The 72,089-nt window shown below is 42.3% G+C and overlaps 1 long non-coding RNA gene across 2 annotated transcripts; it reads right to left on the reverse strand.

Moving 5' to 3' along the window:
* Nucleotides 1-30,948: 30,948 nt before the first annotated feature.
* Nucleotides 30,949-39,714, reverse strand: LOC140595066 (uncharacterized). Of its 2 annotated transcripts, XR_011996460.1 has the most exons (4): nucleotides 39,624-39,714; nucleotides 38,769-38,854; nucleotides 32,658-32,735; nucleotides 30,949-31,945 (listed from the first exon to the last, which is right to left on the reverse strand). It is a non-coding gene; the product is annotated as an uncharacterized lncRNA (long non-coding RNA). The 2 variants fall into 2 exon arrangements; XR_011996459.1 differs by having other exon boundaries at nucleotides 30,949-32,735.
* Nucleotides 39,715-72,089: the final 32,375 nt, after the last annotated feature.

The following is a 72,089-nucleotide window of genomic DNA, read 5'->3' on the forward strand; positions in this document are numbered from 1 at the left end:
GCTCATTGACTGGAAGAATTAATATTGTTAAAATATCCCTAATACCCAAAGCTATCTACAGAATCAGTGAAATCCTTATCAAAATCCCAATGGCATTTTTCACAAACTGGAACAATCCTAAAAAATTTATGGAGCCACAGAAGACTCTGAATAGCCAAAACAATCTTAAGAAATACGAATAAACCTGGAGGTATCATTTTGCCTGATTTCAAAGTATATCAGAAACCTATAGTAATCAAAACCATATAGTATTAGCATAAAAACAGACACATAGATCAGTGAAAGAGATCTTAATACAGATCTTCTGTACTAAGAGAGTACAGAAATAATCCCATGAAATCAAGATCAACTAATTTGTAACAACAAAGGCAATAATATACATGGGCAAAGGATAGTCTCTTTAATAATGTTGGGAAAACTGGACAGCCACGTGCAAAACAATGAAACAGGACCCTTATCTCAACCACACACAAAAATCAACTCAAAATGGGTTAAAGACTTGAACATATGACTTTAAACCATAAAAGTAGAAGAAAACAGAGGTAGTAAACTCCTTAACATTGGCCTTGGCGGTGATTTTGAATTTGACATCAAAAGCAAAAGAAACAAAAGCAAAAACAAACAACTGGATATACTTCAAACTGAAAAGCTTCTGCTCAGAAAAGGCAATCTATGGAATGGGAAAAAATATTGAAAACCATATATCTGATAAAGGATTAATATTCAAAATATACAAGACATGCATGCAACTTAATAGGAAGAAAGAAAGAAAGAAAGAAAGAAAGAAAGAAAGAAAGAAAGAGAGAGAGAAAGAAAGAAAGAAAGAAAGAAAGAAAGAAAGAAAGAAAGAAAGAAAGAAAGACTAATAACCCAAGTAAAAAAATGAGTAAATGCTCTGAATAGACATTTTTCCCAAAAATGGGAATAGCATACAAATGGCCAAGAGATACATGAAAAGGTACTAAATATCACTAATCTTTAGAGACATATAAATTAAAACCACAATGAGCTAACACCTCACACGTGTCAAAAAGGCTAATTGCAAAAAGTCAAGAGATAACAATTCCTGGTAATGATATGAAGAAAAGAGAACCCTCATGCCCTTTGGTGGGAACATAAACTGGTGCAGCCACTGTGGAAAACTCTGTGGAGTTTCCTAAACAAATTAAAACTAGGATGACTCAACAATTTTACTTTTATGTATATATCCAAAGGAAACAAAACTTATATGAATGAAGTATCTGCACTCTCATGATATTTGAAGCATTGTTCACAATAACCATGGTATGGAAACAACATAAATGTCCATGGGTGGATGAATGGATAAAGAAATGTGTCAAATATATCTAATTAAATATTATTCAGCCACAAAAAGAAGGAAATTCTGCCATTTGAGGCAACATGGATGGACCTTAAAGGCATTATGGTAACTGAAATAAGTCAGACAGAAAAATACAAATACTGCATGGTATCACTTATACATATAATCTAAAAGAGAGAGAGAGAGAAGAAGAAAGAAGAAAAAGAAAGAAAGAAAGAAAGAAAGAAAGAAAGAAAGAAAGAAAGAAGGAAGGAAGGAAAGAAGGAAGGAAGGAAGGAAGGAAGGAAGGAAGGAAGGAAGGAAGGAAGAAAGAAAGAAAGAAAGAAAGAAAGAAAGAAAGAAAGAAAGAAAGAAAGAAAATACCAAACTCATAGAGAGTAGGAAAGTAAGTGGGGGATATGGAAAATAGGGAAAGGTTGGTAAAAGGGTACAAAGTTTCAGTTATGAGTAAGTTTTGAAGATCTAACGTGTAGCGTGATGACTATAGTTGATAACATTATATTGTATAATTAAAATTTGCTGAGAGTAGAACTTAAACGTTCTCACCAAAAAAAAAAAAAGAGAGAGAGAGAGAAGGGGGGGTATAAATATGTCAAGTGATTGATGTTTACTTTATTGAAGTAATTATTAAATCCCCATGTTAGCTTTAGTTTTGTCAATTATCCCTCACTAAAGCCAAAAAAAAAAGAAGCATTCTTTTATATTTCTTAGCTAAATCCAACTGCACAAGTGATCATAGGAAACTCGACATTTCACCAATCTTCACAAAATAAGCTTGTGTGTTGTTTTTGAAACAAAGTAGAAATAGGACAAGTTTTTATTATTGTGTTTATATGTGTCCTGTGTAATACTTTTTCAGTTGAGGAGTATTGGTAGAATCCAAGAACCCAGCTTGTGGTTTATACATTTCTCTAAATACAAGAGAGCAGGGATATTTGAGAAAGAGAGTTTTTTTCCTGGCAAAGCTTCTTATTTGTATACGAGGAAGTTACACATGCTTCAAATATTTAGAATTTAATATTTAATGAAAAGTTACTATCCGAGCAATTCTAGGGACAGAAAATCAAACACATGCAGAAACCCTCCAATAATTATATGTATGATCTTATTTTAAGTACAAGGTCTTGGTGCTATTCTTATAATTTTTCCTGAACATTCCTTGTGTTTGACCAATGAAAGAAGCAGAAAGAACTCTGGGCACAGAATGGGCTGACTCAGGTCTATCCTGGCCTTACCCCAGGTGTGCATTGGGAGGAAGAATTTGAACTTTTTGGGACTGTTGCCTTTTGGTCAAATAGTAGGGTGGGTGAGCCAAAGTAACATTCTCCTACCTGTAGAACTCTTTCCATGGACAACTGAAGGGTTGGGTATCAGAACACTTTTTGTCCTGGCTTTATTCCTCCACTTCCAGTTTGCCCTTGTTAAGGACAAACAATCTTTCCCACGGGAAATACAAGGTTAACAATGACGCAAAAGACAAAAAGTTAAACCTCAGTGGCCTAGAGACCTAAATCCTTATGTCCCCTGAAATTCTGCAACATCCACAAGCCTAGATGATGGCCCCAGAATATCTAAGTAGGCTTGGTACCTCTACAGACACATACAATACACCCCTGTCCTGTATGAGTCCTAGACATTGCGGCAGGCCAGGGGCATGTCTGCATCTTTGGGGAGAACGAGAAGGAAGTCTGAAGGCACGGCCATGAGCACCCCAGCCTCAGGGCAGAATGGGACGTGTTTACCGCATGGAAAAGCAGGGAAACTAGTTGGTCTTACAGCAAGCTCCACATTCCACACCATATTCAACCAAAATACAGTATGGTAAAACTGATGTAGATAATGACAGCCTGGGATGGAAGGAAATGATGAATTATGTCCTGGAAACTTTGCTTAAGAAGGCAGGAAATTGGATAGTATATTTCAAAAAGATTGTCACCAAAAAAGTATTCAAATTTAAATTTTGTTATATAAAGGATCAAAGTCTCCACATACAAAGACATCACTTTCCCAGAAGAGTCTATTTATTATGATTCTGGATAATTGGCATTTTGGGGACCATCTCTCCATTTTTTTTGTACAATGAGAAATAACTCTGAATAAATTCTAACTATGATTTTTCCATGTACCTCAAAATTTGCTTGTCATTCCTCAGATTTTTCAAAGTGGATGTAGGTGCTATTCTTAAAAAAAAAAAAATGCTAGAGTCAACATTTATTGAATATCTACCTTGTGCCTGGACTGTGCTAAACTTTTTATAAGTTTTATAAATTATCCCAGCCCTTGGAACTACGCCGTGGTGGAGGTTGGAGGTATTGATATTGCTTCCAGGTGATTCATGAAGAAACTGAGGCTTGTACAGGTTCATTAAGTGATCCAAAGCCGAGCAAAGACCACGTCGGGATCCAAAGCCATGTGCATCTGGCTCCAGAGCCAAATATTCAACCGCTAGGAGGAGGTGTGGAAGACAGGAAAGCGAAGCACAGGGCTTACATGACTGATAAAAGAATTGGCTGTGATGAGAAAGGCAAGTTGGCTACATTGCTAAATCCCAAGCCATTTTTCCTGGAATGGTATTTAGACACCCATTTAGGGCACTGCTAACAGTGGTCATTGTGACCTGAGTCTGATTCTAGCAACAGCTTTGAGTCCTTTCAGTAAAGAAAAGCATTTTGCAGAAGAGGAGACTTCTCTTACTGGGCCCCAAAATCAGAAACAGACAGCAAGCGTCAGCAGCCTTCCTGGCCATAATCTGGAGTATTTCACTTCCGACCTCCTGGTGAGTCGGGTAGAAAGCCCACGAATGCCCCCGACAAACCAAGTTTCACCAGGCAGAACCCAGGCCCTGAGTTTCCATGGAAGAAGACTCTGGCAACTCTCTTGGCAGACAGAAGTCACCACATCAACGAGGAGCGCTCAAACCCAGCTGGTGGCCCAGAGACATCAGGTTGGAGAGGTCTCCGTCAGCATCCACGCGGGGTGTCTCTCAGGGGTCTTGGTGTCAGGCTTTGGCAAGCTTGGGTGTCCACCACTGTGGATGGGTCCATGACCATTCCCGAGCACGGAGAAAACACAGGAGGAGGGAAAACACAGAAGTCATGGGTGCTGCCAGGAGCATAAACCACTTTCATCAAACCTCTACAAATGACACCCCAGAGCAGTCTGGAACTCCCCTGCGAATGCGCAGTTCTCAGCTTGAGAAGCTGTTCCTGTAGGAGTTTAAGTGTGTTCTCAGCTACTTCTAGTTTTTGTTTGTTTCTGTAAAGGAGGGATAAAAAGGGAAAGAAGGGGGCCTGGGTGGCTCAGTCAGTTAAATGTCTAACTCTTGATTTTTTTTTTTTTTAAAGCTTTTTTTTTTTTTAAGATTTTTATTTATTTATTCATGGGAGACACACACAGAGAGAGAGAGAGAGAGAGAGAGAGAGAGGGGGGGGGCAGAGACACAGGCAGAGGGAGAAGCAGGCTCCATGCAGGGAGCCCGACGTGGGACTCAATCCCCGGCCTCCAGGATCAGGCCCTGGGCCAAAGGCAGCGCTAAACCACGGAGCCACCCGGGCTGCCCCCTAACTCTTGATTTTGGCTCAGGTCATAATTTCAGGGTCACAAGATCAAGCTTGGCATCAGGGTCTGTGCTAGGTGTAGAACCTGCTTAAATTCTCTCTTTCTCTCTCTCCCTTTCATGCTCCCCCTAAATCCCCCTTCCCACTCTCTATCTCTCACACAAATAAAAAAGAAGACAGGAAAGGAGTTAAAGCAGAGGCATTGCATGGCCTCTTTTCTTTAGTTCCTCATCCCATGAAACTCATTATTTCACTGCTAGACTAATGATGATCCAGCCAGAAAAAAGTCCCGGGGATGCATCCGAGGGAGCCCACAGCACCCTCGGGAGGCCCCCCAGACCCAGCGTCTCCATCTGCCTCTAAGGCATGTGCAGAGACAGCCCGGCCACTAACATTTATGGGATTTGCTCGGACTGCATGGCCTGAGCAACACCACCGGAGTTAAATGGAGGTAAAGGCAGAAGCGACTTGGATAGCTTTTGCAGTTTCAGCACCCTCAGGCAACAGCGAAGCCAAGGATGCCCAAGCACCCCGTCTAGGAGCTAAAGGCCTTGCCTGGAACTCTATGCCAGAGCCACTAGCATTGAATTGTTCACAAAGAAGAAGGGGATGGCTTTTCATCACTACCGGCTTCAGGTAGGTGAGATCTGAGCGGTGACAAGAGCGCCCGGTGCCCAGACTTCTTGTGCAGCACTGCTCCTGCTAACCCCATCCTGCAGTCAGCGTGGGGCTTCCTTCTGCAGCATATCAGTAGTACTTTGATGTCTGCGGTTGCATGAGTGTTTGGACAATACTCAACCATTTTCCCCTTGACTGGTGTCTTTCTGATGTTGGGTAACCCACATTGATATAGCCTCAGAGTCTTCTCCACCCTAAGTGGAGCCAAGTCCAGAAAAGTATCCTTCTTAGAAGAAATGTCTGAGTGTTGTCCTAGCACGTAGGATGTCATCCCTTCTCGCTAAATATTTATTAATATTTATCCTTATTATAATCAAATAGTAATCTTCCCTACTGACAGAATAATTTTGAGCTGACCCAACAAATTCTCAGTAACTGTGTTAGTAAAAGAGAGAATGAGCCTGTTTTTCACCAATCCAGAAAGAAAAACATTGGAATATTGGATGGACTAAGATTTCGATTCAGTATTTTTCAAGAAGTTCTAATGCTGATAATGTTTTAGGTGTCTGAAAAGAGAAGCTGGTGTACTGGTAGGGAAATACTTCTCTTCTCCAGAAATGATCACCAAAAAACTGGCTCGCTTTGCTATGGAGAAAATCGATCCGTTAATTCCGTTGGTCTCCGTCACCTTCCATTTAGTGAAGAATATAGAGTCTGTAACACCCCAGCCAGGATAGGGACCAGACAAACACAGAGAGAGAGCTAAGGATCCAGCCTCAAGGTGCTCAAGCTAGAGGGGGAGCTGGCAAAATAACTCTTAGATTTCCTTCCATTTAAAATTCCATGGTTTGGCAATTAATGATGCTGATAGGAAACATGGCTGTGTCACCACCTGACATTCCTCCAGCAGTAACATCAGGTTACTGTGCCACATTTCTTTCTGTCCCTCCTTTAGCCTGAATCTGTTGTGAGTTTTCTAGTAAAAGGTAACTGGGGTCCCCAAGGGAATATCTAGATATAACCAGGATTGCCTGCCCCCTCAAGTCTCTGTCAGACTGCTTGGGGTCTAACCCTGTGTTTTGTGCATGGCTGATCACCTCAGTAGGATTTTAGGGAATCCCTCCCCGGACGCTGGTACTTATATTCTCCTGCCCTCTGGCTCCAGCAGTTGTGAACTACTTGGTTACCACCCTACTGTGGGGCTCTGTCTTCTTCCTAATTAGTGCCTGTCTGACAAAAACCAAAGACCTGGATATCCAGATGAGGAGAGGAGGTCGTGTTGCATGAGGGTCAACACTGTGAAGCTCTGCTTTGGAAAGTCCTTTTTAAAAAAAGACTATTTATCTGGAGACAGAGAGAGCAGGACTGCGGGGGTGGGTGGGCAAAGGGAAAGCAGACTCCCCGCTGAGCAAGGAGTCAGACTCGGGGCTCCAGGACCATCACCAGAGCCACAGGCAGACACTTAACCTCCTGAGCCACTTGGGCTCGCTTGCCTTGGAGAGCACTGCCCACCAGGTATGCCCTGGGTCCGGCCCACGCCTTCCTCAACACCCCCCGTTTGCCCCCTGGCAGATCTTTCTCCTGCCCAGGAGCGAAAAGCGTTTGGTTGTCTCATGCCACCTTTGCTCAGCAACTGGTCTTTCATCAAATGTTTAGTGAGTGCTGACTCTGGGGGGCCCTGCTTCGTGCTCGGAGGTTCCAGCTGGGACCATGTGCTCACCCCGGGCGCCTTGTCTTCCAGTAGGGGGGGACGAGCAGCAAACAGGCAGACGGAGCGGGGCGGTGAACCGGGAGGCTCCTCTGGTTGCCAGGACTGAGGGCGCTATTTTGTTTCAGGTGATCCTGGGAGGCTGTGCTGATTAGAGACCTGAGCAGAGACCAATAGAATTAACCAAGTAATTTTCTCCATAGCAAAGGAGGCAGCTTTTTGTCCTTTATGGGAGGAATAGCTTGTGTCAAACACTGGGACAGGAATAGCGGCGAGGGGAGACGACAGTGTGGTCGGGCAGAAGAAAGGACGAATGTGACAGGAGGTGAGGTCGGGAAGGCCAGGCCATGCCAGTTGTGCGGGTCAGGCGAAGACTCGAGCCGTGCTCGGTGTTGACAGCTGGCCTGGCCACTCCAAGGGGCCTAATCCAATTTCTGCCTTAGGAGCCTACTCTCGGTACGTGCAGAAAAGAGCCCAAGGGAGCTACGGAGGAGGAGGAGGTGGAGACCAGGCCGGCAGCCTGCCGGGGCCCAGTGAGAGACAAGGATGGCCCGGTGAGAAGGCACTGGCTTCTGCATGTATCTTGAATATGTGACCAACTGGATGTGTGGCGTGAGAGGAAGAGATGAGTCAAACATGACTTCAGCATCGGGCAGCCACAGCCTCCCCCTCCTCCCCCAGGAGGCTTATCAAGGGAGCCGTACAAACAAGGACAGTTGTCTCTGTAGGAGGAGTTTGGAGAGGAACAGCTCCTGCAACCAGTGTCCCACCCACTGTATATCCATGGGCTCCTTGCTCCTCTCCCTGAGGAGGCAGAGGGGGTTGGACCATCCTCTGGCAGGAAGACAGGCGAAGGGAACTTTTCCTAGAATTGTGAGTAACAGAACGCTGCTAAAAATGAGGCTTGACTTTATAGGGCACATACTGGAAATGAAGGCTATTAATAGGCTCCTGCAGGACGGCTGCCACACTGCAAAAGGCCACGCAAGGCAGCGTTCGCAGGAGGTGAGAAAGCCCCAGGGCTCCTAAGCAAGGCAGGGAAAGAAAACCATTTCGCAGAGGCGCCTTAAGAATGCAAAAAAGATTAGCAATCGTTTCCCATCACCCCTGCGGATGGCCAAACACAGCTGAGAGCTAGTATGTGACTTTTTTTTTTTTAGATGTTTTTTTTTTTAAGATTTTATTTATTTATCCATGAGAGACACAGAAAGAGAGAGAGAGGCAGAGACACAGGCAGAGGGAGAAGCAGGCTCCATGCAGGGAGCCCGATGTGGGACTCGATCCCGGGACTCCAGGATCACACCCTGGACCGAAGGCAGGCTCTAAACAGCTGAGCCACCCAGGGATCCCCTAGTGTGTGACTATTTGACCTAAACAGAGAACTGAAAGCTAAACAAGCAGCCAAGAAAAAAGAATCTGCTGTGGTTTATCAGAGATGGTGAAAAGTGATTAATTTTTAAAGGACCAACAGGACACATACCCTTGAATCTTAAATCTAATACAATTGTTCCTTTAAATTAGTAACTGGTAACCAGTCAGCGTCACCCTAATAAGGAGGTTATGACCCAGACTCACCAGGCTCAAATCCTGGACAAGGAGCAAAGATGCTGAGTTGGATGCTATCTGGTCCAATTCTGTCTTTACACACAAAAAAAATAACATAATGGGCGCTTTGGCTCCCGTCAACAACATTTGCTGACACCTGGTATGTGCAAGGCACTGGATGAGCCGTTCTCACACGGGGCTGCATCTGTGAGCCCAATGTGCTTTTGGGAAATGAGAAAATCATGCAGCAGGAATGAGAGTGGTTGAAAAGCAGCCCATCTCTCAAGTAGCAAAATGAAAACAAAACAAAACAAAAACAAAAACAAAAGTGAATGACTTCTCCTCGTGTGCCGTCCTTCCTAGCCAGGGCCCTAGAGAACTGCAGATGATGAAACCGCCACGGTACAGTAAAAGAGAGCACAACTTCGTAGTCTCGCAGATCTCACTTGATCTTACTTTGAAGTCACATATACGTGCTCCCAACTGACCTTTGAGAAACGGACCTGATGCTTTCCTGAGCCTCCGTTTCCTCGTCAGTGATACGGGCACCAATTACTGATGCCCCAGAGTTGTGGGAATCGAATGGGATAACACTCCAAGGGACTGGGCCAGTGCATTGCTGCCAACGTGAGTTTGCCTTCCTGGTTGCTAATGGGAGAGGAAAACAAAGAAGTTGAAACAAGGGAACGTACCCAGCCTGGGAATCCAGAAGGAAACCATTGCAGGAGGCATATTTTCCAGATTGTGTCACTGGACACTGCTCCTACACTGAGTGCATAGTTGCAAGAAACGGTGCCCTACCTCTCTGGGCCCGACCCGAATGCCGTCCCAGCCAGTGCACTATCGCAGTGACTGCTCAGAATTTGTCCAGTTTGCAAATGAAAGTAAACTGCCTTGCTTTTTTTCCGTGATCTTGTAGATTTTTCCAATTTTCTTCAGAATTCACAGGACCCCTGAGTTAGCCGGACTGCATTCTTCGGATGCCAAGACTCCGGAAATCCCACGCGGTGGTTTTTCTCCTTTGATTTCACTCGTGTGTCACAACACCAGCAACCCCTCAACTAGAAACAGAGTCTGTGACTAAATCAACACCTTTTTTCCTTTTTTTTTTTTTTTAACCTCTTGGAAGAGATTTGGGAGGAATCTAAGTATCATTGTAAAATCCACAAAATCCTCAAACCCACTGAGCGAGCAACAGATGAGGGAAATTGCTCCACATCCTGTCAAGAGGAAACGCTCAGGCCTGGGAGGAAGAATGTGCTGCACGGGGCGATTCCTGATGCTGAACATCTGCCACAGCTCTGCGTGGAGCTGCCGTCGGGCAGGCGCGGGGGCCTACGCTCAGAAGCCTCCGAGCGCAGACTGGAGCTGCCCCCTGGGCGGCTGTGGGAACACGGGCAGGAAGCAAGGGACCCTGGAGGAGACCGTGTAGGAGCACATCCTGTGGGGATAGATAAAGAGTGATGGCCAGGCTGTGGGAAACTCTTCCGAGCAAACATGTGAGCTCAAGAATTTCCAGAGCCAAAGATCTGACTTCAGTTATTTGTCGTATCTATTTGTTTTCCAAGAGATTCTGCATAATTCTGCATAACTTTAGATACGAATCTAAAACACACATGATCGTGCCGTGTAGGCTTTTGCTCCCAGAGCATTCACGCGATACGGTCTGAATTCAGATTTTGTGTCTAGGGGCAGGGGGCCGCAGGTGACGGGCACTGAGGCGGACACTTGACGGGATGAGCACTGGGTGTTTTTCTGTATGTTGGTAAATTGAACACCAATAAAAATTAATTTAAAAAAAAAAAAGATGGATCCCTGGGTGGCGCAGCGGTTTGGCGCCTGCCTTTGGCCCAGGGCGCGATCCTGGAGACCGGGGATCGAATCCCACGTCAGGCTCCCGGTGCATGGAGCCTGCTTCTACCTCTGCCTGTGTCTCTGCCTCTCTCTCTCTCTCTCTGTGTGACTATCATAAATAAATAATAAAATAAAAAAAATTGTTAAAAAAAAATAATAAAAAAAAAAAAGAGGTGCACGAGAGGCCCCGGTGAGCAGGCTCTCCCCAGGCCCAGGGGCTGCCTGTCCTACCGCAGCAGCTACTCGGGGCCGGCCCAGAGGGGTTCTCTCGGCGTCACACAACCAGGAAGCAATCTATCATAATCAGGCTCCTTATCAGAGTCTGGCATTCTTCTGGATTTCCAAGAAAACTGCTCCATAATTTTTACCAAGACTTATAATTCATCCATCTAATCTTGCACACTAGGACTTTAAGCAATAATGTACATGTTGGGTAAAATTGTGTTTCCAGCACCCTTTAGAGGCAGAGACTTATTTTTTGATCCTTTTAAGATAATAGCTGAATGGATTCGCTCAGACACGCCTTTCAGCTGCTGTGAAACAGAGGTGAGTAAGGGGCTTCGGTACCTTTGCGGAAGCATCTTGCCCCCAGCAGGTGCACTGTCCAGCCCCCCACATGGGCCACACCGGCCACCGTCCCCGTGGTCAGCACTTCCCCTGAGTGTCTCCTGTATCCAGTGTGTCAGGTCCCACTTTCAAGCATGTTTCCTGGTACCTCAAAGTGGGCCTTGCAGAGTGCTGGGCTCTGGGTTGCGACACAGTGACTTCTCGCGTGTGCAAACTCCCACGGATTGAGTTGAGTTAAACCGATTCCCTGTTTCCTACCTCGTCTTTCCCATCGAGCAGCCCTCCACCCCGTGACCTCCCTGAGGCCGCCTCTGTATCCAGCTCCTCAGGAGACCAGCTGTCCGGAGCCCTCCCACAAGGCCACAGCTGTGTCCCAGTTCAGGCCCCGCCTCCGAGGCACCACACTCCGTATGCTCCTGTTAATGTAAGTTTTACTCCCATCTGATCTATGCATTAAAATAGTCTTTATTTTTCCTTAAAGAATGTTCCCTTCCTTTCACCTCGTCATTGTGCCCTTCTCTGCAAACCTTCTTTTCAGTGCCTTCGCGCCCTGGAAGGACAAGGTAGGGCCAGCCATCCCGGCAGATGCCCCACGTGGACGGGCCCACAGCCAGCCCTCGGCCAGGGCACCAGGGCCCCTTGCAGTGTGGCCTTTCTCTCCACTCATTTCCAGAAAGTGCAGCCAGGATGTCTGTCCTGGCTCTGCCGCATCCGGCTCTCTGCTGTGTGTCTACACATTCGCCTTCCACTGTGGCCTGTCGTCGGCTGCAGCAGTGCACCTGACGAGTCACCTCTCCGTGGCTTTCGCTGTGAACGTGGACATACACCTGCGTGGTGGTAAAGGAAAAGGGACAGAGCAGGAAGATGTTCCCACAAACACAAAGAAGCACAAAGAAGAAGAATTAAAAATACCCCAGGAGTCAGGCTGAACATCTCGCAAAGCATCTCTGAGTTCCCAAGGCTGATGGAAATATTCTGAAGGTATAATAGGATGCAGATGTGAAAGATGCCACTGCGAATTCTGCCGAACAAATGACCCTGTTGGGAGGCCGTTTCCAGCCTCCAGGGCCGTTCCGCGGAGGGCCCGGCCGATCCTCATATTGAAACAGCATGTCCCAGGCACATTCCAGCGAGAAGAAAGCAGAGCAGGGCTCCTCCGACCAAATATAAATCATGAGGCAAAAGGGCAACTTCGCCGCCTCGGTTCTGTCGCTCCTTCCCCGAGTCACCCCCCCCCCCCAGCTCTCACCCCCCCAAGGAAAACAGAGAGTTGAGTTGGAGCTGCCAAGCCAAGCTGCCTCCGGCGCCAGCCGGCCGTGGGCCCAGCGCCGCAGAGGGCGGCCGTCGGGAGCTCGCAGCTTTCCACGCTGTGGACCTGATGTTTTTACTTCACTGCAATTTGTTTCTGATCTTCGGTCAAATCCTTGCAACGCTGGGATCCCCCAGAGAGTTTATTCTTTGACCTTATGACAATTAACGCCGGGGCCTAGGAACAGAGAGATAAGAGAGAAATTCTAGCGCTGAGAGGTGGCCGGTCGGGGATGGGGCGGGCTCCACTACTGAAGCAAACGTGTCCTTTGTGAGATTATTTCCCATCCAATAAAAAGAACACAGTGTCTTTAAGGACACAAGTTGCCAGAATGGAAAGAAAGTCTCCTTTCAAAAACTGCCAGACCTGGCGATCCTCAGTTACTCTGTGTTCAAAAAAGGACCCAAATTAGCCGAAGGTGGGGGCCGCGGTTCCTCCATGGGCCGGCCTGGCAGCCAGACAGGCCCTTTCATAGCTCGGTTTGGCTGTGGAGATGTGGGCGAGCCGGGGAGGGTCCCTCTCCAGCCCCTACCTGTCCGCACCCCTCAGGGGCAGGCCCCACGCTCCAGGCCAGGAGCTGTGGTCACATTCCAGATTCCAGATGCCCCGACCACCAGGGCTGCTGGCGGGAAGCCGGAGGACACCAAGCAGAGCAAGGGCAGCGTTTGTCCTCACCTACTGGATGAGACACAGGGTCTCGGGGAAAGAGGAGGACACAGTCAGTGGTTCAATGCCGCCACCTGACAGGCCACGAGGCAGTAGGATCAGGGGCACCGAGGACCCTCCTTTCCTCCCAGCCTCACTGAACAAAGGAGCATGTGTCCCTGAGGACCTGCCCAGAGACACGAATCTAAGAACAAACCCAGCCTGGAAACGGGGGCTTCCCGGTAGAGCCGCCCAGACTAGGAGCCCCTCAGAGCTCAAGACAGGGCGCAGGGCAGGGCCTCCTGTCTCTTCACCCCCATTTAAGCTCCCTCCTCCCTGCCCCATGTACAGGCAACACGGAGGAGGTAACCGGAGAGAAGGGCTCCCAGATGGGGCACTTGCCTAATTCAAATCCTGGCTTCCTTCCAGCTCCCTTAATCTTCCTTCCAAAGACAGTCCCTGTTTGGGGCTCAGTCCAAATCTGAAGTAAATGGCCAGAGTGACATCAGCATGCACTGATGGAGAGCGGCTGACGTGTGGTGTGCGGGAAGTTTGCTGGGAGAACCAGCCTATCTGTCATGGAGACTCCCATGGTGGAGGGTCCCAGGGGACTGTGGGCTGCTCACCATAAATCACCCCATCCCAGAAGAAAATAGCCCAGAGCATGACCGATGTAAAATGGTTCTCACCCACACAGAAACATATTAGCAAACACAGAGGAACAAGACCAGCTAAAGAGGCTAGTTTAAAAAAAAAAAAAAAATTCCAAGTGGAAAAGAAATAGCCAGAATTATTTTTTCCCCTGAGAAGCTATCAGAAAGCAAGATTATTATTACCCAAAGCAGCTGAATGTTTGGGCTTCCTCAGAGAATAAAGCATCCCTTGGACAGAGGATGCTACTGACTCTCCCACTGCGGGTCCTGCTTTGAGGTGCCAGCAGGGGCTGGGGTCTCTCCGTGGTTCCCTCCCAGGTAAGTGGAGAGGAGGGGCCCTGCACAGTCCTCAGGCAGGAGAGGGTGTTAAACGAGCTGAGGAGAGAAATCCATGCAAGTTTGGGGGTCAAGGCAAGGTAGGCAGTGGAAACCCAATCTAGGCGGAGATCTGAAGGGATTATCCAGGTGAAAAGGAACAGGAGCAGTAGTTTTATCTTTATTTTTCTAAGATTTTATTTATTTATTCATGAAAGACAGAGGGGGGGGGGCAGAGGGTGAAGCAGGCTCCCAGGAAGGAGCCCTGATAGGGGACTCGATCCCAGATCCCGGGATCACTCCCTGAGCCGGAGGCAGACACTCAACCACTGAGCCACTCCTCCGTAGCCCTGAAGACTACCGTCCTCGGGAACAGCAGTTTTAGACAAAGGGAACCGCCAGTCGTTTTGGGGGCTTGTTATGGGGGCAGGGGTAAGTAGAGGATGCTGTGGAGGTGGGTCTGCAGAAGCAAGCAGTAACCAGACCACAAACTGTTAACCTAGACAGTAAAACCATGCTAAGATGTGGACTTTTTTTTTCGATTTTTTTTATAATAGTAAAATACATATAACATGAAATTTAGCATTTTAACCATGTTAAGTGTACAGTGGATTAAATACGTTCATAGTGTTGCATTTCTAGGAGTCTTCTCATCTCACAAAACTGAAACTCAGTCCCCATCAAATAACATCACCCACTCCCGCTCCCCCCAACCCTGGCAACCTGTTGTCTACTTTCTTTCTCTGTGATTTCAACTACTTAAGTGCCTCACATAAGTAGAATCATACAGTATAGGATTCTTTGTCTGGCTTATTTCACTTTACATAGGGTCATCAAGGTTCATCCATGTCGTAAAATATGCCCTTCCCTTTTCAGGGCTGAATAATATTCCACTGTATGTATAGACCACGTTTTGATCATCCATTCCTCTGTCTATGGACACTTGGGTTGCTTCAGCGTTTGAGCTCTCATGAATATGCTGCTATAAACGTGGGTGTACAGATATCTGCTCCGTACCCTGTCTCCAGTTCTCTGGGGTCTATACCCAGAAGTGGAATTGCTGGGCCATATGGTAATTCTATCTTTAACTTTTTGAGGAGCCTCCATACTTCTTCCACAGCAGCTGCATCATTTTACATTCTCACCAATAGCACACAAGGGTTCCAATTTCTCTGCATCCTCGCCAACACCTGTTATAAGGATTAGACTTCTCAAGAGAAAAACCTTGGAGGATTTTTTTTCTGTTGTCCAATGCAGAGGGTTGAGTTAATCATATGCCTCAGTTCTTGGCACATTATTATCATTAGCCCATGTAATTATTAAATTTCCCTGTTTCCCATCCCCCACCCTTTCCCTTCCCCTTCAAAGGCATTGCCTTTACAGGGTCTCTGTATTTGAATGTGTTCTTAAAAAGTGTCTTTTTATGCACGTGGATTCCCTATTCCTGTAAATGGATGGTGTAATTTACCTCATTAAATGTTTGGGTTTTTTTTTTTTTTTTTAACCAAGGACTATGTTTTTCAGGTAGTCCATATTGCGGTGCATGCAGGGGCCCATTGCTTCTAACCAGAACACATGTTCTCTGGCCCACTGCACATTGGTTCCAGTTTGCCCCCAACCCCTGTTCTTCACACCACACTCCTGTGAACATCTGCAGACCCCTCACCACAAGAACCTACCTGGGGATTTCCAGAGTTATTGCTGGTCACAGAGTGGTCCCATAATTGATTTGCTTGAAGGGGGCCAGTTCTGCCCAAAATGGCCATCACATTTGCATGCCCACCAACAGGGCACGAGGGCTCCCGCACGGAGGAAGCTGTGGTGAGAAACCGTGCTTGCAAACCAGATTAGAATCCAAACTTCAGTGTCTAAAGAGTGGAGTCATGGGGGGATGTTAGCAAACTCCTTAAACAAAGCAAATAACCCCACCTTTTATATTCCGAATAATTCTCAGGCAGTGCCTTTCTGTCATTCTCTTGTTCCAGACAGTGCTGATAATTGGGCTTGACCACAAAAGGTCAACCTCAGAGATGAAGTTCTCTGTCCCATGCTCCCTACACCCTTCACTAACACTTGGAAGCTCATGCAGCCTTTTAAAAATGTATGTCAAAAGCAATTTGCTAATAAGAAACCATAGAAGAACCAAGGATCAGGGGATTTCAGTCACACTCATGTGGAAACTGTCTGTTATTATAACCTGTACTCATACAAGTGGTTGCCGGCCTAAAGCTGCGGGATGGGTGGAGAACTAAAGAGGATGAGAAGTGGAGTCAGTGAAGAGAATGTGGGAGGGAACTGGAAGGGGTAAGTAGATGCTAAAGTCAGAGCCATTATAAAACAGAAGGTCAAGGGTAATCATCCGCGAGCTCCCCCTCCATCGCCAACATCATAAAAAAGGTCTTTGCAGTGGGAAGGACATGGTCACTGGGGAGCTGCCCAAGAAAGTGGGACCCTTATGAGCCATAATGCATAAGGATTAAAAATAAATAGATTATATGTACACTAGAAATCAAAATTCCATATTCTTTATGTATGCATCTGGCTCTCTAAACCTGTTTCTTGCTCTATAAAATGATGATAATAAAAAAAGTTTCTGTTTCTCCTTGTTGTTCTGAAGGTTCATTCATACTTTGTGCCAGGCACTGCTCTAAGTATAAGGAGGTGCAGCAAAGGAGCAAGTCAGACATGGTTTCTATCACCAGGAATCTTACACCCTAGTAAGGAGACATAGGGATAAATATATTCTATTCCCCCACCACCACCCAAGCCACAGGTATGGTGATCCAGGTGTCAGCTGGGAAGTCCCAGCTCCTCGAGAGCTACCTCTCCTCTCAAGACTGTGGGGGAAAAAACAGTGATCTCCCCAAATCATCTGCAAACAAGTTTCCAAGGAATTTACTTCCCAAGATGATCTCTGTCTCCTATCTGCTGCCTATTTTGAATTCTTGTTCTATACATATATTACAGCAGCCAGATCTTTCCTTGCCTCTAATGGAACAAGCACCGTTGGGCTTCCCAGTGACCCCCAGTGCCGGGCTCAGTGGATGGTGGTTCTGTCTTCATCTCCCTTCGACCTCCTGAAAGCTTTGACACTCATGACCACACCTTCCTTCTCCAAATGCGCTCTTCTCTTGGCTTTGTGTCCCTCTTCCCTCTCTGCCACTCCCTTGGAAGTTCACCCACCTCCCCCTGCACGTTAAATGTGGAATCTTTTCAAGGATTTGCCCTAGGACCACTTTTTCCTCGCTCAATACCAATGGTCAGCAAACTTTTTCTATTAAGGGTCAAAGAGTTAATATTATAGGCTCTGTGGGATATAGGATCTTTTGTTGCAACTGCCCAGCTCTGCCAGTGTAACACAAAAACAGTCATAGATGATATTTAAGTGAACAAGCACTACCATGCCCCCAATAAAACTTTATTTACAGAAGCAGGTGGCCATCTGGTTTACCCCATGGCCAGCATTTGGCAACCTCCATACTCCACTCTCTCTTAAGTGAACAGATCCATCATCAAGTCTTCGACTGCTATATCCAAACATATGGTTTTCACCCGGGTTTCTCCTCTGACTTCCAGACCCATTCTTGCCCTATTGGATAAACAAAATGCACCCCGGTCCACCAAACCTACGTGGATGTCACAGCTTCCTGACTGTCAAATCATCCTCTTCTGTTGTCTTCTCAGAAACACACCCAACCAGTCAGACAATCCAGACACCTGGGAGTCATTCTGGACTCTGCCTGCATCCTCAAATTTAAGTCCAGAATGAAGTATGCTGATTTTACTTGTTAAGAGTTACTAGAGTTTTACGCTTTCTTCCACCCACAGTGTTCCCTTTGCCCATATTCCTGCCACCTTTGCTGGGACAGCCACACCAGCCTCCCACTTGGGGTACCCACATCCACTCCTCCCCTCTCCAACCCACTGTCTACAGCTCAATCAACAGGATGCTTCCAAAACGTAGCTGTGCACATGACACTCTCCATCATGCTTAAAATAGCCCTGAGCCTCGCCAAATAGCCTGGCAGTGTCCACCTCCTTTCCTTGTCAGCTGCACCTCAGTCCCTATTTCCCTCTATCTACCTAACATTCTCTTTTCTCCCCCTTCCCTTATCTAATTTCTTCCCATTATCCAATGCATTTCAGTTGAATATTTATTTTTTTTTTGATTGGGGTTGGCAAACTACCACTCATAGCCTGAGTCTATCCACCATCCATCTTTGTAATTAAAGTGTTATTGGACACACTCATGCTGTGCAACAGCAGGTCTGGGCAGTTATGCCAGACCACATGGCCTGCAAAGCCTCAACTATTTACTCCCAGGTCCTTTACAGAAAAAGTGTGAAACACTGGTTTTGCTTATTTGATAAGTCTATCTTCTACACTGGACAGCAGCCCCACGAGGATAGAGATTGTGTTTGCTTTTCCTCACTACAATACCTTCGTGCTCCACACACCAGGCCTGACACTCAGCAGAAACTTGGTCAGTACTGGTTGAACAAATTAATAAATGATCAGATACGCTGTGCTGTCTGGGCCCACTTTTCATAGTAAGGAATTTTCTAGTCATGATTCTGGCAGTGAAGAGGATAATCTTCCTTGCTTCTTTACTAATTGCATGCACTCCAGGGCAATAATAGTTGAGGCCCGTTGATGACTCTTCCTTCTTCTAAGAGGGAGTAGGCATAAGAATGACTAGTCTGATTAGAGGGAGCCTCTTCCCCCAAGTATGGGCAAAGCAGTCGTGCACAAACCAAAAATTATTCTCGCAGAACAGGCCCTCATCCACACGTTTCACATGCATCCTCACAGCCTGCACAGCACAGAGATCCTGGCATGAAGGCAAAGTCATTTGAAGAGGCTCACTCACAACTGCTGGGTGCAAAGTCTCTTCTTTTCGACGCACCAGCATTTCCAAATATGTGTGTTATGGAAATGATTATGAGGGAAAGGGGGTTCCCTGTTCAAATGTGATTGGGAAAGCCCTGGTAGAGATTCTGGAAGAAAGAAAGAAACTTGTTCAACATTTCTGAAATGTATTTGAGCTAGGGAAATACCTAGAAACCCTCTAAACAGACCTGGAGAACACACATTTTGAATAATCTGTCTGCCACTTATCGCAATGTTCGAGCCAGTCAGGCATCCCTCAGTGGTCTGCACAAGGCCTACCATACGCCTGCCATTGCTGACCTGAAGTTAAGAGGGTGTGGGGAGTGAGCGGGGGGGGGGGGGGGTGGGGGGGGTTGGGGGGCAGTGTCTCAGGCCTTCCTTCCTCTAAAATGCTTTCAGCAACTAAGTCTCCTCCCTACTCCACTCTGTCTCAGAGTAAATGATTTCCACTGCCTTAAGAGAAAACCAATCTCATTGCCTGAGCAAAGGAATTCACTCAAATTGAAATGATGCAGAGAATTCTCATGAATGACTTGTGAGTTTGGAAGATGAGCATATACACATATTCATGTGTCAGCTGGGTGTCAAAATACAACTCACTCTAGGTTACGCCCTTGTGAGCCCCCATTCATACTCTATGTTCATAAATAGTGATCAGAAGAGCAGCGACCTTCTGAGATACTGCCAATGGTCTCATGTGTATAACCAGAGCCACCACCTACGTGTGATATACTGTATTGCTTTCTCAGTGACAAGCGTCTCGTTTATCTTTATATCACTCCCACAGCCTTGCTTAGTGTTCAAAAAATGCTCATTGAATGAAATTTAAAGCCTTTCCATTTTAACCTTACAGGTTTTTAGCCAATAAATATTTCCTGGGCACCTGCTACATGCAATAAACACCATTCACAGCCAAGCCACGAGCTCACAGTCTACATGGGAGATAGGCAGAGCTATGATGATAAGATTGGGCGCACCATGATAAATATGTCATCATGATGAATGTCAACAGTGAGTTTCCAGAGAACTGGGGAGAGGCTTACAGAATAGACTCAGCCATTGGAGTACCTCGTAAGGGCAGCACACCCCAGAACCAGGCTGGGGGATCTGGACATGCCATCATAGAGGCTGTGGGGGCTGTGTGAGCCCGGGGCCGCAGGGCAGCAGGCAAGAGGGGCTGTCTGGGTTGTGGACTGTAGGGGTCCTGGTGTGCCAGCCTGAGAAGTCTGCACTTTTTCCTATGGGTAATGGAAACCATGGAAGATTTTTAAGATTTTGTTTCCAAATTGATTAAATCTATGTTAAACACGAAACTTTAGTGTGGAGGAAAGATTATAAGGCAGAAATCCTCTTCTTTACTTGAAAAGGCACTGAAATGAAGCTATAGTGTCCCTAAACTAATCTGGGGAGTACCCTATTAGGCATCCCCTAAAATACAGGTACAGTCCACCATCTGGCAAGTGACACACATGGTATGCGGGAGGGAAACATCTCTGAGATTCTCCAACCTGCTTTCAATGGGACAACCCAGACAGCCAAGGACCAAAAGGAACCCACACTTTCAGAGCTTCTGGTTTCCTCCTCCATCAGGCATGGGAGAACACATGGTTATGGTGAAGCCTGGGGAGGGCGCAACCGCGCCCTAAGGCTGCAGGAGGACGCTGGTGCCAGGCCGCAATGTCCGCCAGTGTGGCCAGAGACAGGGCCTCGCAGGATGCTGGACAATACTGGGAAGGAAAAGGAGGGAATCCTCGACCTTGAGCTGGAGCCGGCCATAGACCACTGAACCCTGGGTGTCTCGACTAGTCTCAAGAAGAAAAAAATTCTTGGAAGCTGACGAGGCAGCAAGTGAAAACAAAAGATTCTATCTGGTAGGAAATAGGACAAAATGGAGAGAAATTTGTTTTGTTTAGGGAGATAAAATAAGCAACAAACCACTGAACTCAGGTCAGCAAAGCACTGCAGCCTTCCCCCAGAAGAGACCGCAGACGACGAAGGAAGTGTACCGGAGGCATTTATAAAAAGAAGCTATTTTGAGGAAAATTGTCTTAAATCTAATATGGCTTCTTTCTGCATAGAAGGCAGCATCCATGTGAACAGACTAATGAAATCCAATGTGCTGAAAAATATCCAAGGAAACACTGGGTCATATAAACCCAAAATCGGGCCTGTGGCGGGGAGCTCTTCAGTCTCTGCACAGATCCCTGCCTAAAGGAGGAGACCACCGAACAACGCACCCTGGCCATCTTCCCTAAGTGGATTCCCTCACTGAGTCAGTGCAATTACCAAGTTTCTGTTTGGCTTTGTGTGTGCAGGCCCAGCTCTGGAGGCCAAAACCACCAATCAGAGTAACCTCAACTAGAAAAGCAGTGGGCTCAGAAGACCTCAATCATCCCCTACTCAGCCTTGGGTCAGCCCAATGGCTGTAGGGACATTGTGTCTGAAAAAATAAAATATTTTGGGCCAGCAGTATTTTCCATATGCTTTGGAGCCACTCTTCATACAAAAGCATTTTTGCTAGCAATAATTCACTGAATGCCTCTTAAATGCACTTATCATTACCAGGGGAACTTAGGAATATAACCACTAAAAGAGCTTTTGTGCTCCTCTGCCTGGTTTATTTCCGGGTAGTTTCAGAAGTGGAGTGGCCTCCTCATTGGGGAAATTCTTTTCTATTTTATCTCACTTGACTTTCTCCTATAGGGTGGCCAGAGGGGCTTTCCCAACAGGGCCATTGCATCAGAAAATACTTAGAAACTGAAAACCTCATTATTTGTTTCCTTGGAAGATTATGTTTTCCAAATACATAGCCGTCTTCGTTCCATAATATCAGCCACTTGGATTATGAAGCCCAGTACAGCATGCATCACTGGACTGGTCTTACATGGGTAGACTAATGACGCTATCACATTGGCAAGTGATTTAGAGGATCAATGCAGTTATTCAGAGCAATCCTGGCAAAAGACACAGGTATTGGGACAAAGAGTCATCTGAGACTCATAGTGATAGGTCATTCATGGTAAGAGAGCTGAAGGGCTCCCCTGCCACTAATTTGCTGTGAATGGGACCAGGAAATTTATAGATTATAGATATAGATAGATAGATAGATAGATAGATAGATAGATGATAGATAGATAGATAGATAGATAGATAGATAGATAGATAGATGATAGATAGATATCGATAATAGATCATATTATACATATATATGTATGTGTGTATATACATATAAATATACCAGCTCTATAGAGATATAATTCACACACCACACAATTCATCCATTTAGCATGCACAATTCAATGATTTTTAGTATATTCATAGAGTTGCACAACCAGAACCACAATCAATTTTAGAATATTTTTGTCACCCTAAAAGAAAACTCCGACCCATTAACAGCCACTCCCTATTTAGAACCCACCACTCCAGCCCTAATCCACCTTTTATCTTTATGGATTCTAGGCAAATTTTCAATATGCCTGAGCCTCAGTTTTCTATAAAAAGAGAGAAACTAGGATACGTGGATTCTATAGAAGTTTTCAAAAGCCTCTATCTCTTTAAGATACCTAAGACTCATAATTATGTAATGAACAATTTTTCATGGGATCTTGCAAATAGGAGCCATGACCTAGGTTCTGGCTTGGGTTGTTCTTCCTTTAGGTAAGAGTGTAAAATTTACCTGAGATGTCAAGGGTCCATTGCAACCCATTTCCTTGGTGCGCATAGGCTGCACTCTGTCACACACTCCCCTGTGGAGAAAAGAGGCACGGAGCCTCAACACAGATCACAGACCATACACAGCAACAGGATCTCTCACTAAGATCCCTTACTAAGATGAAAGCACTAGTCGCATTCTAAAGAGAAATTATAGACTTTCAAAGAGATACTCCAGCATCTGTTCTGGGACACTTAGTCCCCACCCCCTTCCAGCCTCAGGAGAGGTGCCAAATGCATGGAGCAGATTCAGAGGAGATTTCATTAAATTATCCATTTTAAAATAAACTATTCAATGGCATTTTGCACATTCACAATGCTGCACAACTACCAACTCTATCAATTCCAAAACATTTTTATCACTCCAAAGTAAAATCTCCTACCTATTTAGTGCTTTATCCCCATCTACCCCTGAAAATCACCATATTGAATTCTGTTTCTATGGATTTATCTATTCTACATATTTTGTATTAAATGAAATCATACGATATATGACCTGTTGTGTCTGAGTTCTTTTATTTTTTTTTTTAATTTTTATTTATTTATGATAGTCACAGAGAGAGAGAGAGGCAGAGACACAGGCAGAGGGAGAAGCAGGCTCCATGCACCGGGAGCCTGACGTGGGATTCGATCCCGGGTCTCCAGGATCGCGCCCTGGGCCAAAGGCAGGCGCCAAACTGCTGCGCCACCCAGGGATCCCTGAGTTCTTTTAAATAGTATAATTTTTTAAAGTTAATCTACATTCTAGCACATATAAGCATTTCACTCCTTTTTTATAGTTGAATAATATTCCATTGTGGATATACCACTTTTGTCTATCCACCCATCCACTGCTGGGCAGTAGATCTGTTTCCGTCTTTTGGCTATTGTGTATAGTGCTACTGTGCATGTGTGTGTTCACCCTCTTGTTTGAGTAACTGTTTTTACTTCTTTTGGGTATATTTCTAGGAATGGAATTTGGGGGTCATATGATAATTTTAAATTTAACTTTTTAAAGAAATGCCTCACAGTGTCCCACAGGGATTGTACCATTTTATATCCTCAGCAGCAATGTACAAGGATTTCTGTTGAGCACCTATCTTTTTATGTATTTGTTAGCCATTTGTATATCTCCTTTTTTTTTCAGTTTGGTTGTTTGTTTTTCAGTTGTAGGAATTGTTTATATATTCTGGATCCTATACTCTTATCAAATACATAATTTCCAAATATCTTCTTTCATTTTATAGGTTGCCATTGCACTTTTTTGATACTGTCTTTAGATATGCAAATTTTCTTATTAATTTTTATGAAATCCAATTTATCAATATTTTCTTGCTGTTATTCATATCTATGAATCTGTTATCACCCACGGTCTTGAACATTTACCCTTATGTATTCTTCTAAGAGTTTTGTGATTTCAGTTCCTATATTCAGACCTCTTTTGCATTAATTCTTATATATTGTGCTCGACAGGGGTCTTTTTCTTTTACGTATGGGTAACCAGTTGTCCCAGCACCATTATTGAAGAGATGATTTTTCCCCATTATTCAATGAAACTCAAAGTCTAGGTACACTTGTCAAAAATCAGTTGACCACAAATGTATGGGTCCATTTCTGAACATTCAGTTCTATTCTATTGGTCTATGTGTCTACGTGTATGTTAGCATCACTCCCGTTTGTCTCTTTTGAAGGGAGTTTTGAAGTAGAGACAGGTGCGTTCTCCAACTTTGTTTTCCTTTTTCAATATTGTTTTGGCTATTCAAAATCCTCTATAATTCCATATTAATTTGTGGGATTAGCTCTCCCTTTTGTGCAAAAACGTCATTGGAATTTTAATAAAGAAAACGTTGAATCTGTAAATTGCTTGGGTAGAGTTGGCATCTTAACAATATTATGTCCTCTAGTCCATAAACATAAGAGATCTTTCCATTTATTTGTCTTCTTTAATTTCTTTCAGTGATGTTTTATAGTTTCCACTGGACAAGTCTTCCACCTACTTGATTAAATTGATTGCTAGATATTTTATTATTCTGGATGATATTGTAAAAAAAAATTGTCTTATTCCCTCTTTGACTTGCTAATTGCTGCTGTATGAAAACACAACTGATTTTTGCGTGTTTATATTAAACTTTGAAACTTTGCTGAATGCATTTATTAGCTTTAGCAGCTTTCTTGTGGATTCTTAGGCATTTTATATGTTTATGTATAGAGTATCATGTTATCTGCAAATAGAGTTTTACTTTTTCCTTTCCAATGTGGATGTCCTCTTTTTTCTTCCTGCCTAATTTCTGTAAACTAGAATTTCTAATACAATGTTGAATAGCAGTGGTAAAAGTGGACATTATTGTCTTATTCCTAATATTAAGGGGAAAGCTTTCAGTCTTTCACCACTTAATGCAATGTCAGCTGTGGGTTTCTCATAAATGTCCTTTATATTGTTGAAGAAGTTTTCTTATATTCCTATTTTGATGAGAATTTTAACCATGAAAGGATATTGGGTTGTATATTTTATTCAATTTGTTAATGTCTGTCTTTTGAAATGAAGAGTTTGCATTTAATATAATCCATTGGCATTTAATGTAACCAAATGTAAAAAAGTAAGAACTACTTGATAAAGAAGGATTTCCTTCTAACATTTTCATATTTGTTTTCTTTATGCTTTGTCCCATTTTATCGCTCATTTCCTCCATTGCTGTCTTCCTTTGTATTTGGTTGTTTTTTTTCTAGTAAACCATTTTGATTCCCTTCTCAATTTTCTTTATATATTTTATATATATAAAATATATATATACATATATGTATATATAAATATATATGTGCTTATAATGGAGATTACAATAACATCCCAAATTTATAATAATTTTGTTATAATTAATGGCAACTTAACTTTAGTAGAATACAAAAACTCTGCTCCTATACAGCTCTTTCCCTTTTCATTTGTGTTGCCACAAATTACAATTGTATAAATTTGTATAAATTGTGTGCCCAATAGCAGATTTTTAATTGTCTTATGCATATGTCTAAATAATGTAGAAAATAGAAAGTAGCATTACAACCAAAAATGCAATCATATTGCTTTTGTATTTGCCCACATAGTTACCTTTCCTAGAGATCTTTGTTGCTCATATGGTTTCAAGTTATTGTCTAGTGTCCTTTTATTTTACTCCCTTTGGTATTTCTTGTAAGGAAAGCCCACTGATAATAAATTTCCTCAGCGCTTGTTTTTCCGTGAGTATCTTAATTTGTTCTTCACTTTTGAAGGATAGTCTTCCCAGATACAGAATTCTTGGTTGATGGGAGTTTTTTTCTTCATATTTTACATGTGTCATCCCACTGCATCTATTCTCATTTCTGATGAGAAATCAGCTGTTAATATAATTGAGGATCCCGTGTATGTGATGAGTCACTTCTCTCCTGCTGTTTTCAAGATTCTCTCATTTCCCTTGGCTTTCAACAATTGTGTAATGTGTCTCAATGTGAATTTCTTTCCACTTATCCCACTTGGAGTTTGTTGAGATTCTTGATTTTGTAAATTCATCTCTCCTCCTGTTTGGTAAAATTTCAGCCATTATTTTTTCAAATATTCTTTCTGCCCTTTGTGTAGCTCTTGTCTCTTTTTGGGAACCCAGTAATGCATATGTTGATTTTTTTTTAAGTGATATCTCACACGTTCCTTGGGCACAGCTTGGTTTTCTTCATTCTTTTTTCTTTGTATTACACAGATTACATAATTTCAATTGTTCTAGCTTCAATTTTTCTGATTCTTTCTTCTCTCTCTTCAAATCTAATGTTTAAATGCTCCAGTGAACTTTTCATTTCAGTTATTGTACTTTAGCTCCAGAATTTCTATTATTTCTATTTAGTTCTTTTTAATAATTTTTATCTGGTTTCCCTTAGCTCTTTGTCCATAGTTTCTATTCGCTTCTTGAACATATTTAAGACAGATTACTTAAATCTTTGTCTAGTAACTTGAATGTTTACACTTTTTCAGGGATGATTTATATCCATTTATTTTGTTCCTCTCAATGAGCTACATTTTCCAATTTCTTTGTATGTGTGATTTCTTATTGAAAATTGGATGTTTAAATATTATAGTGTGGTTAGTCTGGAAATCAGGTTATTCTCCTTCCCCCAAGGCCTGGTGTTTTTGTTTTGAAGGCTGTAGTTATCCATTTGTGTGACGACTTTATCAAACTATATTTTTTCAAATACTGTATTCCTAGTCCTGTGTGATCACTAAAGACTATTCCTTTAGCTTGCTTTCAGCTGGTGTTTTGACAGATTTCTTTGACTTTTAACAGCTAAAACACAAAGCAAAACAAAACATACCTCTACTAATCTTTGAAGATTGACTGTGCGGAGGCACTCCTTCAACACTTAGCCAATCTGTTTATAGCTCTGCTTTAGCCTTCATTTTGTGCCTGCAATGATTTTTTAGATCAGTCATTGGTAAAAGGTTAGGGTTTTCCCAGAACTTTTCTGTGCATGAGTCTTTGCCTGAGCATGCATGTTGCTTTCTAAATTTCATGCTATATATACAGGTGCTTTAGAATACCCTAATTTCACACACACACACACACACACACACACACACACACACTTCAGTTTTCTCTCTCAAGATTTAGGTGGTCTCTTGTATGTTTCAACTGTAATCTTTTGCTCAAGAGGCTGTGACTTGTTTGTTTGTCTTACAATGTTTTCAAGAAATGTCCATTACTTCTCCACCCTGATAGACTTCTGAATTAGGTGAAACAGAGACAAGCACCTTCTATCAGTCCTTCAGGGGGTTCCCAGAAAGGGAAGAAGAGACAAACACAATCAATTCAAATAATGTCTGGAGTCAGGGGCCATGGTTCCATTCCAGAAATACAGTCTGCCTTCTTCAAGATTGTCATCAACTGTAAGGGGGATGTGACAAGGCTAAATAAAAATGCCACAAAGATTCTACACCATTTTAAACTTGTGTTTTCCTTGATTCAGCATTCTCTTAGTTGCTATAAACTTTTGGCCATTTTGAAGAGTTCTTCAGAAGTTCATTCTAACTATTTCTGCTCATTTTCTCATATTTCTATGGAGGGGCCGGTGCTGCCTACTCTGCCATTTTGTTGACCCACACAGACAAGAGGTTTTGTGTTTTTTTTGTTTTTTTTTTTTTAATTGGAGTTCTTCTACAAAGAATCCACTGAAGCATCTATTTAAAGAAAAAGCCAGTATCTGGGTACCTGGAAAAAGGTGTTAGATATATTAGATAGTAGCTATCTTAGGCAAAAGGGATCTTCCTATCAGAAATTTCTTTCCTTCCCCAGGCCTAACTCCAGAGAAAGAAGAGAGGATGGAGAAATACTCCCTTTCTCCATGCCAGGTCCCAAGCCTAGATTAGGATTGAGATCTAGGGCCAGAGTGAGGGTCAGATCAAATTAGATGGGAGAGTAAAGTTTTTATTTAATTCAGAATGAACTTTCAATACCTGAAAGTAAACAAGAAAGTTACAGGCTGTGGCCAAAATCTCATCCCAGGGCAGTGAAGGGATCTTCAATACTAAAAATAGTATTGTTTCCTACTTTGCATGTTCACAAACTAAGTCCATTCAATACATGGCTGACACACATCAACAGAAGATGAGTGGAGGAAAATGAGGGGCAAGAGAAAGCAGGAAGTCAGATTTGAATATATTTAACCCACTGCTCCTTCTTATAAATCAGAAAAAAAAATAGGGCAAGAATTAAATTAAACTTTTAACATGACATACAAGTGCATTATAAAACTTAAGATCTAAATGTATTCTCATTGCACTGACTTCCTTGCTGTGTTAAACAAGATATGCAGGGGGTGGGTGAGCATGAGCCTGTAACATCCCAGGATTCCGTCCAGAGAGAGCCCTTCCTCACTTTCAGGCCTATGAAATGGCCAAGGCAGAAACTCCAGAAAGCCTGCTGCTGGGATCCTGCAGAGGGTGTGCCTCAGCACCAGCTGTGTGGAAAACCATGTGTTCCTCGATGGTTTCTTTAAACTTGGTGCCAGGGAAGCTTCAGCAAGTTGAAAGTCTGAGCTGTGATGAGTATGTGAGACATTCCAATTCCAGTGTTCCCCACAAAATTAAAAAAAAGGAGAAATGAGGAAAGGAAGGCTGAAGTTCATGGGAGTAAAATAGAGTTTGAACCAACTGAGCATTCATAACCCTACCAATCCCATCTGGAAATGGGGGAAATAAATAGCCACTCTTGTCTTCATGTCTCAGAACTCCAGCCCAGGGGGCAGCAAGGATAGTTGACAGTGTTTGCTCATCTTTTACCCAAGTGGATCCTATTTAACCTGGTTACTCCTTGCCATGCACTTTGGTTCATGTCTTTCTGGTAATAAAGTTGAAATAATTTATTTTCTTGGCTGCTCCATAAAATGTTCTATGAATTCATTCTAAAGGAGAAAAGGAAGAAGGAGGAATAAATGTGGCATTGGCTTTTCAATTGTGGTTTTCATTTCCATAAACCTTAGATCACAAGAATGCATGAGATATTTACACAAATCTTTCCACAATTCCTGTGGCCTTTGGGGGCATAGCATTTGCATGACTTCACCACCATGGCTGGCGTGTGCTTTCTCAGCAGCTTTGCTTGCAATAGGGAGCAGTCCCTACTAGGCTTGTAGCTGTGTGTGTGTGTGTGTGTGTGTGTGTGTGTGTGTGTAGGATTTGTCCATATGTGTGCAGAGGAAAAGAGAGAGAGAGGAGAAGAGAAAAAGAGAAATTGTCATTTCTTTTTTCTTGTTTTTTCTGTAGCAAATACAGCTTTGCAAAGGGATTCCAATTTTTCTACATCACAATTTGGTGAGTTTCCATTTTGTAACTGTACACTTCTTCTAGATAATTTCTGTGGGAATGGCAAAGTGAGAGGACCCTAACTGAGGAGGCTGAGGTCTCAGTTTTGCAGCGAGGAGGTGTGAGGGCTGATCTGGCCCAGACAAGAAGAATGTAGCAGATTTAACTGTGAGGAAAGTGGAACCCAGATTCCACTTCTCTGTGAGTCAGATTTCTGTGGCTGCAACAAGTTCTCCAAAAGCTAGGGGACTTAACAACTGGGGGTGTCCTCGGGCTAAGCAAGACCTTGGCATCAACTCGGGGGCCCACACACAAGCACGGAATGCACAGTAGGTCCCAGGCAGAGCAATGCCTAGGCCATGTATAGCTGTTTCTCGTGTAGACAGCCCCCGCCCAAAAAGACGTCAGGGGCCAGCTGTGTGCATCAAGTTAGAGAAGTAATGTGCAAGTCACCACACCAAGCCCCCCAGCATCCTGGTGGAATACAAATGAATCATCAATTCACCAGACACTACACCAGTCATCTTCTTTCTTATTTCTCTGATTTTATATTATTGCATACTAAGAATGCTGACATCACACCATCAGTATAAATGGTAGAAGATCCAAGAGGATGGTATGGAGGTTGGGAAAGCACAGACCTTACGCAGCAGGAGACACTTTGCCATTTTAGCCCTCCTTCTACATCATCCTCATACCACTTGGTCTCTTGCTTTGGAAGAAAAAGCACAAAGTTCAGCTAAGTAGACCTGCATCTAAATCCTGTCCACACCAGTCCCTAGCTATGAAATTTTGGCCATATTCTCTAGCTTCTCTCTCTTTCTCTTTGTGACTCAGTAGTCTTTTTATAAAGTAGAGAAAATGGTCTAAAAATGTTGTGAAGATGAAATACAGTGCTTCATGCAATGTACCAGTGCAATGCTCAGGGCTCAGTAAACTCAGGAATTTCAAAAAGGCACCAGTTGAGCCTGAGAACTGTCCTCTAATGCAGGTTTATAATTCTTTTGATTCCCCTGACACCTGCATTGGACAGAAGCAAAAATCTCTGCCCTCATGTGAAACAGGGCTGTGTTCGAAGTAGGGAAATACAAGGCCTCCAATGGGATTTGTCCAGTGATTCACAGTCAGCATGTGGGGGTTTCTTGGCCATAGGAATGAGGCGTGGATGCCCCAAATGAGGGCCCACAGTATCTGTGAGAGTGTGGTCCCTGCAAGAGCAGATGCATGCTCTGATTCCCAGCAGGAATGTGTGTGCACAGCCAGCTCCATGCATGTATGTCCACGCATGCACTGCCACAAGGTCTTTCCCAATGTCTATTCTTTATGAGGTTTCCAGGGAAATTTCGTGTACTTTCATGCAGATTTAACAAGAAGCAACGTAGTTTTTACTATACGCAAATTAAATAGCCAGATGGAAAAGTTTCAATACATTTTGATATTTTAATGTGACATTAAGGCTCTGTTACATCCTGGAGAGCTTGAGTCTAAGTCAAGGGCCCTGTGCTCCAAGTTCCTCAGGAGCTGGCAGCTCACAGTGCTCTCCTGGGGTTGGTCTCATCTTCTCTCACTGAACAGAGGCGGCTCATCTATCTCCTTAAATGAATATGAAGGTGGCTGGCTGGGCTGCGATACAAGGCATTGTCAGCATTTTTATTCTATATCATTTAGCACCTAGAGAACAAAGCTACTAGGTTTTAAGTCAAGACCTCTATAAGCCTAAGAATTCTGCATCACTGTTCTTAGTTTAAGCTGGGGGCAGGGAGAACGATAAAGTTCTCCCACAGAAGGAAAAAACAAACCCATTATTCTTTTAAAAGTCAAAGTATCCCAAATCTCCTGATAAGAACATAACACCCCATGCAGATCTCTGTGAGGAAGCCCTTCACTGCGGTGCTCAAAATATTATCTAAGAATGGATTTTTTTCTGTGCCAGCAAGCACTAATTCTTTATATATTACATCCAGCTCAGGCAACTCCTCATGGACTGTGATGCTAACAGTGTTTGAAGTTAATCTAAGAAATGATTTAAGCAATACATTTCGCAAACCAAGTAAAAAACACAAATAGAACCAGACAGAAGCCCTCTGAGAGTCTTCTTTCAATAGTGGTTCACTAGGCAACAAGATACAGAACAGCCTGTAAGCCGTGGAAGCCGTCTGAGGCATAAGTGAAAATTCAGGGAACTCTCCTGACTGGTCCTTGAGAGCAGAGTCAGGAGCAGTTAAGCTGAAGAAACCCCAGGAAAAGCAGGACACATTTCCACTGGCCATGTAGCAGTTTGGGAACAATCTGTGACAACTCCCAGATGAGTGACTTGTTTTCCTCTTTTTATTCATCGTTTTACGACACTGGCATACACATTCAGGCGGGTCTGGATTCGGTTTCCTTTCTCACAAGAGCTTAATCAATGACAGTGAATCTCAAGTGTCGTTCACGCACTTAGAAACTCAACATCAGCACTGAATGAAGACAAAATTGAGAGAATCTTCCGTTCAAACCAAGGAGGCACAAAACAATACCTAGAAATGCGAAGCCCGTAATGATAGGGGGGAAAAGCAAGTTCACTAAAACACTTCACTAACTGTAACCCCTAAACTTCTTACGGTTCTTCTTCTAATCTAATGCCCATACATCCAGCTCAATGTATAATCAAGTTGTATTTCTTCCTCCATAGCCTCCTGCAGCTTATGTTCAGATAAGTGCAATTACACACTCTCAACTGACCAAAGCTTTGAATAATTGTTTAGTCCCAAGCAAAGTGACAGTGATAAGATCTCTAGGGACAACGCATGATAGAGTCCAGGTCATCCTCATCAGAGCACCAGAGGACACAACCATCAGTAAGCGCATCTTTGTTTTTGGCCAACATTCCTTTCTTCAACTTTGTTTATTTTGAGGTGCTCCACGTCTGCCTGGCTCAGTGAATCCTGAACTGAGGACGCAGACCTGGGCAGTGATCACCATGGTGAAGCCAACACACAACACATGCTAGCCAGGGCCCTGCAGAGACAGCCAGCTTTGGGGAGGCTTCACCTCAGATTCACTTCTCTGGACATCAGAGTTTCCACTTTTACTAAGTGAGGGATGGGTAGAGGTTGCATGATCTCTGAAGGCCCTACCGACCAGTGTCTTAGAAAAACCCTATTCTGTTTTACTGAAAAGCCACCATACCTGCTGACAGTTCCCTTAGCCAGCTTCAGGACTGAACTCTTAGTGTCGACCCACGGGTTGTCATAATGTACAGAAATCCTTTAGATAGAGAAAGAAGGAAGGTTAAAATATCCATGGCTACCCTCTTTAGACCCAAATATATTTTTGCTCTAAATTCCATCCCTGACCCTCATTCAAAAACCATTACGTCTACTTTTGTTCTATATCTACATCTGTAGTTTAGTCCAGTTATTTGATGCTCAGAGGTAGCTCAGAGTAGGCAAGCAGGCATATTTCACAGAGTCAAATGGAAGCTGGGGACACAGATACTGGTGAGAAAGTAAGGAGCTGCCAACAGGTCATTCTGGGTATATCATCACAGTCAGCTTCCCGTAGGCCTTCTCTCAAGGCGAATGATTTAAGCAGCATATCGCGGAAGTAGATTCTTCACAGACACAGGCTGGTATGACAGGTGGGCATTATTATTCATTTGAGACAATCAAGTAGCAATTCATATTTTTGTGCTTTCTAAACCATCATCTGCCTGTCATCTCATCATGGTTTCAGTTCTCCTTGGCTGAAAGAAATGAAAACCTGCTTGGCCAACTTAAGTAAACAGCAATTTATTGAAAAGGTATGGAGGAGTTCACAGAATCTAAGGAAGACACGAAGAACGGGGCTCAGGACCTCTTGGTTAAGAAATCCACATTGCTAATTTTCCACTTAAGTCAGGAAGCCAGTGACGTTTTCCCTGGGATACGTTGTCATAATGAGAATCCCAGACTCCAGATCATTCTTCACACACCTGGAATGTTATCTTTTTTGGACTGATGTTCCCAGTCTGTGCAGTATATATGCAAGGCAAAGGCAACGTCAACACGTGCAAGAGCTACGGCAGATCCTAAACAGGTAAAGCAAATGCCCAACGAAGGCCGGCCTGGACTGTATCTTTCCTGCTTTGCTCATCAGCCATGAAGGCCTTGGCAACGAGACCCCTCCACAGTAGTGGTGTCTGGGCATGGGATGCCCAGTCCTGAAGAAGCTAGGTTCCATATAATCAGGCTGTGGTATTTCTACCCACACGTAAAAATGTGTTAGAAGCACAGTTGGCCCCTAATCTATCCAAGTCTCTATCAGTGGGGAATGTACTCAGATTGTTCCACTGTACGGAGTGCATTGTTCCCAGACAAACCTCATTAAATGTATAATAGGGGAGTAGTTAGAAAACACCAAGGCCTCTTTGGTGAGTTTAGATCCTGATCTTTACTTAGCCACCCATGCTGATGACCAAAAATTATGCAATATTAAATTTCCCTCAGTGAAATAGACTTTGGCAGAAGATTGTAAAGATAAAAACATAGAGTTTAAGTCCAGAAGCCCCAAAATTTATATGGCTGTATTCAGGTCTCTTAACAGCCCTTTCACAGAGCTCTTGCTGGGCTTCGATGGGATCGTGTTATATACATTGTCCAGTACAAGCTACACAATGCAGAGTAGCCAGCACTAAAAAAAAAAAAAAAAGGAAAAGGAAAAGATTTTAACACACCTTTCCAATTTCCTAAATATCTGCATCAACTTAGAATTTAAATGCTACTTCAGTGAGTATTTCAAGCATGTGCATACGTGGAAGAAAGGGGAAAGGCTGATGGGAACAGAGGCAGAATGGATGACAGAACACACAGAGAGAGTCAGCTGGCAACTAAGCGGAGAGACTGGAGCAAAGGCAGGCTGGGGGCAGACCTGTGGGGACAGGGTGTGGCCAGGGCACATGAGCAGCCTCAGGACCAGATCCCCAGGCAGTGAGTGTGTTCTAGGACACCATAGGTAGCTTTTAAAAAGTAAAACATCTGGCCTTTAAGTATTTAAACTCAACCAACATTCTTTGTAAGTTGTTGGATACTGTGTGGCTCCCAAGCACGATGTGTGTGAGGAACTACCCTCCATTTTCCAGGCCATTCTCTGGTCCCTCCCAAGCACCCTTCTCTCTTACCCCTTTTGCAAGAAGCCCCCTAGACAGCTCACAGAACTCAGGGAAATCTGACCCCAAGTCTGGCCCCTCACATCCCAGTCACCCTCATCGGTGATGACTCTGGATCTCCACCTGCAGTCACTCAGCCTCAACTTCCAGGTGGACGGAAAGCTGTGGCCTCAGGAGTCACTGCTCTTCAGGGTCCACCATGAAGACACAGCACTGCAGACCTGGAGCCTAGGGCCTTGCAGTGATATGAGAAATACCTTCTTTGATTGTTTAAGCCACTTTGAGGTGCTCTTTCAATGACTTACAACCAAAAGCATCCTAAAAAACCCACCTGGTGAATGCAGCAGGAAGGACGACATCCCAGCTGCCACTAAGGAGCTACTGAAAATCTGATTTCCTCATCCACAATATGAGGAAGTCTGCCGTGTTTCTGTGATTCCTACAATCCTTCACCCTTCTTGATGGTTCTTCTGTAGAAAATGGGCCCCCTGGGATCAGGGGGAAAGTCAGGGTACAAATTACATACAGTGGGGATTGCAAAAGAACAAACTACATCACTTAGTTAACTGGCTAAAAAAATTAGGTAACTTGTGGAAGCTTCTAGTCTGATGACTCTTCTCTTTAGTCCCTGAGGTTACTGTTCTTCTGGGCTAGTCTATTTTAGTTTCACCCTGAGACCAGGGTTGAGTCATTCTCCTCAGCTCACGTAAAATAGGGTCTTTTTCCTCTGGGGTCTTTGACACAATCATATTTAAATTCTTATTGAAAATATACTTGGTTAAAGATGCTCGCCTCTCCAGCTCAGAGGCCCCTGTTGCAACCACGATATTGCTGTCTTTTCTCTGTCGGTGGGTTCAAAGAAGTCTACTTCCTCCATGAGGCCTCTCAATTAACCATTCATTCACTCAAAAATATCCCCTGTCTACATCTTCAGGTTAATATGTCAGAGTCACTGTGGAGTATAATAAGTCAAAGAATATGAGGTCTCTGCTCTTAGGGAACTGACAGTATAGCAGGGGGTACACAGGTGCAAATAACTCCAATCTTAGCAGTGTCTGATGATGCCATGGAATGGATCCAAATACAGCTAAAAAAGCCTGGGAAAGGGGCTAAGATTTTCAGTTGGAAGAATTCTGATAATCGCTGCTTGGATAGCATGGGACTTCAGCTCTGTTTTAGAGGATAGATTGAATTTGAACTGATAGTGACGGTGAGGTGAGGGCATTGCAGACAAACAGAAAAGGCAAAGGCAAAACAGAATGGCAGGAAAGGTGGGGCACAGTCCGGAAGAGGCACTTAGCACAGTGTGGCCGTGAGGACAGGAAGCAGATTAAAGGAAGCTGGGACACCAGGTTGAGCTCAGGTGCTGGTGTTGGATCCATGGTAAGAAAACATAACTTTAGTAGATGATAGAGAATCAAATTTCATAGTTATCACGCTGTTTTTAATTTGGTTTTTAGTCCAGTTCACCATGTAGTAGATTGTGAGATCTGTAAGGATTTCTACAGCTGTCTCTCTCTCTTTTTTTTTTTTTTTTCTCTATAAACTCAGCACTTAGCTTTTTGTCTGGCATATTTTGGGTTCTTATGTTTGTTTAATGAATAGTTGAGTTGATCAGATCTGTACTTTTTGAAAAATAATCTAGCAGCTGGGAGAGAAAAGATCACAGTTTCAGTGGGGGAGGTCTGAAGAATCTAGAAGTGGTTAGGAATTCAGAAGGAAAGAGACGAAAAAGAGAACAAAAAAAGAATGGGTTAGAAAGCCATTGGATGAGCACGGGGTGTTATACTGTATGTTGTTAAACTGAACTGCAATAAAAAATATATACCAAAAAAAAAGAAAAGAAAAGAAAGCCATTGTGAAGGAAGAACCATCATAAAGGAAGGCCTTGATGGAATGGGAACATTGCGGGAACTTGCTGTTTTATTTTTTCACTACTGTGTCTCCAACACCAAGAATATAGACACTAGGCTGTCAGCAGTATTTGAACAAATGAACAAACATATTACATTTCAGATGATGGCAATTCAATCACTCATAAATGTCTGATTTGGATAGAAATATGGGCCTGGCATTTAGGACGAAGCATTTCAATTTTAGAGTCATCTGCAGAAAAGACAGGTGTTAAAGATGCAGCCTCACCCATCCAGTCAGGAGGAAAGAGTAGAAAAAGGAAGTAGGGAAAGAGTTGGCAGGTTCATGGCTACAGAGAGCCATGGGGGAGGCCTGGAGGGGGAGGCCTAGAGGGGGAGGCCTGGAGGGGAGGCTGGAGGGGGAGGCCAGAGGGGGAGGCCTGGAGGGGGAGGCCTAGAGGGGGAGGCCTGGAGCGGGAGGCCTGGAGCGGGAGGCCTGGAGCGGGAGGCCGGAGGGGGAGGCCTGGAAGGGGAGGCCTGGAAGGGGGGGCCTGGAGGGGGAGGCCTGGAGTGGGAGGCTGGAGCGGGAGGCTGGAGGGGGAGGCTGGAGGGGGAGGCCTGGAGCAGGAGGCCTGGAGCGGGAGGCCTAGAGGGGGAGGCCTGGAGGGGGAGTCCTGGAGGGGGAGTCCTGGAGGGGGAGGCCTGGAGGGGGAGGCCTGGAGCGGGAGTCTGGAGCGGGAGGCCTGGAGGGGGAGGCTGGAGGGGGAGGCTGGAGGGGGAGGCCGGAGGGGGAGGCCTGGAGGGGGAGGCTGGAGGGGGAGGCTGGAGGGGGAGGCTGGAGGGGGAGGCCTGGAGCAGGAGGCTGGAGCTCCGGCCCAGGGACCCGAACCCAGGGCAACCGCAGCTGGAGCTGGGGGACGACCCCGACCCGGCAAGGGTCAGCCGGGTTGAGGGCGCACCCATACTACTAGGCAGGGGAGCATAAGGCGCAGCCCTCCCCGAGTGCGGGTGTGGAGCCTTCCTGGCAGTGAGACTGGTAGCTATGGAGGAAGCAAAAAATGTCAGATCCGAGAGAGGGTGGGGTGGGGTGCGGGGGTGCTGGGGGCAGGCCAGGCCTCCGCCAGCCTGCACTGATGAGGAGGTGCAGAGACCTTCTGAGCAGCTCCCCAGGGAGAGTCCCAGGGGGGAAAGCATCAGAAACCTGCTTTGTGAGTACAAGCTCCTAGTTTTCCACCAGTAGAAAGGTCGGAATCTTTTTCTAATTTTTTTTCCACAGGCCACCTCTGCAGCCTTGCTCTGTGAGTTGTGTGCCCAAAACCATCACCTTCAAATTGCAGGTAAGTGAGTGCTGCCGAAGCAGACTGACCAGCTGAGGGCTGGGCCTCCTCATCCTCATGCTCCATAAGGGCCCTGGGTGCCCCATGCCAGGCGACATCTACACTGCCAAGAGCTGGGAAGGAATGAAACCCCTTTTGAAGGAGGTAGGAGAGGAGGCCCAAGTCACGGCATGTGTTTTAGGGTGCCCTTGCGATGATCCTGGAATCAGAAAAGGGTCCTTTCTGGAAAGAACTTTTTGAGAAGATTCTTAAACACTGATACCTATTCTTGGGTAAACTATTTTCATCCAGGTGTGTCTCTAAGGATCAAACAAAGAAAAGTTGAATCAGAATTAGCCTCGCAAATAAATTAGAAAAAAAAAAAAGCAAGAGAAAAATTGGATAGCAACCTCAAGATGCCTCAGTGGGAAAGAACACTGTCCTATCCTTACTACGTCAGAATGGTCAGCTGCTAAAGGATGAAATAGAAGATCAAGTTGGTAATCTGGCATAATTTGGTTTTTATGAGCATTTAGAAACTGGATTTAACTTTAGTGCATTTATGTCCGGCACATCTGTTTATACAGATAAAACTAATGAAAAACAGGAGAATTCCTCCCTTTGGAAAAGGTATAAAAAATATGATGTAGTGATTAAGAACATTTTAACATGCCACTTTAATCCCTAGAAGGTGTCTTCATAAGGAAGGAAGATGGTGGAAATCCATCCTCCATTACTTCCCTGGATATTCAGAGTAACTCTGGGAGGCAGGTGTGGTCACCAGTCCCACACCTCGCATCGGGGACCCCGGGCACAGGATCGGGTGCCACCGAGGCTCATCAGCCAGTACCTGGGATTTGAACCCAAGGCTGTGTCTGGAGCCTGTGCTCTTTCAACTGTCCCAGAAAGAGATGGTCCAGAGAGGTAACAAGAATGTTACATCCCTCTGTATTCACTGCTTAGCAGATACTTATTGAGCACCTACCATGTGCCGGGTCAGGAGCCAGGATCCAAGGAGGAAGAGCAAACAGATGGGATTCCTACTTCGGCAGAGCCAACCAGCAGGCCGCCCTGTGGAGCAGGCAGATGGGCACGAAGTGAAGCTCCTCACAAGTGACTAATTACAGGTTGTGACTTTGTGGAACTCGGTGGAAGCAGAGTGATAAGGTTCTCTCAAATAGAAAGGACAACGACCTCACTCTCCTCCCAGCACGCCTCATAATGACGACGAGGACACTGCCAGGAGTATCAAGAACTCTCTGCAGGTGCAGGGTGTGCCGCCGTATGCCAGCCCGTGTGCCAAGCACCTTCGCAGACTGTTCACTCCTACCAGTAATCCCACGGTTGAGTCTCTCTTGTTATCCCCATTTTATAGATGGGGAAACCAAGATCTCAAGAAATTAAGGGCATTCCACAGGTTTCGCAGGGACAGGGCAGAGTCATGTCAGATCTTACACTTCCTTAAAGCTTGCTTCCTTTTCTTTGTGTCCCAGGAGCATGTCTATGTAACATAAAAAAGGACGCCACTCATGCTTTCATTGCAATATTGGGAAAGTGGTGCCACATATAAACACGGGGCATACTGCAGGGCACCCAGCCCAGAGTGACCAGACTCGGGGCTAGGGGAGCAGGCCACCTGCTCTACAGCAAATCTGCACCTTTCTAAGCACAGACAAGGCCTTTAACTTCTGGAGGCTAATGAAGATAATACCAATAACAATGATCACAGCACCCTGCCCTCCACATGGTCACCTCACCAAATCTTTGGAACAACTTGGGTATAAGTTCTATTATTCCCTTTCCAGAAAGGAAGAAACTCGGATAGCAAAAGTTTGTTTACCTCACATGGTTTAGACCTGAGAATCAGAACGCAGGTCCTCAGGCCTCCAAGCCTATGCTCTGGCCACAGTGGTACGCAGCAACTCTGCAAAATGAAGCAAGGTACAGAAGTTTCTCTTCCAGATCTCTTGTGCAATAATTATGGGTGAAAAAAGCTACAAATTCTGTTCCTTGTTTAAAAAAAAAAAAATTTAACTAGGCCAGGTAAACAGAATGATATTTGTACTAGCTTGGTCCAACTCTAAAGACTCATAATGGAACATCTGAATTAGGTCAGAAAGGACCAGGTTACCCATTAATTGTGTCCCAGCTTATGGTGCCGGTTGGCTCTGGGCACAAAGGCAGCCTACACAGCCCCTCCTTAGCTGCCCAGAACATACCAGGAGCAGCAGAAATGGGCCACATTCCCAGGCAATCTCCATTGTGCCCACTCCACATGGTACCCAGAGCAGAGGGGAAGGGTCGTGTTATAGCATATGATTGTCAGCCCACTCTGCAGGAAAGGTGAGCCTGCCCCACCAGGCTTCCTTCCCTTTGTGGCTACTTCTCCTTATGGGTGACAAGGAGGATCCCACTGAAGTCATTCAAAATATTTACAACCTGAGGCCTGGATCACAAGGAAAGAAATCAGGCAACCCTCCCTCACTGCTGCTATCACATTGACAACCGAAGTTCCAGCAAATGCGGATGGTCAATCGAAGAAGCAGTTCGAGCATGTCCCAAACAGGAACCATGTGATTGGGTAAAATGGCTCTCAGCTCCCAAGGCCTCTCCTCTTCATGGCTTCTGCAGCTCTGTCCCCCTCACCTGCCCAGTGAGAGCTCGGCAGCACCCACCCTGACAGCCCCCCAGTAGCAGCCAGCTCTGATAAGAGCCTCTTATATTCTCTATGTACACAACTGATAAGACTTGCTGGAGTTTTCTCTTTTTACCACTACTCCTAGGAGGAAGAAATCCCTAGAAATGGAATTTTAGATGCCAGGAATTTACAGAGGCCTATAAAGCAGTTGATCATTCTGCATAATCACAAGACTGTCCCTGTCTAAAAGAGTAAATTTCCAATAAACCAGACTGATGTGGCACTTTGAACTGAGGGTCCCAAGACCTGGGCTGCACACCTGTCAGCTGCATGCACTTAGGCAGACCCCTAGGTCAAGACTGAGACTGCCCCAGTGCCTATGGGGCTTGTGCCTGACACACTGCAGGACTTTATGTGGGACTTTCTCAGTTGCTATGCAGATGTAGTGACATGTGCTGAAGGAGGCAGAAAGATTCTTCAAAAATAAGAACAAAAAATATTTTCCCCTCTGAGCGCAGAGGGCATGCTGTTAGACCTTCGCAGATTCCAAGGACAGTTGCCCTAGAATCTCAGAGTATCTCCAAGCTAATGGCCCTTACCACCATTGGATTCATTTAGACTGAGTCGCACAGCTTGTGTGTGGGAGAGTCACAGCCACCCTTGAGACTGGACTTGGTGAAGGACAAACCAACTGGGACAGCTACAGAGGCAGCTCTGGCCAAGGGAGGAACACCAACCCCAGGCTTCACCTGCTCTCCCACAAAACCCTCAGATGGATGGCACCTCCACCCCTGCCCTCTATGGCCCTCCTGTACATCTGGGCATCCTGTGTCATCTCCTGCAATGAACTTTCCCAGCCTAACCATATCTCTTGTCCAGAGTCCTACCGACTACACTCCCATAGTAGCACTTGGTATGAGCTTCCAACATGGAACTTGTCACATGATAGATACTGGCTGCCTTGTCCCCACACTGCCGAAATCTCCCGTGGCAGGAATGGCTTTCTACGCTCAGCGCAGTCTCACACGTACAGCTGCACAGATCCTGAGGAAAAGCAAGCATATGCCTGTTATGCCTGCGGTGTCACCAAGAAGTGCGAGGTCCTGTACTAGAAATAGCAAAAGGTCTTTCTGAACAAAATCTAAAGGCCGGAAAGAGTTCTATGAGCAAAATCATCGATAGCAAAAGGCCCTCAAAACCAACTTATGTTTGCCATAAAATACGAATGTGTTTTTGTAGAAGGCACCGGAAGGCACGATATTTAAATAACATCTCATCATTCCATTGGATTTAAAAAGCCAGAGACATAATATTTCAGTTTTAAGATCCCAAAATTGAGACTGAATTCCTTGCAGGTAAGATCTGTGGCTTATTTATCTTTCTGTTCTCCATAGAAACATGGTAGGCACTTATTAAGAATTAGATCAATGAATGGATAACAGCTGATGACAAAAGAGGTGAAGAACAGAAACAAGGTAATATTGATAAAAGCATTAAATCAGTGAAGAAAAACTCATTTCAGGTTTGTTTTTTAAACTCTTTTTATTAGAGTCAGGCACAGCAAACCTGAACAAAGTTCTATACTCCCCACTCGAGAGAGGTGAAACAGAACTCTGAGGAGTCATAATGCTCTTAACAAGATCATTTAACTTATTCTGTTGTAGTTCTTTTTATGGGTCACATGTCCTTAGCACACAGCATGGCTTTTCCCCTCTAGGCTCCTGTTTCTGTTCAAGTGAAAAGTTTGGGGTCAGCTAAATTTGACACCTCTTGTGAAATTCCAGAGGCTCAAACACTAATGGAATTTAAGACAAAGGGATCTTCTTTTTTTTTTTTTTTTTTTTGGAAATATACCCAGGAGGTCATTATGGGTATCTTATTAATAAGACAAAAAGAAACGTGGAAGGGAGTAGAAGGGAAAATAAAAGCAACCAGACAGAGTATTAAGTTCTTACAACAGACATAATTTTGTGGTTGTTAACATTTCCAAACCCCTTAGGGACTTGATCGCAGTATTGAAGAAAATATATAATTTTTTTATTAAAGAAAGTTTTCCAAACTATAAAATGTTTTCATACCAAAACAAAACAAAACAACCCAGTGTAGCAGCTATTTTCTGTTTTAAAAGGGGTATGGAAGCTGTTTCTAGATATAGCTGGGTTCGCTGCCTGTCCTATTCTGTCTCCAAAGTCTTTTCCAGAACATCCAAGTTTTATCCCAATGTCAAGCTTCCAAGACTCGGTCACTTAGCTACTAAGGATTGCTTTGAAGCTTGTACACTTTGGGAGAAGCGTGGGAGGAAGGAGGGGGAAGAGCAGTAGGAGGGGGTGGACATGGAGACCAAAGCTGGCCCTCCCTGCAGGAGCCTGTGGCAGGACTGAGCCCACTGCAGCCTCCACAGGGGTCAAATGGCATTTCAGCCTCATGCTGGAGCTCTGTTCCTTCCTGTCTAGAAACAGGGTTTTCCATTTTATTCTCCAAAGTAGCCAAAAGTATTGCACATTTGCCGTATCAAGCCCAAGGAAAATAACATTACGAACCAAATAAAATCGGAAAATAAAACAAAATTTTAAAAAGTAAAATAAAGCACTTGGTCACCAAACTTTTGCAATTGCAAAGAAAGGTGCCTTTTATATTTCCTGTTCTATATGTATTTTTCATACGGGCTCCATTGTCAGCCACGAAGTTACCTTTACCAGGAAACAGGTCTGAACATTAGAACAAAATCTCCCAGATATTTCAGGCCGGAGCTGTTTAAAAAAAGATGTCTAAAAATTCCGTTGTCGTTGAGAGTTCTCCAATCATAGCCATGGTTTGTGTGTTTTTTGTCCTTGTTGGTGTTGGAGAGCATCAGAATTCCACTACTAAAATCACCCGAGCCTCCAGAGAGCTCAGAAAACGAATTCACTTGAAATCAGTGTAATTTATTTCCAGTTTGCTCTACACAATTGACAAGAATCAAATGCATCAAACTTCAGACTTAAATTCCACCTCTGTCACCACTGGTTCCAGGACAACAAACCTACTTCTCTCTACTTGTTGTCTAACTTAAAGGAAAACACAGGGTTTTTTTCTGAAGACTGTATATCTTCCAAGAGATTTCAACAAGAGTTGTCATTTGTTTTTGTTTTTGTTTTTTTAAGTTTTGCACTTTTGTAGATTTGGCAACCACAAACAGCCTAATGAACAAAATATAATATTCAAAACCAATGACTTTTTCTCTTACAAATTATTTCTCTCCCTTAAAAAAAACCGTTATGCAAACTTAGACTTACTGTATCTACAAATAAAATAAGCATAATCCCATTTTGGCGATGGTCTCCTTAACAGGTTGTGTAGGTGTCCCTGGGTTCCACTGTTACAGGTTTCACGAGGACTGCTCTGCACACCATCACAGCCAAATAGGAACGGGTGGTGAAGACTTTAGTCCTAAATGCGTTGATAACAGCAGACGGACGTTTCTAGGGCTTTATTGCACATCACACCCTATTGTTGTTGCAGTTTTATGTTGTTATTTGTTCTTCTACCTTTTAGCTGGTGGTAGGAAGTGGATGTTGAGAGTGTAGACAAAAAATAGATTTGATGTTTGGAGATTACAATCTGACCTTTGTTCTGGTCAGCCTGCTGCCCTCCGCAGCTTAGGTCATCCCATGCCACATATGGAAGTCCAGTTAATGAGAAAAGCAGACATTCTGTGGTGGAGACAGCAAGACTGGGGTTTAATCTCCTAGGGAGAGAAGTGATTTCATTCCGCGGCTCCAGATAGAAGTGAATCAAACCCTATCACTTCTTCATCCCCTCCCTGTACATTTTTGCACCACGGCTATCCTGACTCATCTCTTGCTGTTGTTTTCTGTGTGAAACGCTGGGTTCCTCTCTGCGCACGACCCTTCTTCTCCTCTAGCCGGTCCTTGCATGCTAGTCTCGCAAGCTGGATCACCTTCTGCTTCCCTCAGGGAAACCTGATTAGGATCTGCAAACCGTTTGCTTTTTCTCTTTCCTATCCTGCTCCACAGTTGCAGTTTCTGGGAACATAGGGAACACCAAAGATAAAACGTAATCAGATTTGCCCCTGCGATGACAAATCAGGAAACTCCACTTGTCACCTATTGGAAATACTTTCTGTTAGTCAATAGAGAGAACAAATATTTTGAAAAGCAGGTGAAAACTGAAGTGGCAGAGAAAAGCACCTGTTACCTTCCTTGGAAGGTATTTCCCGCATTGCCTGTGGCCACATGCATTACTATCTCCTTGCCCAAATATTCATACCAAGGATTTCTAGAACTTTGAACTCCTCCTGTGCTTCATATCTACAAATAAAAGCTGAATTGAATTTGTAGTCTGTTTTAATTTATTGAGAGGGGAAATCTTATCTATATCTAGGCCCATTCAGCAAATTTTCAGTCACATCTGCAGAACCGAATGCACAGATATGACCTAACTTTGAGATCTTGACTAACCCCTCAATCTTCTTGAATCTCAGTTTCTTAATCAACACAAATACAGAGTTTGGACTATTTATTGCTATGGTTCATTCCAGTTAGAAAATACCATCCTCACCATAGTTTAAATCAGTCTCACCATTGAAGCCAAAGCACCACAAAACTCTTGAAAATGATCAAGTCTCAGGAGTGGAGGGAAGCATATCTCTGAAGGGCTCCCTGGAGGAGAGTTCCTCTTGAGAAGGAATATGCCTATGTGGGATTTAGATGAACGAGAAGCAGACCTTTGTTATTTTTCAAGCCTTTTGCATTTGGAGGTTTATCTGTTACAACAGCTAGTTGCTAACTAATATGCTTCTGGGCTTTAGTTCCATCATTTAAAATAATGAGGATAATTAGCACCTATGAAGTTCCTGGGAGGTTAATCAGATGATGCATGTGAAAGGGACCACAGTGTCCAGCACGTTTGCATTATTTCTCTGCTCCTTCCCTCCAACCAGCTGCAGAGGGAGGACCCAGAGACCTCATCTGCCTCTCTACCTCCACAGCACTTTCCCTCACCCTGACGTTTAGCTACTGACCTTACCTTGAAGATCATGCTGTTCCTTGGGAACAAGAGTCATCCCATGAAAACTGTGTCACAAGATCCCGGTTTTCTGTCTGCCAAGAAAGCATTGGGTAGACCTGTGATATTCTTTGAGGGGACAGCACACACTGAAAGTCTGGACTACTTCTAGAAGGCCATCCAGTCACGGAAGCAAGATCCTTCATCTACCCACAAAACCACAAAAAGACCACACAGAGTTGATTTGGGAAAAAAAAAAAAAAAAACCATGACATACAATGACCAACATGAGCAGAACACAAGTCACCAGGTAGGACCACAGAGAAGGAGGAAGAAATAGGGCACAGGATGACCCTCTTACGAGAGCAATGGCACACTAAGTCACAGAGGTGCCACCTCTAAGCAGGAGTAAATATGCTGCTACAGAAGACACAGTGAACTTAGTGGTGTGAACGTGGGAAAGGAGAGAATTTCCAAATTCAGTTTACACTAAGCCATGTGCTCAGTAAACTAGGAACTAGAAAAGTAAGAGCCTCTTCACTCATGATGATGGTGACAGTAGCTCACATTCGGGTAGACTTTCCCCGTTTCCCTGTTTTCCATATTAACCTTGACAGCCTCCAAAGTCTCCTTGATTTCACACCACGTCACTGCTCTTCTCAGTCTATCACTTTTCTTGTGTGTATCCTCAAAACAGACCTCAATGCCTTTTTTCCCCTCTATGAATGCTTTGAAAATTTGGAAAGTTTATGTCACCCAGAAGGAAAGCGCCTTTCAGTGCCTGCTACCCTGTGGCCCTGAACAATCCCGATACACTTGTTCCACCAGGCATGAGAAGAAAGCTGGAAGTTTGTGAGACAACAAGAGGAGTCATGCAAAAGCCCCGGGGGAGACAAAACCTGCCTGAAGAACGAGCTCGGTCTCAGAGGTCACACTGGCCTGACCGTCCAGGTTTGCCGAGAGCGTGTGGCGCCAGTGTGAACTGAGGCGCAGAGGCCGCTCCGCCAGCACACGTGCCCTCCTGGCACAGCTGACCTTCCATCTCAGCCCCCCCAAACCTCCCTGTACTCTCAGCTTCTCCTCCCTGACAGTTCTTTGCACTTATTACAGGCCAGTGTTCATCTCGCATGACTCATCGGGCTGTTTTTCATGCTACATCCTTTCTAGCCCAGCCAGGTTTCCTGCCCTCAATTGCTCAGCGAGATACTTCCCACTGGTGGGGTCACATGGAGAATGCTGCTCCCTCCGCTCTCTGCATTTGGGTGCCAACTATCTACCACCCTCTGGCTTCAGCAGCCTTGTTCCCTTCTCCCGTTCCTCCTCATGCGGTCCTGAACGTCGTCTTCACACCCAGGAAAGTCCCTAACTGTGTTGTCATACCTGCTTTCTGTTAGTGCTTCTTACTTCTTGCAAGACTCCCTTGAGTCCCTGACAGAAGGTGTCAGCTCTTTCCAAAGAGGTCACCTGTACACTCTGACCCTGCTCCGCCTCCGACCGTGGCTGCCCTTGGCCTGGGGGAAGCACCTTCGCTCCCAAGGTGTCTGGAGCTCCGGCCCCCTGGATGCCGGATGCCCAGCGGTGGCAACGGCCACAGGGCGCCCCTGCGGGCTCCGGTGGGCCAGGAGAGCCTGGCCAGGCCTCGGGTTAACCTTTGTCCTCCGGCTCGAAGCTGTGCACAAACGTGCAGAAGAAATAAGGCGCAGGGCTGAGGGAGGGAGGGATTGGAAGCCCTAATCCATCTAAGGTTTGAGGCTTGGCAAGTGTGCCCGTGGGAGTCCAGGAGCCCCCAGGCTTCCTCATTTCAGAGCGATTAAGCAGACCCAGCGTGGGCTCCAGGAGGCCGCTGGCTCTCGGGTTATGCCCGTCTCGGAGCCGCAGAGGCCCCTCGAGCCAGCGGGGCCAGCCCGGGGCAGGCCGGCGGGCACAGCCGTGTGGCTTCCAGGGCCAGCGCTCAGGCGTGACGTGAGCTATAATCAGAAACATCCAGAGGAACTTAGCAGTTCCCACGACACAGACACAAAGTCTAGCAGCGCGTCCCTCCACACTTAACCCTTGGAGAGGGAGACGAGGGCCAGAGGAGGGGGAAACCAATCCTGGGGGCTGCTACCCTGGGACTTGCGCGTTTTGTGTTTTGCTCTGATGTAAGAGAGAAAGAGGTGAACCTTGGAAACTTGCAGGGAGCAGGAATTCATATTAAAGTGCCTTTCTTCAGTTCTGCTGGAGAGGGGGCCGCTGCAAAGGGCAGCGAGACCCACACACTGGGAGGCCCATCCTGCGGACAGTGTGTCCATCTTCTGGACCAGACCAAACATCCGTGGACACAGCGCCATGGACAGGACGCTGCGCTTTGGAAAGTGTTTGGATTTGACTTTGGTACACAGTGAGACAGCTGACTTCATAGAATCTAAGGCCAAATGAAGCAAAAGTGACCGGCTTCATTTTCTCGGTTCTGTGGCTCACCCTGGTCCCTCTGGAATATTGGACATCAGTGTCACCCACCAGCATGGCTGGGCACATTCTGACCCACGAGTGGACTCAGTAACTAGGCAAGGGGCAAAAGTGGAAGCATGAGTTTTGGGAGAAATTTGCCCTCCAATTACAAGTTTTTATTTTAAGTTATAATAAATTTCCCGAAATTAGTTACCCACCATTGTCAAAAGTTTCCATATCTGATAGGATTGGTGACAGCTCTCCTCTGGGTGTGGCTTGTTAGATGACCTACAGACTCACGTATATTTGAGAACTCTGGTCTGGAGGCTTCTGCAAGGCACCACACACACACACACACACACACTCATTTTATACCCACCGTGCACTTAGGATCCTGCTGCAGGAAAGAAGGTCCCCAAACTTGGCTTCACCTTCAAAGCACTGAAGGAAGTTGAAGACATTCCCTAATCACAGACTTTGAGTGGGAACCCAGGAACTTTTAATTTATAAAAGCTCCCCCAGATCACTCTGATATGTAGCCAGGAGCTACTGTCAGGGAGTGTTCTTGCCTCCATGACTTCCCTGGAGAGTAATCACACCTGTAGAAAGGGACTGGACCTGATGCCCACATGCACAGCTTTGCTTTATAATCCAACAAGTGGTAGGACTTGCAGAAATCAAGTGACCACTCAGGCCTTCACTTTCCTTGTCTGCGGACAGAGAATAATAATGGTATCTGGGTCTTAGAGTTCTATGCATGTGGAAACAGTTAACATTTGAAAAGCATTTGGAGCAGCAAGTGGCACGTTGTAAGTGCTAACTAGGAACTAATTACAATTTCACTTTGAGAAATAAGTTAGATGACGTAGAACTGATTCAATGGTAGAGAAATCCACAACCCTGGGAGAGTCCATCAGGGAAGGTTCATAAAGAGCCTTGAGCTAGGCCTGGTGGGGCCATGCTTGCGTTCCACGCGGGAGGGAAGATCCTCCACAACAACCTGTGAGTGGAATTGATTAGGAGATGTACAAAGATGGGCAGAGAGGATGTAATTATGTGCTTATTTATGACTTAACAACAGTCCTAACCGATAGCTAAATCAAATGGTAATTCATTTCGAGTAATATTTTCAATCTTCCCAAAAGGCCTAAATAACTCCATGAATTATATCCTTGGAGTGAGAATGAGGGCTTCTTCGGAGAATACATGCCCCCTCCTCTAGGGTCTGATATCCTAAATCTATGTATGTCCTAAATATTCAAGGACTGCATGAAAGGTACATGGATGGGATGAGTCTCTGGGCTCTGGTGACAACATGGCATGTACTTCTGCTTCCTCCATCCGCTAGGAAAGGGAGTCAGGAGGAGGTAGGCCATTTGCCCACAGTTTAGACCAGGAATGGCCAGAAATGGAATTCTTCACTCCAGACAGAAGGTCCTAATGTGTGGACCAAATTTCACCCCCTTTCTGATGAAGAAAAGTGCTCTCTCAGATATAAAATACTTTATATATATCTTAAAATATAAAGATGGATGTGGTATTTGTTAATTTACATATTTGATAAACATGTACAGCTTTATGAAAAACATCTGTTATTCTCTATGGTGGGAGAAAGTAGATGAGATGACTCTGAGAATTAAGATTTTCAGAAAGACCAGTGTTCTTCCTTGAAATCCAGAACAATGCTTTGTTGCGAAATGTGCCTTAAGTGACAACAGTTAGCATCCTGTCCCAAATAGGAGCAACCTCCCAAGTGAAATCCAAGAAATAGAAATAATCATGACAAGAGAATGTGCTACATCAGACTAATCTGGGTTCTAATTTTTTTCTTCACTTTCTTTGACATTAAATATTGTCTGATAAAAAAAAAATACATGATTCAGAGTGAGCCATCTGTCTTTTGTTTCTTTTTGGGTGCATTGCCACCCACAGTAATGAGCATAATCCTGAAATCAGTAATTCTGTTTCACTGATAGGACCTTGATTAAAGGAACTTTACAGGAACTTCTTTGTTTGCTTTCCTGGGCTCCTGAGAAACTTCTAGCTTGGCCCTCAATCTTCCAATGTTCTCAGCATGTTCAGCACAGGTTTTCTGGGGCAGCCCTGGCTGGGGTAGAGGCTTTCCCCTGGTTCCAGAGGGATGTGGACCATGGCCCACGGACAGACACAGGGAGAGCAGTGTCTGATCTCATCTTGGGCTCCTGAGCTCCTTTGATCCTTCCATCGAAACCTTCCCCACAAAGCAATGCATTGCTACCACCAGCTCCTTTCCTGGGGCAAGCCGCCCCCTCTCCTTCCCAGCCCACCAGCCACCCAGCCCCCAACATTTTAGGCCATCCATTTCTCAGCAGGAATCTTTCTACTTGGGTGGCTTAAAGTCATTCAGCCTTTGGCCTTATGCCTGTAACTCCACCCAAAGCATCTAGTAATTGCCCTCAAATGCAACGCCAACATGTTAGACAGCCTCCTTGCAATCTAACCTCACTTCATTAAGTAAATCATCTTTTTCTATCAAGAATCACTCTTCACAAAGTCTTCTCATGACAAAGAGGCCAAATTACTGTATGACCTGAGTCATGCAAGTGGCCCAACATCACATAACCAATGACTCCCATCAGCCTAGAACAGATCCAGACCTGAGGCTGAATTGGGAACTTAACTTAGGACCCAATCACATTTTCCTCCTTGCCTCCTAAAAGGCATCTCCTTCCTACCCTCCACTGTCTCCCAGGGCTTCCCCTTTCTCAATTAAAGCAGCATATTTATCCTGGATCCCAAACCCTTTCAAGCCAAAGTAGTAATTCTCCAAGCATTTGCATTTCAGATTGTTATCTCCAATCATTAAATGGAAGCTTTGTGTCTTGTTAAAGGAATGTCTGGTTGGAGGGGAGGATTTTGGATAAATCCTCCTTACATCTAAAATCACATCAAGAGTCCCTGGAGCTTGGATCTGAAAGAGGCATGGGCACGGGGGCTATGCTCCTCTGCCTGCCAACATTATCCCTCACCTGGCTCACAACCTCCTTCCCATTCTTGCACCCCAGGCTCTCTAGGGGATATAGATTTTCCATCTCTCTCCCTCCTCAACTTGGCCAACTCCCACTGACAGACCACAAGCCCTGCAGATCCCAGACTCTTCCTACAGCATTGGTCTCAGGACAGGGGCAAAGGTGCCTGGCAGGAAGAGGGGAAGAATGTGGGAATTCTGGTGAATGTGAGGAGGTATAGGAGAGACCCAAAGCAGGGCTGGTGGACCCAGGAAGGCCCAGCTGATGAAGCACACAAGATGAAGAGCTCTGTCTTTGTACCCTGGGAAGTGGCAGCCACATCCAGGACTAGGAAAGCTAGAGTGACACTAGATCTGAGTGCTAGAGACCTAATAAGAGAAAGCATGTAGAAGATGACTTGTCTGTGTAAAAGTCATACTGATTATAGTTATTTTGGTTAACTGCTGATCATTTGTGTCTGATTATCATACAGCACAGTAATGACTATGTACAGCCTGAAATGTGTGCCAGATTAACTGTGTTTTGTTTGATTACAGCAGCAAATCCTGCCAATGTATGACCACTTGGTCTTTATAATTAGTTTCTTCTGTGGCACTATCTACTCTGGCAGCATGGCTTTCTGCATTTGTCCTAAAATAAATGAAGTAAAACAAAATAAAATGAAGTAAATTAAATAAAATTCAAATAAAATTAAATAGGGATAAACAACACCAGGCCTGTCCAGAAGTCTCAAGTAACCAAGTCCCTTGCCCATCTTGACTCCTGGAAAGGAAATGGAGCGCTGACAATCAGGATGCAGCTTTGCTCTGCTCACCTACTTACCTCTAGTACCCAAAACAGCACCACACACTGTGGGTATTAATAAATAGTGAGCAAATGCTAAAAAAGTAACTGAAAGGTGGAGTTAGGGATCCCTGGGTGGCGCAGCGGTTTAGCGCCTGCCTTTGGCCCAGGGCGCGATCCTGGAGACCCGGGATCGAATCTCACGTCGGGCTCCCTGCATGGAGCCTGCTTCTCCCTCTGCCTGTGTCTCTGCCTCTCTCGCTCTCTCTCTGTGACTATCATAAATAAATAAAAAAATTTAAAAAAAAAAAAAGAAAGGTGGAGTTAGCCTAGGAAGGGTCTTAATAGCTCTGCTCTGAGTCCCCTGTGAACAGGTGGGATAGAGACTAATTCAGCACAGGTGACAGTGGGTCATGTGAATTGGGACCATGGTTCCAACAGAAGTTCTTAGGACTTTGTTCACAATATTCACTTGTTAATATCTCTGTTCTTCTCTAAGGAATATGGAGGGCACAACTGGCCCTTGAACATCAAAGGAATTATCTGTGTTTTCAGAATTTTGCTTCTCAACTTACCAAACACCTACAGGGGAGAAGCACTACATGTCTGCCCTTTGCCAGGAAGCTTTCAAGCTCAGTCCCGATAGACCAGATGCAGCCCTCACCATGCCCGTGCTCCTAAAAGAGCCTAACATTTGGACCTTAGCATGCCTCATGAAGAAGGCATATCTGGATCTGACTAGCCAGCATCCTAGCATTGGTGAATCACTCTTTGTCACTTCTTTACCTCTGTTGCCTCAGTTTCCTCTTCTGTAGCGATTTTATTATTTTAAACACACTCTACCTTAAGTCAAAGTGGGTGCTGTGAATTGAATCATGTCCCCCAAAATTCATATGTTGAAGCCCTAACCACCAAAGTGACTGTATTTGGAGATAGAGCTTTTAGAGGTAGTTAAGATTAAATGAAATCATAAAGGTAGGGTTCTAAGCTGATAGGGTTACTAGCCTTATAAGAAAAGGAAGAGAGCGATCTCTGCCTCCTAATGAACCAAGGAGAGGCTACGTGAGGACACAGGAAGAAAGAGGCTGTGTGCAAGCCAGGAAGAGGGCCCTCACCAGAAATCCAACTGGCCAACACCTTGATCTTGGACTTTTAGCATCCAGAACTGAAAAATAAAGGTTTGTTGTGTAAGCCACCTGGTCTGTGGTATTTTGGTAGAGCAGCCCAAGCTGACTAAGAGAATGAGACTTAATTGAGAACTTTAGGCGAGCTCCTATTTCAGAGTAGGTGCTCTATAGAAGTCGGCTCTTTCCCGAAGCTCTGCACTGTGAGCGTGATCTCTCTTTGATAAATTAAGACCATGTAATGCCTCAGAAGGGTGTTCTGCATAAGAAGTCTCCACATACAGTAATACGAAACTAAAGAAGGTGTTGGAAACACTGGTGATGAGACATCTTTAGTAAAGCAAATTTCTTTCCTTTGCCAGCCAAGTTCCATTCTGCTTTTGTGCTTTAGAGAGATGCTGTGACTCTACTGAGTTAGGATCTGTTTCAATTAGAATAAAGTCACATTCTTTGAAAACAAGGATCCCATAGGCAAATGTGTATCTATGTCCTCCTAGTGAACGTCCTGAACATTCCATAGTCCCTTCAAAAAGTCGTTGCTGAAATATTTAATGTTGTGTTGCTCCTCCAAGGGCTGGCCAGAGGCAACAGTGTGAAATGGCCAAAGTTTGCCCTTTGTCTGCCCTCAGCTAGCTCAGAACTGCTACCTTCATATACCACATCTCCTATGGCCCTCTTCTCCCCCTCCCTGGCCCCTAGTCTTCTGAAAAGGACATGAAGAACTAACTATAATTAAGAATTTAGATCACTGATATTTCTCAAGGAGTTTTGCACCTCCCTCTGGGGAGGTTCCATTTCCACAAGCAATGAATCCTTAAGAAAAATAAAGAATTCGGAGATCATAAATTTTAATCATCAACCCTCAGTAGGGTTAGCTGTAACTCAGGACAGGATGGGAAGTGATGCCTGGCTGTGCACGACCAACCACTCTAGCAATCTTGGTCCTGCTCTGCCATTGTCTAGCACCTTCCTCCATCTGCACCACAAATCGTCCCTCAACTTCATGAAGAATGATAACAAAGGGATTTAGTAGAATGCTTTTAAACCCTTCTCCCACAGATGAGATTCTCTCCCATTTCCCAAAATAAAAGAGCTGACAGATTCCTGAGTTAGTCGTAGGCCCAGGGAAGAAATGTAACCCTTTTGTTTCTAGGACTAAGCTCTGCTTTGACCCCATGTGGCAGACAGCTTATAAATAAGACAAACGGAACGACTTTACTGACTTGTCTACACCAAACTTCAGGTAGGCCTTATGAGCAGGAGAGGTCAGCAGCTGCTTTGAGAATCCTGACTGCCCTACTGCCCTGCATTCCCAGAAATTCTACCATTCCAATGAGACAGGAGCTCTCTATTAATATTGCAGTGGCATTCGAGTCAGAGCGCCCATCAGGTCTTGGGCCCTGTAATATTATGATTTGAAAGAAATACATATATGGGGGCACCTGGGTGGCTCAGTCAGTTAAGTGTCTGTTGTCAGTCGGGTCATGAACTCAGGGTCCTAGGATGGTGCCCTGCATTGGGCTCCCTGCTCAGTAGAGAGCCAACTTCTCCCTCTCCCTCTCTCTCTGCTACTCCCCTTGCCTGTGCACCTTCTCTCTCTTTCTGTCAAATAAATAAATAAAATCTAAAAAAACAAAGCTCACAGCTCCCCAAACTTTTGGAACTTCCTAAGTGTTGAAAGTGATAAAGGTGTTTTGTTATGTTAATGAGGTGCCTTTTAGAAAGCATCTAAGGATGGCGACTGGTTTCTGGTAGAGCCAACCACATGATTAGAGGGTTGGAACTTTTCAGTCCTACCCCACTGACCTCCCAGGAGAGGAGAGGGACTGGACATTGAATCAGATGCCAGTGGCTGATGATTTCATCAATTCTGCCTATTTAATGAAGACTCCATAAAACCCAAGAGGACAGGACACTGGGTGGCTCAGTCAGTTAAGTGTCTGCCTTCAGCTCAGGTCATGATCTCAAGGTCCTGGGATCCAGCCCCAAGTGGAGCTCCCTACTCAGAGTCCCCCTTCCCTTACCCACTTGTGCTCTCATTTTCACTCTCTCTCTCAAATAAATAAATAAAATCTTTAAAAACAAAACAAAACCTAAAAGGCCTGGATTTAAAGAGCTTTCAAGCTAGTGAACATGTGGAGGTGAGGGGGAGCTAGTGAGGGGAGAGTTGGCTTGCATGCAGAGGAAGCTCCACACCCCTTCCCCATACCTTGCCCTATGCATCTCTTCCATCTGCTTGTTCCCTAAGTTATATCCTTTTATAATAAATCAATATGATCTAGTAAAATGTTTCTCTGAGTTCTGTGAGCCACTCTAGCAAATTAATCAAATCTAGGGAGGAGGTCCTGGGAAACCTCTGACATAGCCTGTTGGTCAAGAGTAGCCCAGGTAACAACTTGGAGCTTGTGGCTGGCATCTGAAGTGGAGGGTGGAGGGCAGTGTTGTAGGACTGAGCCCTTAAGCTATGGAATCTGATGCTATCTCCAGGCAGATAGTTTCAGAATTGAGCTGAATTCTTGGACACCTTGTCTGAGAATTGCTTGTTGGTTCAGGGAACCACCCCTCCCCCACTGGAATTGGTCTCAGGGTTAAAGAGACCTCTTAATCTGTATTCATTTCTTTGCCATGGCAGCTCCAATGGCAGGAGATGCCAGCTATTGCTTTGATTTGGAGAGGAACACATGGGTCCTGGTAGTGTTCAATATCCCAGAGAGCAGAGCTGGGCAGAGGGACATAGCAGAGCTCACAAAACACAGAGCTGCAAAGTGGCCAGTACCATAGATAAAGAGCTATAAGAGCAGAGGGCAGGAGAGACCAGAAAATGGGGAAGGTTTGAAAAGAGCCAATTAGAGTAAATATTCTGCATGAGACATTGCCCTGCTGTGCATGCAGTTGGAAAAGTATCCATTCATGAGCAAGGAAGCAAACAGCTGACTAAGTAACTATCCTTCAAAGAAGCAGATTTCTTTATTACTTTGATGTATTAACAAATGCAGCCACAAAAGACATTTAAAACAAGACTTGCCATTTTTTTTGGAAAGCCAAACCAGGGTAATGCTTCCGTAAATAACATAAAGAAGCATTACTTAATGTGTGGCATTAACTACTACCTGGGGTGCAGGGCTTGTCATTCCAAAAGTAAATATTTGCCTATGAAGAAAATATTGGGATTGGTGAAACCAGTTTTTCAGGTCCAGTGCAGAAAAGTAATAATTTGATTTATTTCTTCCCCTGTTCTGTTACAATGAAATCACGTAGAAAGCAACTTTTCCATATGTGTGCATGTTTTATAAAGATGAGAGAGACTCTAAGTGAACAATTATCAAAATACGATGCCTACTGCAAGTATTCAGTGTGTGTGACATAGAAGCTATGATTTTCTTAGCAGATCTCTTAAGGTCTCTTCAATCAACGGTTTGCTGAAATCTGCTAGCACCAGCTCAAGAGAGCCCATTATGCACACATTTTCATAACAATTCATTGAGTGACTTCACATTGGTACTTGAAATCAGCCATGGTGGGAGTATTTCCACCACAGAAAACAGAAAACTCTATAAACCAGGGCTTTCGGTCTCCAGAGATCTAAGTGTTAAACATTTCCCAGCATACCACTGGGATAAATTGTAGAGCAGAAATAGACAAACTAAGGCCTTCTGCCTGTTTTCGTATGACTCAAGCAAAGAATGGTTTTTGTGTTTTTAAATGGTTGGAAGAACCATCCTCAAACACTATTTTCAAACACTGAATAGCTTTAGGAATTAGCACTTGCTACAGATTTGATAATATTTCTTAATAAATTCAACCAAAAATTAAAAAGACAGAAATGCTTATACATAATACTTATAATGTGATAAAGTCATTTCATCATCGGCTAACATTGTTTGAATAACAAGTAATGTCAAGATGCTTTCTGGGTTATTAAAATTTAAAATAAAAAACAACATCTACATTTCCCACACAAATATGCCATGGATATATATTTTTGAGCTCAAACTATAGTTGCAAGTACAAAGGAAATACCCATATTGCAAAATCCATTTAAGCTTTCTGGGTCTAGAAAAACATGGTGTTCTTTTCTCTGCTTATCTTCTCTAAGTACAACTAAATAACACTGGACATCCTGGACATTATAAACAGACAATGATAAAAAGATCTCAGAAGCCTAGAGAGAAGGAGGTGGGCTGACTAGAGACTTCAAGACCTGAAGAAAAGCAATGTGATTTTTTGAGCTTCTATCTGCCATAGACCTCAGACTAAGGAGTCTGAGGAGCCTGCAAATCAGAACTACTAACAGCTATAAACAAAAACTTTTCTAAGCTTTTCTCTCTGACCAAAGAGCTGGGAAAGAGGAAACCCAGCAGAGTCCTAGTGGGAAGCCCCAACTTCCTCTTTGTGACCTGAGCATTAGTAGCCAGGCCAGTCCACCTATAGGGCCAGGCTGAGCAGAGCCCTTCATTGCCCTGCCCTCCAGCAACTGCATAAGGAGGAGATCTAAGTCTTGTGGCTTCTGAGCTTCTGCCCCCCTGTGACAGAATGTGGGCCAGCAACATAAGACAACCCAGAGAACTGCTATCCATTCCTGTAGGTGTTTCAATCCATGTGGATAGCATCCTGGAATTGAAAGAAGACCCCAAAAGCACTTGGGTGTCTCAGTCAGTTGAGGGACCATCTCTTGGTTTTGGCTCAAATCATGATCTCAGGATTGTGAGATTGGGCCCTGCATTAGGCTCTGCACTCTGCATGCAGTCTGCTTGAGATTCTCTCCCTTTGCCCCTCCCACCTCTCATGCTCTCTCTCTCTTTCTCTCTCAAATAAATAAATCTAAAGAGGGGAAGAGAGAAAGAAAGAAAGAAAGAAGAAAGAAAGAAAGAAAGAAAGAAAGAAAGAAAGAAAGAAAGAAAGAAGGAAGGAAAAGAAAGAAAGAAAAACAAGGAAGCAGTCCATAGAAGTGGCAGAAGATTAGACCAGAACAGCATTACAAAAGATCTGAAAACTAAATATTGGAATTAGAACCAACAAAAAAGCCTACATCTATGGGTTGAAGTTAAATAGGGTAATAATCTACTGAAACAGAAGATTTAAATATATTAGAAGTATCCTAATATAATCAACAAAATGTCCAGGATATAAAATAAAAATTCACTCATCATATCAAAGCCAATAGAACTGCAACCTCAATGAAAAAGATAATTTAGCACACAGAGATGGATTAGAAGTTGGAATTATTAGACATATATTTAAGCCAGCTATCATAAAAAAGGTTCAACAATATTTCAAGACAAATGCAAAAACAGAAAAATCTCAGTAAGGAGACTATTTAAAAGAACAAAATGGAAATTAACAAAATGAAAAAAGAACAAAATGAAAACACACAGTAACTAAAATTTTAAAACTACTTGAGGAACTCAATAGTTGAGAGGTGACAATAGATGATACATTTGGTGAACTTGAAGACAGGATCAATAGAACTAACTCAATCTAAACAACAGAGAGAAAATAGATTTAAAAATGATCAGAGTATCAAGAACCTATGGGATAATAAATGATCTAACTTTCATATTTTCAAAGTCCGAAAGGAGAAGAGAAAGGAGTGTGGGACTAAAAACTTCTCAATATTGAAAAAATACATAAACTTGCAAAAAGCTGAAAGAAACCTAAGTGTGATAAACCCAAAGAAATCCACGGCAAGGTACATCATAATTGAATTTATAAAAGTTAAAGACAAAGAAAAAACTTAAAAAGAGTCAGAATGGAATGACACATTACTTCTAAAAGAACAATTCATATGGCAGCAGATTTGTCATTTGAAACCATGGAGGCCAGAAAGAAGTAGCATAGTTTTCAAGTCCTAAGAAGAAAGAACTGTCAATTATGAATCCTATATCTGAATAAACTATCCTTGAGAAATGAAGAGGAAATAAATAATTTTTCAAAGTAAAATTAAGATAACTTGTTACTAGCAGACCTACACTAAAAGACTGAGTAAATGAAGCCCTACAAACATAAAGAAAATGATAATGAAAGAAGGTTAAAATTTTCAGGACAGAAAAAGAACAATGAAAGGAGTAAAAAAGATAAGTAAACATAATAGATTATTCTTTCATGAGTTATTTTAATCATTTTATGGTTAAAGCAAAATTTACAATACCATTTGATTTGATGATAATATATGTAAAGGAAATACTTAAGATAAGTATATGCAAAAACTAAGGAGAGTAAAAGGACCTAACTTGAAACAAGGTTAGCACTTCATTTGTTGAGGAAATGTTAACACCCATAAACTGTGATGTTATATATGTTTAGGGTAATATGTAGGATAATCAGAAAGAACACTATCCAAAGTAATATCCTCAAAATATTATAAAGAAATCAAAATGGAATTCTAAAAAAATGTTCAAATTACACACAGGAGAGCAAAAACTAAAAAGAAAAAAATATAAACAATATAAACAGGGAAAAAAAGCCAGACCTTAGCCTTAGCAGAGCAATAATTACTTTATTTTTTAATTATATCTTTTTTTTAAAGATTTTATTTATTTATTTATTTATTTATTTATTTATTTATTCATGAGAGACACACAGAAGGAGAGGCAGAGACATAGGCAGAGGCAGAGGGAGAAGCAGGCTCCATGCAGGAAGCCCGATGCAGGACTCCATCCTGGGTCTCCAGGATCACGCCCTGGGCTGAAGGCAGATGCTCAACCACTGAGCTACCCAGGCGTCCCAATAATTACTTTAGATGTAAATGATCTAAATATACCAATAAAAGCACGCAGGTTGACACAATGGTTTAATAATAAAAAAACAAAATACATGACCCAAATATATACTGTCTACAACAAATTCACCTGACACATAACAACATAGCTAGGTTTAAAGTAAAAGGATAGGAAAAGATACATTATACAACATGAATTTTTTAAAAATAGTAGTGAATATATTAATTGCAATAAAGTAGATTTCTTTCTAGGTACATGCAGAGATGTACCTTGCTGTGTAGAGTAAAAAGGAGGACATTACATTAATCCTTCAAGAATATATAACAATCCTAAATTTTTATAGATGAAATACCAGAGCTTCAACTAATGGGAGTGAAAGGAGAAATAAATTATAGTTGAGGACCACAATACCCACTCCCAGAAACTGATAGAACTACTAGACAGAAAATCAACAAGGATATAAAGCAACTCAACATCACCATCAACCAACAGAATCTAATTGACATTTATAGAACACTCCATCCACATTCTTTAAAAGTGCCCAATAAATAAAAACACAAGCATAACATGTGAAAATTTATAGGATGCAGCTAAAACATTGATCAGATGGAAATTTATAGCATTAAATCTTTCTAATGGGGAAAAGGAAAGATGTCTAATAAAAAATCTAAGTTTCAACTTCACAAAAAAAGAAAAAGCAAAGCAAAAGAAAGGAAACAATAAAAATAAGACAGAAGTCAATTAAATTGAAAACAAAACAAAACGAAATGAAAACCAATTCATAGAAGAAAAGTTGATTCTTTGAGGGAAAAAGAAACCAGTGAAATTGACAAACCAAGTTGACAATGATTAAAAGAGAGAAGACACAAACCACCAATATCAAGAAAAAAATTAGGTGGAATTATTAAACATCTTGCAGGATAATAAGGGAATACTGCTAATGGAATTCCAAAAAATATAAATGTTTATACCTGTAAATTAAACTTAAAAGAAATGATCAATTCTTGGGATATATAAATTACCAGAGAACTTAAACAATTACATAAGTATGAAATAAACTGAAAGTGTAATTTGAAATATCTTTTAAAAAGGTAACTCCAGCCCCAGATCATTAAGAAAACAATTTTACCAAAATTCTTCCAGATAATTTAGAACAGGGGGAACACTTCTCAAATAATGCTATCAAGCGTTCTATTTTTTTGTATGGGTTTTTTGTTTGTTTGTTGTTTTTGTTTTTTAGCTAAGACAGGTTTATTGGATGTTTCTTTTTTATCATATTTTATGTTTTTTATATTTTCCATATATTTGTATATATTTTATGTTTGTCATGGTAAGTGTACTCTTATCATCATCTCTTACTTCCCCATCCTCTCACCTACCTCCCCTCTGGTAACTATCAGTTTGTTCCCTATACTTAAGAGTCTATTTCTTAGTTTATCTCCTTTTTTCCCTTTGTTTGTTTGTTTTGTTTGTTAAATTCCATATATAAGTGAAATCATATGGTATTTGTCCTTTTGTTCTCTGACTGACTTTTTTGCTTAGCATTATATTCTCTCCTTCCACCCATGTCATTGCAAATGGCAATATTTCATTCTTTTTTAGGAATAAAATAATGATAATAATAATAATAATAATAATAATAAATCCTCATCCTGAATTATCCTGAATAATATCCTCATCTTCTTTATCCAATCATCTGTCGGTGGACACTTGGGCTGCTTCCATAGCTTGGCTATTGTAAATAATGCTGCTATAAAGATAGGGGTGCATGTTTTCCTTCAAATTAGTGTTCTTGTATTCTTTGGGTAAACACCCAATTGTGCAATTCCTGATTCATTGCACAGTTCTGTTTTTAACTTTTTGAGGAACCTCCATACTGTTTTCCAGAGTGGCTGCACCACTTTGCATTCTCACCAAGAGTACAGAGGCTTTCTTTCTCTCCACATCCTCAACAATACCTGTTGTTTCTTGTGTTTTTGACTGTAGTTTTTCTAACAAGAATGAGGTGATATCTCATTGTACTTTTGATTTGTATTTCCCTGATGATGAGTGCTGTTGAGCATCTTTCTGTGTCTATTGGTCATCTGAATGTCTTCTTTGAGAAAAAGTCTGTTCATGCCTTCTGCCCATTTTTTAATTGGATTTTTTTTGGGGGGGGGCATTGAGTTCTTTAGATTTTAGACACTAGGTCTTTATCAGATATGTCACTTGCAAATATCTTCTCTCATTCTATAGGTTGTCTTTTAGTTTTATGGACCATTTTCCTCTGAAAAAGATTTGAAAACTAGATATACTGCCTCTCCACACACATACACACACAAAAAAAAAGGATAAAAAGACCACGTTGAGACAAGTAAGAGAGACATAGCCTCACAAAAACCCCATCTCTGGCATGGCAATCCAAGCAATACAAAGTGCTATGGGAAACTGAGATTCCTCTTTTGAAGGTCTCATGTGCAGTTTCACTTGCCCTAAGACTCAGCAAAAAGTTAGCAGTTTAAAAAGTGCCCCCTATGTGAAGGAGATATATTTTATGATCAAAATTCATCTGCTGGAGAAGGAAGGGACAATTGAAATGTTCACTGAAGATGAAGGTGTTGGAAGATACCATTTTTGTACTCTCTACCTATGCTAGCACAGGTAGGTGAGCTCAGATGTGGCACCCTCTCACTGCCTTGTTAAGATAGGTGGGGCAAGTGATCATGGCACTATCCCTCTGCCTTGCTAAATCTGGAGTACATAGGCAGTTGCAGCACCACTTCGCTCCCTGACTGGGACTGGTGAGCAGGAGCAGTGGTGTCATTCTCTTGCTCCTAGCCCTAAGCCATCATGTGCACACAGAAAAGCATTCCCCCACTGCATTCCTGAAGCCTGCAGGTGCACACAATCAAGACATTTTCCCACTACCTTTCCAAAGGTGCTAAGTATGACCCACCCCCTACACTCTCCAGCCACACCTAGCCAGGGCCAACAGAAGGGCACAATCCACTCAAAAGATGCCCCTTGATCTCCTGGCTCTAGTGGCGAAGAAGTTTATGTTTCTGGGCCCCACATGTAACAATCAGAAAGATAATTTTTGGCAGGCTAGCATCCCCAGAACACTGCACAGACAGACAAAGAAATATCCCAGTACTCCATGAAAAAGGTCTATTAGCCTGGAGCTTCAGCCTGGAGGAAAGGCTTCAAGTTTCCTATACATCTAGAGTCTAAGAAGAAACTCCCAAGGCATATAAGGTGGACACCATCCTGCATGACCCCTTGGTCCTACTACATTGACAAGATATCCCAGAAAACAGTTTATATCATGATTTTTACAACTGCCACCCAAAGGGGACACCTCCAGACCTCTTGGTCTGGAGGCCAGCAGGGATTACAATTGCAATCCCACAGCACTGTACATATTTGCGTACTTTAAAAACTACTGCCTGAGGACTTGGCTTCCAATGAGCCTGAAACTAGGCATTAAGTGAAATTCTTCCCTTGGAACATTGACAGATCTTAACATACCTTCAATAATGGGGATAAACCAAGAATAAATCAGGTGGTTCAGACAATCACAAAGGTTTAAGAGACAATTAAGGCTTAAACAAGATTGAATGAGGAGTTTCATCCCCTACATGAGGTCACTCTGTCAAGACTGAGGGAGACAGCTGTTTCATCTAAAACACAGAAACAAACACAGAGTCAAGTAAAATAAGGAAACAAAGAAATATGTTCCAAACAAAAGAATAAGACAAAACCTCAGACAAAGACCTTAATAATATAAAGACAAATAATTTACCTGATGAAGAATTCAAAATAATGGCCATAGAGATGCTCACTGAACTCAGAAGAGTGGATAAACATGATGGAAACTTCAACAAAGAGAAACTCTTAAGAAAGTACCAGACAAGTCATAGAACTGAAGAATGTAATAACTGAACTGAAAAATGCACTAGAGGGGTTCATCAGTAGACTGCAAGGAGCAAAAGAATAAGCCAGTGAGCTGGAAAACAAAGCAATGGAACTAACCCAGACAAAGATGAAAAAAGAAAAAAGAATTTTTTAAATGAAGATAACAAAGAAACCTAAAAAACAACATTTAAAGCATAAAGCATTCACATATTCAGTGTACCAGAAGGAGAAGAGAGAAAAAAGCGACAGAAAGCTTACTTGAAGAAATAATGACAGAAAACTTCCCTAACCTAGGAAAACAGACAGACATCTAGGTCCAGGAAACTTAGAGTGTTCTAAATAAGATAAACCCAAACAGATCCACACCAAAATACATTATAATCAAAATTTCAAAAGTTAGAGAACCTTAAAAGCAGCAAGAGAAAAACAAATTGTTGTGTTCAAGAGAAACCCCATAAGCATATCAGATTTATTAGCAGAAACTTAGTAGGCCAGAAGAGAGTGGCATGACATATTCAAAGTGTTGAAAGGAAAAATTTTCCAAGAATACGCAGCAAGGTTATCATTCAAAATTGGAGGAGAGATCAAAAGTTTTCCAGACAAGCAAAAACTAAGGAGTCCATCACTACTAAACTGGTCTTACAAAAAATTTTAAAGGGACTTCTTTAAGCTGAAAAGAAATGGCACTGATTAATAACAAAACACATAAAAGTAAAAATCTCATTGGGAAAGGTAAATATATAGTAAAAGTAGTGGATTAATCACTTATAAAGCTACTGTAAGTTTAAAAGACGAAACCAGTAAAATTAATACTATAATAACAAGTTATGGGATACACAAAATAAAAATATGTAAAATTTGATATCAAAAACATAGAACATTGGGAAGGGAAGTAAAAATGTACTTTGGGATGTGTTCAAATTATGTTGCTATCAACTAAAAATAGATGGATATATACATAGGATGATATATGTGAACCTCATAGTAACCACAAAGAAAAATATATAGTAAATACTGAAAAAAAAAAAATGAGAAAGAAATCTAAATGTAAAACCAAATGGTCATCAAACCACGAGGGAAGAGAAAGAAGAAATGAATACAAAAGAACTACAAAAATAACCAGAAAGCAATTAACAAAATGGCTAATAAGTACATATTTATCCATAATTACCTTAAATTAAATGGACTAAATTGTCCAGTCAAAAACATAGGATAGCTGACTGGATATATGCTTTTTTAAAAGACACATCTATATACTGCCTACAAGATACAAGTGGACTGAAAGTGAAGAATGGAAAAAGATGTTCCATGCAAATAGAAATGTAAAGAAAGCTGGTGTAGCTATATTTATATCAGACAAAATAGTCTTTAAAATAAAGACTATAGGGATCCCTGGGTGGCGCAGCGGTTTGGCGCCTGCCTTTGGCCCAGGGCGCGATCCTGGAGACCTGGGATCGAATCCCACATCAGGCTCCCGGTGCATGGAGCCTGCTTCTCCCTCTGCCTGTATCTCTGCCTCTCTCTCTCTCTCTCTCTCTCTCTGTGACTATCATAAATAAATAAAAATTAAAAAAAAATAAATAAAGACTATAATAAAAGACAAAAAATGGCATTACATAATGGTAAAGAGATCAATCCAGCAAGAAGATATAACATTTATAAATATATATCCACTCTACAGAGGAGCACCAAAATACATAAAGCAAATACTAACAGACCTAAAGGGAGGAATGGAAAGCAACACAATAATAATGGGACCTTCAACACTCTTCCAAGGATATATCATCCAAACAGAAAACCAGTAAGGAAGCATTGACCTGAAAGACAGATTAGACCAGAGGAATTTAATAGAACATCTCACCCTAAGCAGCAAAAGACACATTCTTCCCAAGTGCATGTAGAAAATTCTCTTGAATAGATAACATATTAGGCCACAAAGCAAGTCTCAAATTCAAGGTTGAAATCATATCATGCATAATTTATACCACAAGGGTATGAAATTAGAAATCAATTACAGGGAAAAAAAACTGAAAGAAATCACAAATACATGAAGATTAAACAACTCTCACTGAACAACTGCTGGATAACAGAAGAAATCAAAGGAGAAATGAAAAAAACACCTGGAGACAAATGAAAATGGAAACACAAGAACCAAAACTATGGGCTGCAATAAATGTATTCTTATAGGGAAGTTCATAGCAATACAGAACTACCTTAAAAAAACAAAAGAAATCTCACAAAAACAATTTAACTTTACACCTCAAGGAACTAGAAAAAGAAGAACAAATGAAGCCCAAAGTTAGTTAAAGAAAGAAAATAATAATAAAGGTCAGAGGGGTAATTAGTAAAATAGAGATAAAAAAAATTGTAAAGCTCAAAAAAATGAAATCTGTTTTTTTTTCAAAAGATAAACAAAATTGACAAACACTTAGCTATACTTACCATGAAAAAAAAAGAGACAGAGTTCCATTAAATAAATCCAGAAATGAAAAAGTAGTTAAAACTGATACCACAGAAATACAAAAGATTATTAGAGACTACTATGAACAATTCTATGCCAACAAATTGGACAACATAGAAAAAATATATTAATTCCTATAAACATACAATCTTCCAAGACTGGATCATAAAGAAATAGAAAATCTGAATAGACTGATTATTAGTAAGGAGGTTAAATCAGTAATCGAAAATGTCTAACTAGCAAAAGTCCAGGACCAGTTGGGTATCACTGGTGAATTCTACCAAACATTCAAAGATTTAATACCTAGCCTTCTTAAACTCTTCAAAGAGGAGAGGCATTACCTCCTCTTCCACTTGAAGAGGAGGTAATGCCTACAAACTCATTTTATGAAGCTAGCATTACTCTGATACCAAACCAGAATGACCACCACACTATTATTATTATTATTATTATTATTATTATTATTATTATTTTATGTATTATAAACCCAAATAACAGGCTGAAATCCTGATGAACATGGATGCAAAAATCCTTAACAAAAAATTAGAAACCTGGGATGCCTGGATCAGCTCAGGGGTTGAGCATCTGCCTTAGGCTTAGGGTGTGATCCTGGGTCCAGGATCAAGTCCCACATCAAGCTCCCTGTGAAGAGCCTACTTCTCCCTCTGCCTACGTCTCTGCCTCTGTCTCTCTCTGTGTCTCTCATGGATAAATAAATCTTTAAAAAAATTTAGAAACCAAAGTCAGCCATACACTAGAGGGATCACACACCATGATCAAATGGGATTTATTCCAGGTATGCAAGGACGGTTCAAAATTTGTGATCAATTAGTGTGATACACCATATTAATTAAAAGGTTAAAATTATATAATAATCTCAATAGATGCAGAAAAAGCATTTGACAAAATTCAACATCCATTTTGAAAAAACATACAACCAGGTAAGTATAGAAGGAACTTAGCTCAACATAATAAACACCACAAATGAAAAACCCACAGCACAATCCATTCAGAGGATTTCCAGGTGACATGATGCAATGAACAGAAAGACCTAAAGATTCCACCAAAAAACTGTTAGAACTAGTCAATGAATTCAATAAAGTGGCAGGAATACAAAATTAATACACAAAAATGTATTGGGTTTCTATATACTAATAATAAACTATCAGAGAGATCAAGAAAATTGTTCCATTTACAATTGTATCAAAAAGAATAAAATTTCTAGGAATAAATGTGACCAAGAAGATGAAAGATCTGTATACTGAAAACTATGAGACATTGATGAAAGGAATTGAAGAAGACCCAAATAAATGAAAAGATATACCATGGATTGGAAGAATTAACATTGTTAAAATGTCCATACACCCAAAACAATCTACAGACTTAATGCTACTCCTATTAAAATTCCATTGGCATTTTCACAGAACTAGGAAAACATAATTCTAAAATGTGTATGGAACCACAAAAAGACTCAAGTAGCCCCAAAAAATCTTGAGAAAGAACAATAAAGTCATAGGTACCATGCACCCTCATTTCACACTATACTACAAAGCTACTGTAATCAAAACAATAGTGGAATATTATATGTGGAATAAACAGACACATCAATAAAACAGATTAAAAAGCCCAGAAATAAATCCATGCATATATGTTCAATTAATTTACAAGAAAGGGGGCAAGAATATACAATGGGGAAGGAACAATCTCTTCAATAAATAGTGTTAGAGAACTGGACAGCAATATGCAAAAGGATGAAACTAGACCACCCTCCTATACCGTATATAAAAATTAACTTAAAATAAATTGAGCATCTTAATGTAAGACCTGAAACCATAAAACTCTTAGAAGAAAACATAGGCAGTAAGCCCCATGACATCAGTCTTAGCAATGTGTTTGTATATTTGACTTCAAAGGCAAGAGAAATAAAAGCAAAAATAAACAAGTGGGACTATATCCAACTAGAACATTTCTGTACAATGAAGGAAAAACCATCAACAAAATAAAAATTAAAAGGTAACCTACTGAGTAGCAGAAGATATTTGCAAATCATACATCCAATAAGGTGTTAACATGCAGAATCTATAACCATACAACTCAAGAATCACAACAACAGCAAAAAATCTAATTTGTAAATAGTAGAGAATCTGAATACAGATAGCCAATAGGCATATGAAAAGATGCTCAACATTATTGATCATCATGGAAGTGAAAATTAAAACCACAACGAGATATAACCTTACACCTGTTAGAATTGATATTATCAAAAGACAAGAAATAACAAGTGTTGGCAAGGGTGTGGAGAAAAGGGAACCATCATACACTGTTGATGGGAATGGAATGGGAATTGGTACAGTATGGAGGTTCCTCAAAAAATTAAAAATAAAGCTTCTCAATGGTCCAGCAATTCCATTACAGGGTATCTATTTGAAGAAAATGAAAGTATTAATTCAAAAAATATATCCAAAAATAACAAAAACAAAAAGATATATGCACAGTTATGTTCACCAAAGTATTTTTTACAATAGCTAAGATATGGAAACAACTTAAGTGTCCATTGATGGATGAATGGATAAAGAAGATGTCACACACACACACACACACACACACACACACACACACTGAACTACTACTCAGCCATAACAATAGAATGAAATCTTGCCATGTGGGACTGCATGGATGGTAAAAGGCAAAAGCTGAAAAGTATGGTTTCACTTATATGTGGAATCTAAACAACAAAACAAACAAGCAAACAAAAAACAAAACAAAACCTAGACTTAGAAATATAGAGAACAGGTCGGTGGTTGCCAGAGGGAAGGGAGGTTGGAGAGGGTGAAATAGATGAAAGAGATTAAGAAGTACAAAATTCCAGCTATAAATAAATAAGTCATGGGAATGTGATGTACAACATGGGGAATATAGTCAATAATATTGCACTAACTTCATACAATGACAGATGGGAACCAGACTTATTGTGGTAATCATTCTGCAATGTATAAATGTTGAATCATTATGTTATCTACCTGAAAGTAATATAACATTGTATGTCAATTATACAATTTAAAAAATAAATAACAACTTAGGAATAAATTTAACCAAGGTGATGAAAGATCTATACACTGAAAACTATAAGACTTTGAATAATGAAATTAAAGAAGACACAAATAATAGAAAGATTCATGTTCATGGATCAAGAGATAATATTGCTAAAATATCCAAACTACACAAAGCCATCATTCAAGCAATGCTTATGAAAATGCCAATGTCAGTTTTCACAGAAATAGAAAAAAAGAACTATCTAAAATTTTTATGAAACCATAAAAGAGAGCCAAAACAAAATAGAGAAAGAGGAATAAACTGAAGGCATCACACTGCCTGATTTAAAACTATGCTAGGAAGCTATGGTAATCAAACATGGTACTGGCCTAAAAATGAACACATGGACCAAAGGAATAAGATCAAGAGGTCAGAAATAAATTGCTGCATACAGAGTCAAAAAATATTTGAGAAAGAAGTTAAGAATACTCAGTGGGGAAAGGATAATACTCTTCAATAAATGTGTTGATTGAGAAAACTGGATAATCATACACAAAAGAATGAAACTGGATTCCTATCTTATACCACTCAAAAAAGTAACTTGAAATGAAGACTTAAATATAAGACCTAAAACCGTCATACTCCTAGAAGAAGACATTAGGGAAATATCTCCTTGACAAAGGAGAAATTGGCAATTTACAAATTGGCAACAATTTTTTTAGATAGGAGACACTAAAAGCATAAACAAAATGAAAAATAAATAAGTGGGACTACAGAACACTGAGAACATTCTGCACAACAAAATTAAAAAGCAACACAATGAAAAGGCAAACTAAAAAACAGAATATTTGTAAACATGTATCTGATAAGAGGTCAATATCCAAAATATATAAAGAACTCATACATTCACAAACAATTCAATTTTTAAAATGGGCTGAGGACTTGAATGGATTTTTTTTCCAAAGAAATACAAATGACCAAAAGGTACATGAAAAGATGCTCAACATCACTAATCATTAGGGAAATGCAAATCAAAACCAGAATGAGGTATCACTTCAAACCTGTTAGAATAGCTAACATCAAAAAGACTAGAAGTAGAAAGTGTTAGTGAGTATGTGGAAAAAGGGAACCCTGGTACACTGTTAGTGAGAGTGTCCACCATTGGTAGAGCCACTATGGAGTTCCTTGGGTAAAATATGAAGGTTCCTCAAAATACTAAAAATAGACGTACCATATGATCCAGCAGTCCCACTTCTGGGTGGATATCCATAAGAAATCCATAAGAAATGAAAATAGGATCTCAAAAGAGATTTAAAACTCTCATGTTCATGGCAGCACTATTCATAATTGCCAAGATACATAAACAACCTTGAAGCCCTTCTACAAATGAATGAAATATTACCAGCCACGAGAAAAAAAGCAATCCCTACCATTCACTACAACATGGATGAAATTGAGCACATTCTGCTAACTGAAATAAACCAGAGAAAGACAAATGCTGTATGATTTTACTTCTTTATGTGCAATCAAAAAAGCTGAACTCATAAAAAAAAAAGAGTAGAGTGGAAGTTTACAGTGATGGGAGGTAGAAGAACGCAAAGTATGCAGACTTCCAGTTATAAGGTGAATAAATTCCGAGGGTCTATGGTATATATTAGTGATTATATACTTTAAAGTTGCTGAGAGTAGATTTTAAATGTTCTCACCACAGAAAATAAAAGATAAGTATGTGAGGTGATGGAGGTGCTACCTAGCCCTATCGTGATAAGCATTTTACAATATGTAAGTGTACAAATAAACACATTATATACCTTAAACCTATACAATGTTGTATCAATTATAACTCAAACAGCTGAAAAAAATGAAATTAAAAACTTTTAAAAGAGTGTATGTTTATATACCTGTGCAGTTGTGTTGGTGTACAGTGCTGTTCAAGCTTTCTGTCTCCTCGTTGACCTTCTGCCTACCTTTTCTACCCATTATTAAAAGTGAATTGTTGAAGTCTACAGGTATCTCCATTATTGAATTTTATTTCTCCTTCAAGTTTGTTAGTTTTTGCTTCATTTATTTTGGGCCTTTGTTGTTAGATGTATTTATGTACAAAACTGTCATATCTTTTTAATGGATCAATCCTCTTATCATTATAAAATGTTCCTCTTTATCTCTAGTAGCATTTTTTATTTTTAAAGATTATGTCTAATATCATTAGAGCCACTCCAGTTCTCTTACAGCTGCAGCTTTACCATCTTTTCACTTTCAACCTACTTGTATCTTTGAATCTATATTTTGTCCCCTGTGTAGAATATATACTTAGATCTTGTATTTTTACCCAGTGTGACAACCTCTGCCTTACAGATTGTTTATTTGATTAGATTGTTTGATTCATATGTAGCATTATTATTGATAGAGCTGGATTTATATCTGCCATTTAACATGTTTTCTATGGGTCTCATTTCTTCTTTCTCTATTACTCTTTTACTACATTCTTTTGCATTAACTATTTCTTAGCCTAACATTTCAATTGCTTTAATGATTTTTTCATCTTTTTAAGTTATTTTCTTGGTTTCTTGGTGGTCCCCCTAGGGCATACCAGATACATCTTAACTTATCAGAATCTACTTCATATTTATCTCGACTTAATGCAGTGAGACATAGAAATGCCTGCCTTGTTCCTGAGCCAACTGTAACCAGGAGAGGGAGTGTGTTAATGGCCCCAACACAGCAGCAAGAGGAGTAGGGATTAGCAGCACCAGATAGTTATTGAATATCCCAGTCCTTGGCTGTAAGTTAGAATTCTACTGGTCACTTCTAAAAATGTCAATGTATCTTTCCACTCCAGAGTTTCCAGGTAAGCCAGTTAATAGCTGAGGCCTGGGCACCAGTAGTAAGGTCTTGAGTTAATTTTAATGTGTAGTCAGAGTTCAGAAGCAGGCACAACACAGTATATCTTAGGATGTTGTAACCTCTCTGACGAACTGAGGCTACCGAGATATACTGTCTCTAATTCCCAAGTCATCCAATCAACTACCTGAGACTCCCACCAGAATTGCTAATTATCCAGGATTCCCTTAAGGCTGGAGCAAAAGCTTAGTGCTTACTGTAACCCTCCCATGTAGAGACTAACTACCAGTTGCTAGCCCAGGTCCTTCTCCAAAGATACTACTCTGAACAAAGGTGTCACCACTGTTCTGGGCTCATCACTATCGTAG

Source organism: Vulpes vulpes, chromosome 13, assembly GCF_048418805.1.
Source record: "Vulpes vulpes isolate BD-2025 chromosome 13, VulVul3, whole genome shotgun sequence".
In the NCBI taxonomy this organism is placed as follows: Eukaryota; Metazoa; Chordata; class Mammalia; order Carnivora; family Canidae; genus Vulpes; species Vulpes vulpes.